Raw genomic sequence first — 72,089 nt, 5'->3', positions numbered from 1 at the left:
ATCAGCCAACAAATGTTTGTTCTTATGAGTGTCATTAGTGTGTTCCTTGTATTATGGCGCCTTTTGCCTCTGTTCACTCAATTACATTATGTGGCACAATAAAACAAAATGATCTGTGAGCAGAAAAAAATTTGTAAATTCTAATAGGTGCTATGAGACTTTGGCAGTTGTCAAGTGGGGTTTAAACTGCCAATTCAAGGACTGACTTTTGTAAAACCCTAGAGATCGGTCCACAGGTTGATTCCACTGAACATGATTAAATTAACTCATTTTAGTACGTTTCTCTATTGAGCATTTACTCTGTTGCTAAAAACACATCCAAACCTTTCCTGAAAGTATCTAATAAATCTCCACCATTAGACAACAGTGGTCAAAACACCACTCACTATATTTTACCACTTCCAATTGTAATCTATGGTGGTAATCAGTGGTTGAGACACATGTAGCAGTGACATGACTGGCAGGAATTCCAGATAGGTCAGATATTTCTTTTACCTCTTTTTTTACACTTCTCCCTTTCAGTCATAGTTTTGACCTTTACCTGCTAATTCTCTCAATAAACAGACAACACTAGTGATGGGCGAATTTATTCGCCAGGTGCGAATTCGCTGAGAATTTGTGCGATTCACCGCCAGCGAATAAATTCGCGAAACGCCCGCGAAAATTCGCGTCAAAAACGGGCGCCGGCGTCAAAAACGGGCGCCGGCGTCAAAAACGGGCGCAAATTCGCCCATCACTAGACAACACCAATTTTTGTTGAATAATTCTGGCCGCAGCAGAATTTACTAACAAATACGGCACTCAAACATTACACCAATTAATCTGCTTAATATTGACATTTTTTTAATCTTTCAATATTTTAACCAGTATGCTACTTATATTACCCCAACCAGTTTTTAACCCTGGCCTAATGCCACCAGACAAGTGGTCCTGTGCACTGTCCATCCTTCAATACCTCATGTCTTTGATTAACCATTAGCCACAATACACTGACTAGATGGTACTCCATGCCCGTGCTGGCCCACTACACACACCAGAGCCCTTAATACTTACATTCTGCATTCCAAAGCCTCCCTGGACCACAGTTGTATGCTGAGACAAAATAACAGCATTTAGAAATAATAAACAGCAAAGCCAAAAACACCCAACCAGGATAACTCCCCTTCGTACGCCCAACACCCTCCTGTTCCCCAACCACAATCTTGCTGTGTACCCATCAGATAAGGAAGGTTGGGTGGGGCAACAACTTTCCTTGCTGCTCCTGTGAAGTCCTGTGCAGAAAGAAGTAGTGCCCGCCCCCTGGCTCTTTATACTAACTCTCCTGGCCTGTGATGTCACTCCCTCCACAATGTATGCCAGCTGCCCTTCCTCACCAGATGCTGCCCTCCTGAACCTTCCCAGTCATGCTCCCTACCACCCAGGTAAGCTACTGTGGCTGCTGGAAAACCACCGCTCAGAAATGTGCAGGTGACAAATATTTTACTGTATATTGTAGATAGGGGGGCCATATAAGTGTTTTGTACCCTCTCCTTACATGAATCTATGCCCTTTAAATACAGGCATGGTTTGCTGCAGAATAGTTTATTGAAAGCAAATTGTGGTTGTAATAACATTGTAGAAAATATGAAGAAAGTGCTTTCCTGTGTGCTCCTTAAATTTTTTTGTAAACAATTTTTGAGAAAAAGGGACTTTTAATGATTTAATGTCTTTCTCTGTCTCCCCCTGCAACAATTAAATATCACTGAAGAAGGGAGGTTCAGGGAGGCCCAATCCATATTTTGACAGCATCTCAAATCAGAAGCCTCACTTACAGAAAATTCTCCCAGCTGACAATTGCTGTGTACCCCTTTTACCAGTACAACATACCCTTGCAATGAGCTACCTTTCAAAACAAGGAGGATACTTTTTTGGAACTCTTTTTCTAAAAAACATCTCACTTAAAGGGCACCAATCATAACTAAAATCATTTACTAAGTAAATACACTATGTGAAAGTTCAAGAAATCGGATTTTTAAAAGTTAGAATTGTTTGTAAAATGTAAATCATCAGCTCACTTTACCTCCTGCAAGATCTCCCCTATCTCCACTGCAGTTCTATCTGAGGCAGGCATCTTGGATTTCACTGGCAGCAGGGGACAAGATAGAGTAATCTCTTCTAGTGGAGGAGTTTACTAAAGCTAGGCATTCTGGGTAGAATACTCAAGGCAGTGCTACAATCTAAGCATGCTCCGGAAATTTGCATGTTACAGTCTCTGTTATAGTCTCATTATGGCCTCCCTCGGTGAAAGAACCCATTTGACAAAGTAAGGGATTTTTTAAAACCTGACGTTTTTTTCAAAAAACTATATATGTAGTTTGATTAAACATGTTTAGGTTGTACTGGTCAGATTGTTAATATGTGTTTGATTTTGTCTGTGATAGGTGCCCTTTAAAAACACTTTCTGCATATTTTCTTCATTTTACTCAAGGCTTTATATCCCTTTTAAATTTCAAGTTCATAACCTTACATACTGTATATCGGCAGTGAATCTCATCTTCCAGATAACCAGTTTATTAAGAATGCCCTGCATGCCTTACACATACTGTACTGAATGGAATGCAATATTGTATGTCATTAGCAAACACAGATACACTACATTCAATGGCCTCCACCAGTTCATAAATGAACAATTGAAATAAGCGTGGACCAACAAAAAAACTAGTAGCACATCATTTAGAACCCTAGTGCAGTTAGAGCAACTACTCTCTTTACACAATCTCTAAGCCACTTCCGTTTGAAACTCAAAAAATACAGCTACTTTGAATATTCCCGTAAAGGTGAAAACTCTGAGGAGTGAGAATTCAGAGAGACTGGATTTCAATGTATTTTTTAAGCTGTGCCTGCACGCGACCTACTGACATATACCACTGTTATTTTTATCTATTTTTGAGAGTTACTTTTTATATGCAAGCAAACTGTATTTCGCTTTCAGTGTGTCTTTAAGGATAGGAATAATATTTCTAAAAAAAAAAAAAAATTCAAAGTAGTAAGTTCATTCACATGTGGTTAAGGGTTGGGATTCAGTCCCTGAAAGCATAGAAGGCTGCATGTAATGAATATTCAAGAGCTCTATGCCTTCTTCAACTTTTCTTACTTAAAATTTTACTGACTAAACGGCAGTCCTTGGGGGAAGCTCATTTGTAATCATGACCTGTGTATGTGTTTGTGTGTGCGCATTTACATTAACTCTTCTGCATGGGAATCACTGAAATTTGCTAATACTGTCGAGTTATCTGCATTATTCAGGAAATCTATCTGCAGCCCGCTGTAATTGCTGGAAGTAAAATTAACCACATTTAAACCTCCGGGGACTTCTGTGCTTGTATATAACAGGACAGACCCATAAGTGTGCAGTCTTTTCCCATTAACTATAAATACATGGTTCGCTTTACTTCATAGGTGATGTGAAGGCATCAGAAAGAAATTATTTATGATGAGAGTAAAAGTGTTAATTCCAGGGACATTATTCTGAAAATAGACTTCTCTTGGTTTCGAAAGCTGCATAAATAGTCAATGTCTGTGACAGGAGACATTCCTATATCTATTAGGAGGTGGGTACTGGTCGTTAGAAGGAATTAGGAGAGATCTTATAATTAGCTGGTATATGCACTACCAGCTGGAATTACTTACATTCCGCATTTTAGATTTGCAATACAATTTCTTATAGCATAAGTGATACAGAGATTATTTTAGGCTCTAGGCTGCACATCAGTTAATTTAGAATACAGACTTGTATACGTATACTAGTCTGAATTCAAAATGAATTGGTATACTGTTCATATGTTACCTGGTAGGGAACTGGAGTGCTGGGATGGATGTACTGTATCCTGGGCAGAAAGCCCTATGGCTTTACCTCTTTACCTGCCCACAACCCTGCAGGGTGAGGGACAACTCCCAGCTACTCCTTGCAAAGCAGGAAAAGATGCAACTCTCAAGCTCAGGTTGGGCTCAGGTTTAGAGGAGGATGGGTATCATTATCCTACAACTCTCAAAGGGAATAAATCAATTTGGTTATGTTCAAACCATTAACAGGAATTGTATTTAATACAGTATAAGGATTGTGAAAATGTTAACTATTCTAAGTCAGCAGTGGTGTAACTATTGCGGAATGAGACCCCATGGTCATGGGGGGGCCTGGAACACAGAGATAGCTTCCTCTATAGCCACTCTCATTACAGAAAATGTGCACACCTGCTGCCTGCTCGGGCAGGCACGGGTACACACACTCGAGTGATGGGAGGGCAGGGGAGACGGTGAGGCAGGGGGCCAGGTAAGTGTTATATTAAAATTAGGATGCCATAGAATAAAGTTTGTAGTTCCCTTGGACAAATTGGAGGCCTTAATATCCCTTTGAAAGTCACATCTTTTCAATAGTCCTCTATTTGGACTGTGGTGGCCTGGATACATAGATACATGGATACAAAGTGATATACTGGTACAGTTTGCTGATCTATAAATGTTCCCTACATGGCTAACACTGAATTTCATTGTCAATCCTAAAGTGTCTTAGCAAAGACTGTTGTCAAACTGGATCTAGAAGTATTTGCAAATTGAAAAAGATTTACAATATGCAAAAGATGAGCAATCTTGTAGGTAAGAGTAAGTGTAGGATCCTAAAACTTTTTTTTCAGAGGGGGCTCAGGGCCCGGAGCGGGTGTGTGTGGACCCGATCGGCCCGTACCCCCCCCCCAGTCCGATACTGGTTGCAAAATGTTGGCAGGTTCTACCCCATCCATTACTCCCCTGCCCGCAATTCAGAATTCATAAGTGGCTCTTTTTCAGATTTATGTTATTTTATTTAGCTAGAAATGACTGCTACAAATTAATTAAAAAAAATGGATTTAATATTAAAGAAAAATAACCTTTTTCCTTTGTATGCATTTTAATAAAATATCAATTTTGCTTAAAATAATCATTTTTCATATTCCATAGCTTTACCTCAGTGACATTTTCCAAGTTGATTCAATGTCAGACACCACAACAAGGTTTACAGAGTGCTTCCATTATGTATATTCCCCCTAGTAATGCATGCTATGTATTAATGACAAGGCCCAATAATGAATGCTGGAATGTACCAAACTTTCATTTAAAATGTTTTCCAGTGATTGACTTCTCTCCATTCATTTCTGCAGCTCCACTGATACGCTTTATTACTTTCTGCAGATATCACATATAATTGACATAGTTTCCCTGCTAAGCTTCTTGCTTTACCTGCTGTTATTGAATGATGAGTAATATCATTTACCTCGAGTGTTGAAGAGGCCCAGGTGACCACACAAAGAAATTGAGTGATATGAGAGTAACTTTCAATGAGATGCAAAAATATATTAAATCCCTGTAGCAATAAATTTGATGTGATGGGGTTTATTCTTTAGAGGGAAAACTGTATGGAGATTAAAGAGCACAATTCTACATAGAAACTCTGATTTGTTCTATTTTATTATTGACCAGTCTCATCTCTCTTTAATTGGCTATTTGTTTTATGGAATATAACATTCAGATTAAAACACATGCTTAATACATTACCTTCTCTTTATAGTTTATCTGTATATAATTTTTTTTTAAATTTACTGAATACTTTGAAATCTGTCATTTTTTGTTTTACTGGCCAAGATAGGGCTTATCCAACTTGCTAATGCATGTAATTTGTCCCCCTGCCTGTGGTGCCTCCTCCCTGCAGTGCCATAATGCTCAGCCAGAGGGGCAGTATCAGCCAAACTGGGCATTTATTTTCAGATTTCGTTTAAAGGAAAACTAGGTAAGTTTCTATACATTGCATAAAAAAGCTCATATGTAAAATCCTGCTTTGTGTAAATAAACTACTTTCATAATAATATACTTTTTAGTAGTATGTGCCATTGGGTAATCCTAAATAGAAAATTGCTGTTTCAAAAAAATAAGGGCCGCCCCCTGGGATCCTAGGATTCACAGTGCACACAAACAAACCATACTGTACATGTTAGGTCACAGGAGCCAATTAGGGCAGAAATGTTGTACGTTGTGTTTTGGGTTTCTATATCAGCCCAAATGAACCACAGCCCTTTAGCAGTATAGATCTGTGCCTCAAGAGTCAAGAGTGAGTTTATTGTCATTTCATCCATATATGTTTGTACAGTACACAGTGAAACGAAACAACGTTCCTCTAGGACCATGGTGCTACACACAACATAGATGTACCGGACAACAGACAACAAGTGCAAAAATATGCAACTCCTGCAAGACAGGACAGCACAGTGCAGGGACAGGACAAGACAGTCTCAGCAGATGTAATATATTAAGTGAATAATGTTAAACATCAGACATGATGGGTGTATCATTGTGATATTATAATAGTAAGAACATGATAAAGAACATGATAAAGTGCAGATGTGCTCATAAAGAACAATTGTATCCAATGGCTATTGATTTATACAATAAGGTCAGATGGAGTGTGAGAGAGAGATCTGTCCGGTCCCTGAGTATTCAGGAGCCTTATGGCTTGGGGGAAGAAACTGTTACACAGTCTGGCAGTGAGGGCCCTAATGCTTCGGTACCTTTTTCCAGATGGCAGGAGTGTGAACCGTGAGTGTGTGTTGGATCAGCCACAATGCTGGTGGCTTTACGGATGCAGCGAGTGGTGTAAATGTCCGTGATGGAATGTAGAGAGATACTTGTGATCTTCTCTGCTGTCTTCGCTATCCTATGTAGGGTCTTGCGCTCCATGACAGTGCAGTTCCCAGCCCAGACAGTGATACAGCTGCTCAGGTTGCTCTCGAGTAAGGATGGTGGGAGATGGGATACCTCAGCTTGTGCAGGAAGTAGAGGCGCTGTTGGGCTTTCTTGGCTAAGCAGCTGGTGTTGTGGAACCAGGTGAGATTCTCCGCCAGGTGGACACCAAGGAATTTGGTGCTTTTGACGATCTCCACATTAGAGCCGTCAATGTACAGTGACAGGTGGTCACTCCTAGTCTTCCTAAAGCCAACAACCATCTCCTTTGTTTTGTCTACATTAAGAGACAGTTTGTTGGCTCTGCACCAGTCTGTTAACCGCTGTACCTTGTCTCTGTATGGTGACTCGTCATTATTGCTGATGAGACCCACCACGGTTGTGTCATCAGTGAACTTTATGATGTGATTTGTGTGGTGCGTGGCTGCACAGTCATGCGTCAGCAGAGTGAACAGTAGAGGACTAAGCACACAGCCTTGAGGGGCTCCGGTGCTCAGTGTGGTGGTTCTGGAGATGATGTTTCCAATCCTGACTGACTGGGGTTTGTCGGTAAGGAAGTCCAGAACCCAACTGCAGAGGGAGGTGTTCAGTCCAAGCAGGCTCAGCTTTTCTATCAGATGCTGAGGAATGATAGTGTTGAATGCTGAACTGAAGTCTATGAACAGCATTCGAACGTAGGTGTCTTTTTTGTCCAGATGAGAGAGGGCCAGAAGGAGGGTGGTGACTATTGCATCGTCTGTTTAGCGATTTTGATGGTATGCGAACTGTAGGGGGTCCAGTGCCTCCAAAGATGCCCCAGTAGCTCCCCATCGTCTTTTCTGCTGATTCAATGCACATGCTCTGTGCTGCTGTCACTTACTCAGCTTAGGGTCAGATGCACAATATACTGAATATATATATGATATCAATGTCAAGATATTAGGCTGTTTAGTAAAATATTCTGATTATTGGCACACAGCATCTTAGAAACCTGTACAATTAGCACCAGACTGTAATCAACAGCCTTGTAACATCGGCTTATATGACAGGTGAACCTCATTTTCTGCTTGATTATTTGCCATGACTCCTAAGCTTAGCTTCTCAACAGCTGCTTAGAGCACATAGCACACTGAGCATGTGTGTGTCACAGACACTACTAACAAAATTCAAGATGGGAAACTCCGGTGACAACTTTGCAAGCCTCGATCGTTACTACTATAGAGTTGCCTTTAAGATGGTTCAGTAAGGTCAGTTTATAAAAATTTACATTTCTTGCCATATTAATTTTTAGGGTTTAGTTCTTCTTTAAAAGAAAGCAATGGATTAAATAAGTTATATGCAGTTGCATATCTAGAAGCTACATGGTCCCACAGAAAATTTTAGGGCACCCCTAACCTTTGGTAATGAGATATTTCTTACAAAATCACACTGAAAATGTGTAGTAGTCAGTAGACCACTGTGCCCTCTATAATTCTGGGCCACCCAGCAGGGTCTGCTTCCTCTGTAGTTATGTTCTGATTATGAGCATATAGTTATATCTCTATTTTATGCATCAACATTTCATATGCTAGACTTGATTAATAGAGAACCAGATGGAATTCAAATAAATCATTGAATCAGGTAAAACTTGGACAACCTGAAAAGATAATTTGGTGAATGTAATAAAAATTATATGGGAATAATTGTGTAAATAAGAAAAATTGCATTTCACAATGCAATATTCTTATTAAGACATGTATTCACTTAAGTATGCTTTTTTAATGATCTTATTGAAAGTGGTGCAAATAATGAATTTTTCCAGTAAGAAGTTTTATTACATAAACTGTGCACTAGTGCAAACTATAAAATGCACATCGGCACGTGGGTTTCTAGCTTTGCCATATTTTTTCTATATTCTCTCAAAAAAATTAAAGTAGTGTATTCACAAAACACATAGTAGAAATAAAGTATAAAGATCCAAACTGAACTGTGAACTTCAGAGAGCTGCCAGGAACAACAAGGAGCAGTATTAAGACAACATCTGTAAAAACAACAAAGATAGAAAAACAAGGACTGTTTTCAAGAAGATCATTGAGAGAAGAAAAAGTTCCAGCCTTGGCTGGGCATGCTGAAGGATGTCAATGGACAAATCAAACTAATGAAACAAGATCAAGCAAGGATGGAAGAAGTACACAAAAGACCTTTACAGGAAAGACAGAAAAAGCCAACATACTTTTGATTATGTCACTTACACACAAGAACCTTCAGTGTGTAAGATGAAGCCTCATTCGCCCTGAGATCATTGTGAAAATGAAGACCATGAGAATTGATCATAATGCAACAGAAATACAGTATTACAGGCAACTGCAGAAGAATCAAAGTGCTATCCAAATTATACCAACAATTCTTGAAAACCATGTAATGGTCAACAAGCTGGAAGAGTTTATATTCGAATGCCAAACAAAGGAGACTTAAAAGAATGTGCAAACTGTAGTACAATTTCCCTTATATCACACCAGTAAGATTATACTAAAAATGATTCACTGCTAATTACAGTCCTCTATTGAATGCGATTTGGTAGAAGATAGGAAAGACAGGGGTACTAGACATTGTTGCTCATGCATACTGTATAATCAATAAAGCCAAGGAATACAGTAAAGAAGCCAGCATGTGCTTCATTGATTACAGAGAAGCCTTTGATTGTATTGGTCATACACATATGGAATGTCCTCAGGAAAACTTGTGAATGAAAATTTTCATAGTCATATTGTGAACCTAACCATCTCATTGTTGTCATTAAGAGCTTCTACAGTAGAAAATAAGGCACTGCTTACCAAAACTTGATTTTAGTCAATAACCTTCCTGCCTAGCTAATCTTATTGTTGTTATTCGGTATTAAATCTAATGAAATTTTCAGTGAGATTCAAATCACAATAAATCAGAGACAGCTATTTTACCCACTTTATGTTTGGGATCCGTTTCAGTCAAGTTCACAAAATTAAAACACTCTGACTGAGCTCTTCTTTTAAATGTCATCACTATTAATATTCATATGTATCTTTCCCTGTGTATTACAGTTTAGTCAAATACAACTTTAAATTGAATATCTTCTTTGAAAGGACATAATGTTATTCAAAAGGTCAACTTCTCTCCCTAAATGATGTCCTAACATTTGAACATTTAGGAAGATATTGCAACCACATTCTTATTTGTAAGATTGGTTGTAATTGATGAACAGCTGTGGTTTAATAAGTTTTCTTGTTTATTTTTCACTTCAGAAACTTTGTATTTAAAATATGTATTTAAGAAATAATGGGTATTTTAAATGTAATGTAAGGTTAGGAATTCAAGATTTTACCAAATATCCTGGTAGACACTTGGATGTCATGGTTTTGGACTTCTACATGAACTCAACAGGTTTTCGGTGGTGTACTATCGAATTTGAGTTGTTCCCAGGGTCGAGGTATGATAAATCTTGATCAGAGTTCGGATTTTTCCCAACTCGAATTTGTGAGTTTTGACCAAAAATCCAATTGAAAACTCAAATTTGAATTTACCAATCAAACCTTAATAAATCTGCCTCAAAATAACTAATTTACAAGCAGTGTGCAAAGTACTATTATGGATGCAATTCACCATGTTTTTTATCTACAGTGCAGCCCATCATTATTGTGTCCAAGCAGGACGTTGCATCTGCCACAATTGCACCCGGTACATCAAAAACAACTCCACTGTTCATGTGCATTTTGATTCATCTGATTTTGTTTTGTAAAGCACTAAATGGGCAGTTAATATTGAGCGTTATACATTGTTTCTGACAGATAGGGTACATAGAAAGGAGGAGGGGTATGTCTGTTGAGGAATTAAACTTTCACAGAGTGTAGTATGACAGGCAAATTAATTGTAGGAGTATGTTACAGACCTCCTCAGATAAAAAGGGCTGCAAAGTTGTAGCAAGTCGTATTAAAGGGGGATTTTAATTGCCCAGATATTGATTGTAGAAATAACACTGCCAGCTCAGTTAATGGAAACAATTTTAGAAATGTTCTGCTTGACAATTTCACGTTGCAGATTGTTGACGACCCAACTAGATAGGATGTTATATTGATCTAGCAATCTCTAACAACCCAGAAAAAAATACAAAAAACCAACATGCATTTATGGATCAACAGAATCTTTAAGTTTAAGGAAACTTCAGCACCCAAAAACCCATTACATCAGCAGGAAAATGATGGCCGATGGGTCAGAGAAGGTCATCAGCTAAAAACATAGAACTGGTTGCTAAATGGTGTGGAATCATTACTGTTCTCCATGTATTCTCCTAAAGAAGAAATATAAACATTTAAAAAAACAGTGGCTTAAGGAGGTCAATAGGAATGCAAAAAAAAAGCATTTAATGGAATTGTTCAGTATAAAAATAAAAACTGGGTAAATGGATAGGCTGTGCTATCTGTATGCTAATGATCAATTGCAAACTCACTGAACAGTTATGTCCCATGTGGCCCCCCTTAAAATATCTGGCTAATTTAGAGTTAGAGAGTGGCAAAGCAGGAAGTCTTCTGGCTATTATGTTAGACATCCAGTCAATCCAGCCTTTATAGATTACATTTAATCTATAAACTAACTAACTATATTAGAAACATTTTTTATTGTGCACAGCCTATCTATTTACCCAGTGTTTATTTTTACACTGAACTGTTCCTTGAAGAAATACATGTCACAGAGGATAGAGAATTATTTTATGAGATGTAACGCTAATCTGGGCTATCCAGACCACAAGTAGTTAATCTCCAGCTAGTGATAGGAGCATGGGTTACATTGCGACTCACACTTAAGGATCTGGGCCGTGGAAGATTCCCATAACGGTGTAGTGGAACTACAACTCCCAGGCTATGCACATAAAAATAGGAATGATTGGACGCCAGGAGGTTCTTGTTAGTGGCTGACACAGGGCACAGGTTATGCTACTTAAATGTTTAGCCAAAAATAATTTGAACAAGGGCCCAGAGCCTGATGGAATACACCTCTGGTACTTAGAGAACTTAGTTTAGTTTTAGTCAAGCCACATTTTTTTTTCTCAGACTCGATTTCATCTGGAATGGACTGGAGGAAAGCTAAGTCTGTTAAGGGATCCCATTCAAGATTATTTTCTGGAGAATTACATTATAAATAGTAATCAACTTGGCTTTATGAATTTAATAACTTGCAAAAGATATATTATGGATTTTGCCAAAGCTTTTGATACGGTGTCACAAAAATGTTTGCTTTTAAAGCTAAGGTACATGGAAATAATGCTGTTTGTTCTAAGATAGAAAACTGGAAAAGGGTCACTTGCAAAGGGTGTTTGTCAATAAAACATTCTCTTCTCTAGTGTTTTAGTGGGGTGTCGCAGGGGTCCATATAGAGTCCAATGACCCAAACCTCTGCAGGATAATTAATTCAATCCACAAATATACAGCTGCATGATGGTTAATTTCCCAACAAGTCCTTTCAGCAGATGCAAGGATATCCATTCAAATAAGGAGAAAGGGGGTTTCATATTAAGAAATTGAAAGATTTCTATGAAGTTGTGGAACTCTCTCCCAAAAGCTATTGTACTTGTAGATATGTTAGACATTTCCAAGCTTCTGTGCTAGACCAATTGGCTACAGAAAGCACAACTGAGTTCCTCAACTTATTTGCATTCTATAATAGACTCCAAAGATTTATGTAATTTCATCCTTTTCACTGACAATGGGAGGGGTGAATGGGGTACTAAAGAGTTTTACTTCTCTACAGCAGACCGGGCTATGTTTAAGTCAGAAAAAATATTCTGAATATATTCTGAATACAGAATCATCAACCAAAGATTTGAGAAAACTCAATCCAAACCCTAATTTACAAATTAACATATGAGAACAATCAATCATTAGCATACTTGCTCCGTTAACAAACAATCACTGATTCAGCTGTCAGAGCTTTAAAGTCGTTTGATTCAGTATATACCTAGCAATTTTACCTATACCTAGCAATGTAACTGTGATTTTCATTTTGACTTTTAATTTAATTTTAACCACACTCACCCAATCTCAGTGGTTGATGAACACCAGAGCCCTACACTATAATCCCTGCTGATAATAATGTGAACTGGGTGTAAGCAAATTTTTATCAGCAATTGGCGTTAATTATTATGTCCTTAGGAGGCAGTTACTTAAACAGCAATTTTAAATTGAGCATATTTGGAAGAATGAAAAAATCTAGATGTACAATAATCCCTTTTCAATAAATATATAATAAAACCTTGTGACATATTGTCTTGTTTTGAAAATGTTGGGAAATAAGGAAATAAATAATAATAAGATTTTCGAGGAGACAGACTGCATCAACTTGTAATGTAAAGATAAAGTAATAAATGTTATATGGTGTGTATGAGCAAACGCCACCATCATCATCGCCCTTTGAATAAGATCAGATGTTAAATCAAAACAACAGGAAAATGGCTTTATCTAATCTTATTAGAAACTATTAAAATGCCATGAACATAAGGTCATATAACATGGGTCAGTGACATTTGGATCATCAGAAGCAAAGCCTTTTAACATTGGTGCTTAGCTCTGCTTTTAAGGCTCATTAAGTTTTCCATTTTCATCAATAGCCTTGGTAAGCCATACTGTATGCCCACCAGAGCTTCCTGACAAGACTCATGCTCTGAGAAATCTAGTCTCTTCATTGCTTTAAAACTTTTACAATAATATCACCACTGTGGAAATAATCACCAAATCATGGGCTGCAATGCAATATGATGTACAGTATTCCAAAAGGAGCGTATTGGACTCTCTGGCTGCTGGGTTAATATGGTGGAGGATGTGAATAAACACTTAGGGGCCGATTCACTAACTTCGAGTGAAGGATTCGAAGTAAAAAAACTTCGAATTTCGAAGTGTTTTTTGGCCTACTTCGACCATCGAATGGGCTACTTCGACCATCGAATGGGCTACTTCGACCTTCGACTACGACTTTGAATCGAAGGATTCTAACTAAACATCGTTCGACTATTTGACCAGTCGATAGTCAAAGTACTGTCTCTTTAAGAAAAAACTCCGACCCCCTAGTTCACCACCTAAAACCTACCGAACTCAATGTTAGCCTATGGGGAAGGTCCCCATAGGCTTGCCTACGTTTTTTTGGTCAAAGGATAATCCTTCGATCGTTGGATTAAAATCCTTCGAATCGTTCGATCGAAGGATTATTCCTTCGATCGAACGATCAAACTATTTGCTCTAAAATCCTTCGACTTCGATATTTGAAGTCGAAGGATTTTAATTCCCAGTCGAATATCGAGGGTTAATCAACCCTCGATATTCGACCCTTGGTGAATCGGCCCCTTAAATTTAGTTTTCCTTAAAGTAATAAAGCAGAACATTTAATTTTATGCACAGCAATTCTAATGTAAAGGTATATATATATATATATACATATACAAAGAAGATCAGCACTTCACAGGTCTTAAAAAGGCTGAGGAGTCAGCCGAAACGTCAGTCTGTTGCTAAATAAATGAAGTTTATTTTTTAATACATGTGAAGTGCTGATCTTCTTTGGAAATGTTTTGAGAGGTTTTTGATTGTGCCCCCAGGCACATTTATACGCTTTATCGTGAGTGCCGGATCCCCGTGGATTTGGTGTATATATATAGGTTAGCTGATTACCAATAAAGTTAGTAAAGAATTAAGAAAAAAAAACAAAACAGGCATCATCATCATCTGCAGCAAGCAACTGGGATATTTGGTTTCAGTCAGCAGAGTAGCCCCAAACAGTGCACAAGGGCCCTGGGTAGCACGCACGTTTGCTCCACATTTTTACATGCTCTAATAAACAATTAGCTCATATCCTTATTAAACCACTTGCTCAACAACAGATCTTGCTTCCAATGTGCTCATCAGGAACTGGCCAGGTTTCCAACAAGCACACCCGAAGCAGAGCTCTTATCTTTTTGGTTGAGTACACATTCTGCCCCCGGCTATAATAAAGGAAGCTTCTATGAGATCTTCCAGAAGTCATATACATATTGCGAACCAGAAGAAGATCGGGAAAAACCTGACTCGCACATCACTGCTAAGTATCTAACTTTCTCCAGGTGCTTTCTACTGAGAGTATTTACATATGCATATATAGATGTAGATATAGATATTTACAGAAAGGAAGCTGGCTTATATGACTTTATTATACTTCCTGAAGACAATGTACAAATGCCTAAGTGTAATAAAATGCATGTACAAAAAAAGACGATGCAAAACTTACTTATTAGTCCAATACGAGTGACACAAAACTGGCAATTACATGATCACATGGGCTCTATGATTTAACCAATATAAAAAGTGCAAATACAATATACCAGTACTGTATATGATATAAACAATCTGCAGATAAAAAGGGCCCCAATGCAGAATAAATTGCACAAGGATGAGTTGCATAAACAGCTGTGATAGAAGTTGCACAGTTAAGTTGGGTTGAAAAAACCAGGTGAATTTACGCTCAGGTGAATGATCGTTACTCCCTGAATTTATCAAAGTGCGAACTTTCCAATACGTTACCCTTTTTGCTAGTCTGTTTCGCCAAGTTCTACCTGGTGAATTGATAAGATGAAGCTACATCCACAGCATTATGTCAGTGACATCATATCCTGTATGCCAAAAAAAGTCATAAAAAAAAGACAAAACGCTGGCGTTTTTTCGTATTGTAATGTGGGATTATGTTTACAAGTTGTAACTGTTAAATATATTTTATTTACAAATTAAAACATTTGAAGCTCATGCAACATTTGTTTTAGGGTGGGCTCATGTCTAAGAAATTAAAGGATCTCTTTTGTCTTTATTTTGCTCCCTTGGACATTTTTAATAAGTGGCCAATTTCAGCAATTTCGCCAACAATCGCTGATAAAGACATATATATGATCTGTATGTACCAACCATATTTAAATTTGCATAAGTGTTAATGAAGTTTTGCTAGAAAAAAAGTAATGCCCGAGAAAATTTTCTTAAAAACGTTAACGTTAGACACATTGACTTTCACTGGTAAACATGAAATAAACCCAATAGGCTGGTTTTCTTTCAATATGGATTAATTATATCTTAGTTCGGATCAAGTACACAGTACTGTTTTAGTATTACAGAAAAAAAGGAAATCATTTTAAAAAGAATTTATATTATTTGATTATAATTGAGTCTATGGAAAGTCTTTCCATAATTTGGAGCTTTCTGGATAACGAGTTTGCAGATATGGATCCCATACCTGTACACAATGTGGGGGTGCTCTTTTTTATTTCTTTTTATGTGTGTGGAAATTCATCTAAGTTTCTGGGATATTGATACTTCATAATTTGAATGAGAGCTAAAAGCATATTGTTCCTTTGTTTCCAAAGAATATTAAGTACTGAAAAATAAACAAAGATTCATCAGAATTTTCCAAATATGAATTTTCTGCAGTTTAAACAGTTGCAGTTATTACAGATTGTATATTACAGGTTTGGAACCTGTATCCAGAATGCTCAGTCCTTGGGTTTTCCAGATAAGGAATCTTTCAGTAATATGGATCTTTATGCCTTTAGTCTACAAAACAATAATTTTAACACTAAATAACCCCAATTAATTATATCTTAGCTGGAATAAAGTACAAAGAACTGTTTTATTATTTACAGAGAATTGTTTGATTAAAATGGGGCCTTTGGGATGCAGCCATGCTGTAATTTGGAGCTTTCTGGATACCAGTTTTCCAGATAACAGATCCTATACCTGTATATGCATTTTTAACAACTAATGCTACCAACCGTCTCTCTTTCCTTCCCACACTTAATTTGCCCTATAAAGGGAACTGAGATCCATATTAAAACAAATGCAGCAGAGCTGTATATTGAGGGCGCTTATTGCAACATCACATGATTCGGTAAGCCTATGGCTTCTCTGCAGCAGCTGCGCTGAAACGACATTATCCAGCGTGTCTTCAGTAAGTAATGGAAGAGTAAATTGGAAAATGTCAGCTCCCACTGAGAATTTATAGAAATTAGTACAAACATGTTGCATTGTTAATTGGAACAAGCCTTGCAGCACTGTATGTTTGTAGTGCACATGTTATACCCTCCCTTGTAAAATCAGAACATTGGTTTACAAGTGTCAGAGTCACTTTAAGAATATTTTCTTTATACCAGCAAATAACACTATACAGTAGATCTGCCATTAGTTTTAGCATCCGTTGTTTTGATATTTGATTGGCATGAGCTGTTTTTATCAGTTTGTGGGAAGAATATAGCCTGCCATTCCTCACTACCTTTAATGTCTTTTCATCCTACTGAAAACAGAACATACTGACTATATGTATTTGTAGTATTCATCTGTCATTGACACAGTTTGTTCTGTAATATAAAGGAAGGAGGCTAAAGCTGCTGTCCTCTAGCTACTGAAGAACTACAATCCCTAGAATTTCTCAGCAGCCATAAAATGTCAGGTTGGACATCAACAGCGTAATGTATTTTCTGCCTTTAAGCTTGGATGCAAATGTAATTTATGTTTTACGTTATTACTGTTCCCAGTAAAATAAGCTGACCTTCAAGACAAAGTAAAGGATCATACATTTCAGGCCTTTGCTTCCAAGGATTTTCTCCTTAGACATAGGAGAGGTCCCTTTGGAAAACAGGGCCCTTAATCTTATTAGACTGATGCACCTCTGAGATTTGAAGTCCTATTAGTATCACTGCATGTTTTTATAGCTCACTTATGGGAAAATAACTGGAAACTATTCTGCAAAAGAGATTTAATGAGACTGCTGGCGTCCTGCAATTTTACACATTAAACGCATTTAGAAAATACCAGCGTTTCTATAGCATATGACTAAGCTTTCCACTTTTTAAACTATTAATAAGAGCTCTCCACAGAGAAGGCAAATACATGGTTGATGCATTTTTAATCCTCAGCCAATACATTTGGCTAAAGCTGTTTGCTGTCTCAATGGCAGGATTTAACTTGCCCTTCTGTATTCAACATTTTTCACAGATAATGACATTTCAAGAACACAGGGAGAGACCATTTTATTGTGGCAAAATCAGGTTTTCAAAGGATTTTTTTTTAAATAAAATTGTATGGAAAGGGATAGATGCTAAAGGTCTATATATGCTTTTGTTTGAAAATAATTATTTTTCTCTCTGTGATCACTTCAGTGTAAGCTGCACAGCATAGGCCACTTTGATTAAAATCTATGTATTCAAGAAAGAAACCTTTAACCTGCTTTATGTAATAAAAATAATTCTGCCATTATAACACACATTGTCAGTGCTCCCAGAGACCTTTCATTTTATACAAATCAATAAACATGGGTTTAATGGGTTAATTATATCAGCAGAAGCCGCCTGTGGAGACCTTACTGACCAAAAAGCTTTTACACAAGTGAGAGTACTGCAGTTTAAGCAGTAGTTCTGATGGGAACTGTTGCATCTTGTTCAACCTCATAGCTCTCATAGAGCTACAAGTAATTATTGTAAATATCACCAACATGTGTGAATATATCACTATGTGAAATGTATTTTTATAAAACTATTTCAGTATATTGGGCCCAGATCACAGAGTTCTTCAGTTGTTGTGTATTGAGTAATGGTCACAGCTCAATACACAATAACTGGAGTAAGCTAAACTTAGATTGACATAAGATAAGGTCTATTAAAGTCAAATGGCACTGTTTGGAGTCTGCTTTGGCCATGGACCCTCACTCTCTCTCTAAATAGCCATGTTTAAAATTAAACCAAATTTGTAAGACACAGAAGTGTTTAGACAAAGGGCCAGAGGCAACAGAACATAAATTAGTAGACAAAATAGCAGCCAAAAAGGGACAAAGGAGAGATGGGGGAAAGAGGTGAGAAAAAAGGAAAGAAAGACCTTAAAAAATGAATAGCTGATAATTGGGCAAATCTTAAAATAACTGAGAAATTAGAGAATATGGTTATGGGGTAGAAGACAGATTGTATGGCAATAAAAAAAACACAACAGAAATCTTGAAAAAACAAGAGAGACTTGTTTTGTGAGCATGATACATTGAAATTGTGGGTAGGGTAGATCATTATAATTGTTAAATAATGCTCAGATTTAGACTCTATGAGGCCGTTTTCTTTAGATTAAATGAAAGTAGAGCAAAAAGAGTACTATTAAACATTTTGACACAAGCTTTAACCCAACTACCTTCATTTGTTAGATTACAATGCAAGCAGCACAAAAGGGGAGAAGTATTTACTAGAATTTCTGTTTTGAGGGTGGTTTTTCCACTCATTTGTCCGCAAATTGCTTTATTGACAATAAAATAGTGAAATTTGTTTCATTTTCACTCTTAATGAGTAATTTTTCTCACCCCTAGAAGAACACTATGACTGTATACAGTATATTGTGGAGAAATGTAGAAAAGGATATGGATAAGTAGGGTTTACTTTCCCTATACGTAGTCAGCACCTTATTATACAAACCTCAATGTATAATTCCTGTTTTTATATATCATTATAAAAAGCACAGAGGTAGAACCGTAGTAATGTTAAATGAGGGACTTTTAGTTTGGAAATCCCAGCTTTCATTTCAAGAAGCTTTGGGAATTTTAATAGGTAATAATAAGGGGGAAATAATAATAACCTCAAATCCAATTTAAGTGAAAGAGATCCTATGTTATTCTTATTTGTCAGGTCTGTATATAGACCAACTTCCGTGCTTTGGCAGCAAAGACATAAAATCCTGATTTAATTCTGATATAGAGAAATACAATTTGAAAAACGGACGTCTTATCATAGGTTTGTCCCATTGGAGAACTCATTTCCCTAGCAAAAAGCTGTCACAGCGGTTATGTGGTACAAGGAACCAATTTACTACTACAGCTAAACAGGGTTACTCTGGCTGTTGGAACTTAAGCATTTGAAGATATCGCTATAAAAAAATTGCATTTCAAATGTCAGGGAAATGGGAAGGTATAATTGAAAAGTATCAATCAGAGAAGCAAAGGGTTTTGGAAGACATGTCTGCTTTTTTTTTTTTTTAGAAACTACCTTCTCCCCATGTGTCTATGTGTATTTTCTTATAAGCTCGGATCTAGCTCAGTAAAATAAAATATTTCTTACAGATGCTTGTTTTGTGTCAGACCTGAAATATATTTTGATAGTTTTCTTTTATGCTCCAGTAAACATAATTTCATTAAAGGAAGTTGTTCAGTCCAGTTCCACAGTTGTCAATCTGAGCAAAATAAAGCAGGATCAGAGTGGGTCTTACAAGCTCTATTAATGTATCCTGTTATTGAATCTGAAATTGTGTGAACCACTGAAAAGTAAATCCAGAGGGTAGTTATAATGTGCTTCCTCTCACAGGTTTCAGCCTGGGGAAAAGAACAGGGGAAATACTATCTGTTTATTTTTTTGTATGATAGAAGCCTTTGAAAACCATCATCATTGTTATGTAAACATCAAGAAAAATACTAAAAGCTCTATATTTCCATACATATGGGTAAAAGGGCTATTTACTAAAAAAAAAAAAAAAAAAGTAAAGATTTCATTGAATGACCGATTCCACGGACTAAAATAAAGATATAGGAAACAATAGTTCAATATAAAGGAGAAATAAAGCTTATAAGATAATTAAGCTACAACTTATTTCTTCAGCAGTGAAGATCTTGGTCTCCATGGATGCCCCCCAATTTCATCACATCCACTTTTCTGTTGATCCACTGCACATGCTCTGTGCTACTGTCACTTGAGATTAAATACGGACTGATAATATATTATATATATATACACAATATAAAATACTAGATACTAAGCTGAGGAATAGACACACGTTTATTCATACATAATAATTCCCTTAGCATGAGCTCTTTTTGGTCTCAAATTAAGACAAATGTAGATACCTATGCCCCTAGTGTGTTTTATGTGCTTGATATCCAGTAGTCATTGCTTTACTTGGACCACATTGTACCTAATGATGACCTATAGTACATACTACATATGAATAAATGAGGCCATCATTTACAAAAAGTACATGATTTGAGGAAGCTGTAATTGAATAATTACAATACAATAATATACAGAGTAAGCTCTGTCTTTCAGATTTCTTCTCCAAGTCACAACCAACACATAACTCTTGACTAGAGGCTCCACATGAGCCACGGTTCTCACTTTTCATGGCAGCATATTTATGGTTACTTCCATTTAGTAGGGAAATGCATCAATAAATAAAAAAATAAAGAGTAAAAGCGGTTTTGTTGGCAATATGCCTTCATTATAGTGTTTCAGATAAAAATTTCCAAACCCCATGGATGACTCATGCATATAAAAAATAAAGATGTCTGTTTGCTATGCTGCATTTCAATACCTTTGAATTTAATAACCCCTATTCATTTCTACTACAAACATGGAATATTTCTGAAATCACACAATTCTCTCCTTAATGCTATGTCTCATCTCAGACTTTCTGTCTGTCTGTCTATCTAGCATTTGCCATTATAGCATGTTTATTTTTGCATTGTGATCAGAGTTTTTAAGACACAGTGATTTCCTGTTCCAAATGTCTTATAGTCATTATTTTATCGCAGGAGGTCACAAAAGAATAGTATGGGAATATATCACAGTATACTTCTCCTTTATCTATAATAAGAACAAACTGTCTGTGGGCAATCTGCCCAACCATTCCTGCCTTGACTAGTGTAACCTACTAGTCAGTAAGCCTCCAATATTTTCATCTCTTCCCTTTCCACTCTGTCTTAAACTCTGCAATTAGAACACTTCTGCTCTTAATTAATGAAGCATAAGCTCCCCTACTGTTATAATCTTTATCACGGCTCCCCATTAAGCAAATAACTTCACTTCTCTGCACCTCATTACATTTGTACTGACTTCTACCACCATCTAGCCTCCTATTTGTGTCTGCAAGTTGCCAGCACACTAAGATTTTAATGTCTATGTGGCAGGGGTGCTCTTTCCTTTGTCTCTAGATCAGGGGTCTTCAACCTTTCTTTACTCGTGAGCTGCATGCAAATGTAAAAAGGAGAGCAACACTAGCATGAAAAAAAGTTCCTGGGGTGCAAAATAAAGGCTCGGATTGGCTATTTGATAGCCCTATGCCAGCCTACAGGGGGGCTCTCTTTGGCACTATACCTGGTTTTTATGCAACAAAAACTTGCTCCAATACCACTGGGAGCAACATGTTGCTCATGAGCCACTGGTTGGGCAGCACTGCTCTAGATATTTGTAGCTGTAAATATTAAGTGCAGTATTTTCACCCTGCCTGTACTATTAAAGCATTAAGAGTAGTTGGTCTGAATTAAACAAATTTGGCCTGATCTAACTTGGTGCAAATACATGAATGATAATTTCCTTAAAATTACAAAAATGCTCAGGAATTTCTCTACAGGAATGATTCCATCCTTACAGAAATCCTACCGATATGCATTCAATAAATATATAGGGCATGTCAATAACATAATTCAGATGATATATAGTTTGAATAAGACTGGCATATACATAATATATTTTAATTATACCAACACTCTTGCTTTGTACATAGATTATGCAGCTCAAGCACCGACAGTTGAAGCTCAGATGACAGTGAGCACTGGAAAGTCAAATCCTATTTATTAAAATTCCCTCTGCTTAATCTGAAATTTTCATGTTACTTATAACATTTGAAAAACACTTTACAACACGCTTCCAATATACAGTATATCTTCATTAAGAGCTTAAAATAAATACAAAGTAAAAATACTTTGTTTCAAGAATTTAAAGAAAGTAGAGTATACAATCTACAACAAAAAAAAACATTACTTTTAACAATAATATAACTCATGCATATTTCATCATAATAACCTTGTAAATTTTACATTAAAAAGATTTTACATTTTTTAATTCTTAATAATTTATATTGTCCCAAGAGTGTTCAATGTTTTACATTGCCAGTAATTGAACTTTAAATTGTCCCAATTGTGTTTCCAATTTTGTCATTTTCTATCTTGAAATGTGATATTACAAGTTTGCAAATGGCTGGACAGAAAGCTGGAATGATATCTGCTTTAAGGACATACCGGTACTGCTCATTTAGTTTACTTTTTTATGACTTTTCTGGATATGATGTCACTGACATAATAATGTTGAGGATAAAGCTTCATCTTATCAATTTACCAGGTAGAACCTGGAGAAATAGACTTTGGTGAAAAAGGGTAACATATTGCAAAGTTCACAGTTTGATAAATTTGAGATTAACGATTGTTCGCCTGAGCAAAAATTTGTCCGGCGAAACGGCAGAAAAAAAATTCTCTAGTGCTGAGTGTTTTCAGTAGCAAACTGTCTTATTCGCTTTTAAGGAAATTGCCAATGTCCCTGGCAATTGTCAATTTGGCTAATTTTTTGCTTAACAAACACGCTTCACTCTTTAGTAAATATGCCCCATAGACTCCACTTTAATCAAATAATTCAATTTGGTTTAAAAAAAAAAAGCAAAGCTGAGGGGGACGGGTGGTATTTATGGGTCCTGCAATCAATGCATGTGCATGACAGACGAGCCATCTGCACATGTGGCAATTACTAGGAAAAGGGGGCAAGCTGTTCCCACAAAAGGGCTTCAACCCCTCCCTCACTTTGCTCCCTTACTTCTAGGCCTTCGTCCCCATAAGCTTTCTATAGTGTGGTGTGCACAGATTCTATGGAAAGCAGAGAGACTTTGAGTGGAGTTGGACACTGTTCCTGTATAAAATATAGCAAGGGAAAGTTGTGCAAGGGAAAGTCTAAGTAACTGTCCATATACATATTAATGCATGCAATTACAAACTGTAAGCAGTTTGTGTCTCTTAAAGGTCCCTCCTCTCCTTTCTCTCATACCGTTGCAACCTTCTATCAGTAGTCAGCTCTCAAGGACCAGCGAAGAAAAAAAGAAGAGAGGACGCGCTACAACATCTGCTGCGGTGTACCAAAGTACCTCCAAAAAGCTTTAATGTACGGAGTACAAAAAAAATCTAACGTTTCAGGAGCTGTCTGCCCCCTTCTTCAGTGATAGTGTCCACAGGGACTTTTACTTGCAACTTGTTTGCTTTCAAGGTTAAAAGTCATAAATGGTTGCCCTTTTTATTGGCCACCAGGAATACCTGACTATAGCTGAAAATGATGGGAGCTGCAACATGGAGCGGGCCACTGCTCCTATATAAACTGTAAAAAAGAAGGGAAAGTTGTGCTCACCACTAAATTTTAAACCATTTCGCAAGGGTGCTATGAGGAGGTGACCACAAAATGCACAGAAAGACAAGAGGGCCTCTGCTCTCAACCCATTATCAATATATGAAGGTCACTAAAACATTTTGTGCATTAATCTACTAAAAATGCTCTCCCCTTTAAACAAAACAGGTATTGTTTTTATATATTGCAATATATTTAAGCTGGCCAACATCCCTGGTCTGGCCAGTCAAGGCAAGTTGCAGGTGAAACTTAGTCCCTGTGTAAAATGTATAATGAAGCAGTAGAATTCTTAATGAATCAGATGAAAGTAAGTGAAGCACAACTTTCTCTTTTCTTGTTATCCTTTCTCAGTATGCCAGACTACATATATATATAATAGTGAAAAAATACCGCACTAACTAGATTTTTTCCCTGAGGAAGATCACTATGATGTTGGACTTTCTTTTCTTCTTCCATTAAAATCAGTTACTCGAACCGAGCCTGTTGAGTGTAGTATTTTTTCGCTATTTTGTACACATTTTACCTGTTCCCAGGCATGCTGTGTTTTTGTTTGGTGAGTGCTCCTCCATGTTCCATATATATGAAAAATATATGAAAATACACCATCTAAAACCTGTCAAGGTCATTTAGGAGAGGTCCCTTGAACCATTTGAAGATGTTAATAGCCTTCATGATGTTTGAGGGTTTTTTTGGAGGGATTTGCCTGAAAACTCAATCAATTCAAGTGATTACAGTTTTTTCATCTAAAACTCGATTAATTCAAGTTTTTGTGGTTGTTAATCGCAAACTCACTGAATTGGGTTTTTTCCATTCGAGCTGTGAGTTCATTGAGGTACAAGAAAACTCGACCTTTGATAAATAACCCCCCTTTGTGAATGAAATATCAGTTTAAGAAAAGAAAAGAAAACAAACCATTATATGCATTTGATGCTGAATAAAGGCCAGTTATTTTATAGGTAAACAATGAGTCTATTGCTGTAACATCATACAGTTGTTCTCCTCATTTTACACACAATTAACTTATATACTGTGCTGCAGCATTCCAAATCTCTTGGGAAATAATTCTAGCCTAGCAAATAAGTGGCAAAAGTTAGGATTTACATAATGCTTACTCGCATATCATTACCTAGTATTCCTGTCATTTCTCTTAAAGCACAAAGCCTTATTTACCTTTTCTCCTGTGAAAGAGCAGTATCAGTGATATACATGTTATGAGTGTATTCGTGTCGGTAATTCATTTGTTTTATTTTTTAAAGAACATAGAAAATACAGTAACATTTAACATCATTTTTTTTCCTGTATCTTTTTATTTGACCTCTTAGCTTCTATATGTTCTATAACAGATGTGTAGAATAATCTGAAATCCAATGTATTTGTTGTATTCTTAATGTATTTTAGGCACCTTTCTCAAGGATCCTTGAGAAAGGTCCCCATGTGGGACCGAAACGTCGGATAAGATGTGTGAATAAATCAACACTTGTTTTCACCTAACAGAGTGTGCTGATCTTCTATTCATTATTACTACAAACTTGATCGTGCACCTCTGACTTCGTCATTGAATGAGTGCGGGCACTGTCTGATACTATATATATATATATATATATATATATATATATATATATATATATATATATATATATATATATATATATATATATATATATATATATTTACATTTGTCACGTGGGTTTTGACTTTTACACATGATGGTTAAGATAAACCATGTTGGAATAATGCATTCAACTGACTTCTTTTCTATCAAGAGATAAAGTTCTGGGACTCATTGCTTGCTGATAGGCCTGATATATTTTAAAGGCCTGTTTTAGCTTGTGCTCAGATAACTTTCCCTGGCACTGAAAACCTACAACAGACTTTAGGGAATCTGCCAGACTGAAGAGCTTTCTACAAGCCAACCTCAAACCAATAATTTTATAGCTCAATATACGTTAAGTGCATAAAAATAGACAGTTTTAGCGGTATGGTAAGCTCCATCATGAGGAGGATAAATAACACAAAGATGTTCATATGGCACTAGAATTGTACGCCGCATCTAACTATAGCTGTGTCCATATGTCTATTTGTCTAATATGATAGAAGAACTTATTGTAAGACAATTTATTATATTTTTCTAAAAAGTTTTGTAAGGAAAAAGAACATGCACAGAACCCCCAAAACTGTACATTGGTGCAGATTTCTAATCGATAAAGTGCTTTGTTTGTTTGTGTTTGTTCTTTTGAAAGCATGAAAAAGCATATATAATGTGATGTTTCTAAAGAGAATCTATTATTTAAAATGTATGCTTATTCTCCTACAAGCAAGCCATTTAGCAAAGTTCATTCATCATTTTTCCACATCACACAGTATGAGAAAATAGCGTGTTCTTTTTCCCCAGGTTAAACAAGAAAGCACACCAATGCTCTTGATATTAAGGGCTGACGGCATGCTGACCTTAAAGCGTTCTCCAGTGAGAGAATTGCCTACCTGGTGTCTTATTGGCTGTTGCTCTGCTAAGTAGGCAGGAGTGCCGCCAGCCATCATTAACAAGAAGAATTTTGTTTAGCCTGGGGGAGAAAAGGAAATGAATGGCAAAATCATCTCCCATAATTCATAATCACAAACCTCTAATTTAATCAATTAAGTTGGCATTCTTCCCATTTGTTTCTAAAGAGACAGATAGATAGACAGGCGCAGAGAGAGAGAGAGAGAGAGAGAGATAGACAGGCGCAGAGAGAGAGAGAGAGAGAGAGACAGATAGATAGACAGGCGCAGAGAGAGAGAGAGACAGATAGATAGACAGGCGCAGAGAGAGAGAGAGAGAGAGAGAGACAGATAGACAGGCGCAGAGAGAGAGAGACAGATAGATAGATAGACAGGCGCAGAGAGAGAGAGAGAGACAGATAGATAGACAGGCGCAGAGAGAGAGAGAGAGAGACAGATAGATAGACAGGCGCAGAGAGAGAGAGAGAGACAGATAGATAGACAGGAGCAGAGAGAGAGAGACAGATAGATAGATAGACAGGCGCAGAGAGAGAGAGAGAGAGAGAGAGAGAGAGAAATTCCAATATAAAAAAAAAATAACAGTTGTCCTGGGGCAAGAAAAACAAAAATAAGCAAAAAAATGCACTCATGGGTCTTTGGAAAATAAATAAAAAGTCCAAGGTTTTGGTCACGGCTCAAGGACCTGTGTATCCACAAGTATATAGACACACACAGTATAAAGCATCAACCTTTTCTGCAGCACTATATAAGAAAAACAACCAGAGTAAAAACAAAACACTATGCAGCAAATCGAAACAAGATCTAGACATGGGGTCAGAGGTCCCTACTTGTAAGTAACTGTGTTTAACTTTATGTCAGATTTAATTATTTAAACATGTGAATATTAGATCTGACTTGCACCAAATGACTTTTCAATTCCTTATTAATGGAATATGTTGCAGTGCAGAGAACATTAACCGAACAAAAACTTGCCATAGTTAGTTGGCAAGTATAATGACTTCCTATTCATGTTGTGATGTGTGTTTCAGAATGTCCAATGAGCCAAAGGAGGTGTGAAATATAGCAGAAGTTTACCCTAGGGGAACAGAGAGGGTTGGGGAAAAAACAGCATGGTTCTCTTCAACCAGCTCAATGAAGTGCAAAAAGAATCAATGGCCTCGTTAGGCTTTGCTTTAGGGTGAAATGGTGTCTGGGGTGAAAGGTGTTCCTATTCAGATAGCTAAAACACATACAAGGGAGAATGCAATAAGGAGAAGCACAAATGCTGAATAGAAGATGGATATGTGTGAATTTTATATGTGTGAATAATTTGATCTATAAGTAAAACAGAGTCATTTCTTATTAAGCAAATATTTTTGATGTAAACGTAATCGGCAGTCGATGCTTTCAGATAAAAAAATGACCAGCACTGTGTTTCTAATCAATGGCATTGTCATCATTTATTTATCTAGCACCAGAAAGTTAGGCAGCGCTCAGGATTGATAATAGTTTTCCCTTCAAAGTACAATAGGAGAGCACATTGAGCACAGCTACATTTATACATGCTGTAGAAGTATGGGGGCTGTACTGACATTCTGCAAAGGTGCAATTCTTTAGAAATGAAATGAAAATGTAGAAATTAAAATGAAATTATAAAGTTATGAGCTGAATATTCAATCAAATTTAGAAGAAAATTTTAGTTTACATGTGATTGTGATTACTGGAAATGCTGTGCCTTGTCATATTAATGTTGGTTTTATTTCATTGTGTATGTTGTGGTTAGTATATGCAACTGCATCTCATAGCAGTGCTGGTATGTTTGATTGATAAGAGAAGTGTTGTGTGTCATGGGCACAAGTAGAGGCACAAGCTATGGCACAAATTTGCATACAATGCATGTAGAATGGTTCAAAATAGATTGTGTGACTGTGTAACACTCTTCATACACAAATAGTGGTCAGGCAATGACGGCTCTCCCAGTCTTCTATAACTGTTACTAAACTAAAATTCCCAGTAGCTTCTAAAAACCACTAATGCAGCAACAGTTTGTGAGTCAATGGGTAAAGCTTCCTGATTTTATTTATTCCACAGTTATCAGTGTTGAGCAAAATTCATTAGAAGTTTTTTTTGTCATAAGAAATATATTTTGTTTACCTTATGAGGCTGCTATAACCAACCAACTAAGGTATAACCCTTTTTCTGCTAACAACTATTTACTATGCTGTGAGCAGGCAAACTGACAACCTGCCAGCGACAGCCCTGGTTCTGGGTCATACTACAGGAAAACTGCATCGCCTAGCAACATACTATTCCTGAAGCACCCTTAAACCCCTGAAATCATCAGTAGGGAAAAAGTTTAAGGGGAGGTTTTAATACACATTCACAAATATTGTGCTACAATGTAATTACCCGTAGCAACCAATCAGATGCTTCATTTTCCTACTTGTAGTAGACTAATCTAAACTAAAACTGCACTGCTTTGTAAATTAGCCATAATGACTATTTGTATGTTAGACTGGATTTTCAGATATATATGCAGATCCTTCTTAATAACTGACATTCGATCCAGAAAATAATAACATTCCTGTGAGTTCTTATATTAACTTTACTGTCCCTTTAAAGGAGAAGGAAAGGTTAAAACTAAGTAAGCGATATCAGAAAGGTCCACCTAAATATACCAGTAAACCCTCAAAGTAATGCTGCTCTGAGTCCTCTGTCAAATAAACACTGCATTTCTTTCCTACTATTGTGTACACATGGGCTTCTGTATCAGACTTCCTGCCTTCAGCTTAAACCTCCTTGCCCTGGGCGTGAGCATGCTCAGTTTGCTCCTCCCTCCCCTCTCTGCTGTAATCTGAGCCCAGAGCTATAAGTGAGCAGGGAGACACTCAGGCAGGAAGTGATGTTACACCAAGCTAATACTGCAGCTGCTATCCTAAACAAACAAATAGCTTATAGAGCTTTTTACTTAGGTATGGTAAAACATTCTACAGAATAAATATAGCATTCTAGCTTACACTATTGCAGCTAATCTATTGGCAATAAAATGCCTCTGTAGCTTTCCTTCTCTTTTAAGTAAACAAAAAAGGTATAGAAATTCAACTGATCAGCTATATTTTCTATTTAGGCAGACATTATTTTCATTTAGATTATTTTCTGTTTATTTATTTGTTTGTAACAGTTTATTAAAAACAATAAATATTGCAAGCTAGTTGTTTATTTCTGTCCAGTGATAGGTTTGTGAATAATGGTTTGGTCTGTGAGCTTCAGCTTTGCAAACATACATTGTTGAACATATCTCTTTGGACAAACGGTTTCATATTCCTTTTCAAAAGCCCTCTATCAGCTCCTGGTTATATATAAAAAGAAATGTCTGCCAGTCACCAGTTTTGCATTATAACCACACTGTTATTTAAAGGGAGAGATAGAAAGGTTTAATCTGGGAAGTCTTCCAGCTATCATGTTGAGCAAAATGATTCACGTTGCTTCTCCTGCTTTGAGTTGGGTTTTTTAGCCACTAACAATACCACCTGCAGAACAGAAGATGTGCTGAGAATAGTGAGCAAATCAGTACAATATGGCATTGTTTATCAGAACATTTTCTCTTTCACCAATAAACGGCCTTCATTTTTGATAACTGCATGCATCCGATTTGTTTATTTTTGCTGAACAATGCAGGCTTACTGACCTAAAAACCTAATCCAGCTCTGGACTAATAACGCACACTAAGCACATTTAGTTCTGAAAATGTCACCAATTAGCCACTGCCTTCAACTAAAAATAGCCATGCTCTGGTACAAGAGCAAACAAGATTGCACACGATAGCCTTTTTAGCACCGTCACAATAAATACCTTGCCACGTTATTATTTCACAGCCTTACCAAGCTGGTGAGTTTATTACAAGTAAAGTATGGCACAGCTATATACATCCACATTATGCCGGTCCATTATTCAGAATAAATGTGAGTGGTGTACAATCTCAGCAATAACATTTCCTTGATATAGTGAACAATCTTTTTGCCAGTGTAGGTCATTTTAATGGACACGGGAGCGTAAACAAATCACCATCTGTTCTGTCCTCTAATTAGAAATTCAAAAAATAATAATAGCATTCAGATTGAAACATGAAAGTAGAAGATGAAAGGCTCAAAGAAGGGGACTCTTCAAGGGAGAGTAATAACAGTATTTTAAGCCCTAGTTTCAAGGCTCACTGTAGATGCAACTACCGCATGCCTGTATTCTTCATATTGTTAAACAAAAGTAACCAGAATTATGTGGGTATATTTAAAAAAAAAAGATATCTTCCCTAAACCATTTCTATGCTCTGTTGAAGGGTAATGTCACATGTCTTAACAGGTCCATAAAATGTAAAGATGAAAGAGCCTAATATAATGGTATGGGTTCAATTATCTAGAATGCATGAGACCTGGGTGGACAGTGGAGTGCAGTTGCTGTCAGGTGCATGCTGGAGTTCAAAGAGTTGTATGCGATAGTGGAAGGTGCTGCAAAGGGAGAAGATGCACTGTAGGCAAAAACCTGATCCTTATTATCTGCACTAGATATGCAGATATGCAGATATATATATATATATATATATATAAATATATTATATCTTGTTATCTCTCTTATTACTTAAGCATTGTGAGCCTGGATAGGCCCTTAGAACTACTTCTTATAAGAAATAGATGAAGCTTCTTCTAAGCATAAACACAAGCAATATCATCAGGGGAGGGGTGAAAAGTCCTAAATATTATGCATGTATGTTCTGGTGATGACATGCTCTTGCATTACTGCTTTCACGAAAAAGCTGCCTGAAGAAGATGTATGACGTAATTCTGAGGCTGAAGAGTGTTTCAACTCTCTCTACAATATTGGTTGTGACCAAGAAAAAGAACAGACTCGGCAGGAATACCCAGTTTCCTGCTCACTTTTGATTTTCAAAATAACAGCTCCCTTTTTGGGTGTATTGCAAATGTAATTGCCTGCAATTTGCTAACGTTTTGTTCTAGTGTGTTGAAATAAAACACAAAGCTAAAATTATGAAAGTAATAGAGTTCTTGCAATATTGTGTTTATTTTGTTTTTTTTGGTTTTGCCTTGTTGAACGTAAAAAAGACAAATTCACTCTGGCAACCAGCACATCAAGTCATACTACTAAATAAGCCCATGGTTTCACAAGGTAAGGACAGCATGGCAGTCCTGGAAAATTAACAGATATTTTATATAAGTATGGTGACATTTGTCAACCAATAGCAGTACCGACCTCCTGACTTCATGTATAAGTACTGTATCAGTATATAATACACAAAAGCCATGAATATCTTGTAAATTATATCCTTATAAACGGTGAGTTCTGATGTCATCAGTTATAAACGGTGAGTTCTGATGTCATTTCTGTCACATAACTCACTGAAACTTGTGTATTATAATAAATAAAGTACCCACGGTTGCAAAATATGAGGATATTAGAAGTTACCTCTGAGTTCCATGACCTGTATAAAAACACTCGGCCTTCGGCCTTGTGCTTTTATATGGTCATGAAACTCCTCGGTAACTTATAATATCCTTATATTTTACAAGAGGGGGTACTTTATTCACTATATAATACACAAAAGTCATTAATATCCTGTAAATTATATCCTTATAAACGGTGCTCAGTGATGTAATCTGTTATAATCGGCACTTAGTGATGTCATTTCTGCCACAACTCACTGAAACTTGTGAATTACAATAAATAAAGTACCCCCTGTTGCAAAATATGAGGATATTAAAAGTCACCTCTGAGTTCCATGACCTGTGTATATATGGTCATGGAACTCCTCTGTAACTTATAATAACTTATAATATGCTTATATTTTACAAGAGGGGCTACTTTATTCACTATATTACGTAGTTATGAATTTGAATACTAATACTACAAAGCAACAATTTTCCACCATTACAGTAACATATAGCAACCACTCATATATTTATATTCACTATTCTTTAATTGTTCCAGGCCCAGCAAAAGCTGTTCTGGGACATTTGCTATTGTTTATTGGGAAAAAAAGGAAATATTGGGCTCATTTGAGAGCAAAAATGCATGCAGTGTGCAAAGTATAATTTTGCCATGTCTTTTACCCACAATGCATTTTCTCAAGGGGGCAAAGAGCCTGATGGAACTGAGCTTGCACTTTGAACCAAATTAGACACAACTGTACTGCAAATCTTTGTCAAAAGTCACAATAAGATCTGTACCGAATTTGTTAGGTGTAAGTGCACTGCATCTACTGACACAGGGCGCTGTGGGAACCCTCAAACAACCACCACCTTCGAGGTGGTTTTAACTCCCTGGTTAATATATGCACTGGCATGCAATTCACAAGACGGGTAGTACAGACAGATTGACGTCAAGAGCAAATATACAGAATTGCAAGGAGCATCTTTTGGCACAAGTACCTATAGTGAATGCAACTGACTGCGGCAACGTCTTGCAGTCTAAATGACCCCCTATGCATGTATGTTCCTATATAACCTCCGATGTCTTTTTTTTTAATCAAATGTTATTTTTTCTTTTTTCATCAGCTCATGATTCTAACACTTTCCACAGACTCGAAAGGCAGTGCTTCCTATTGTACAGTGCATAAGAAGGTAAAGGGCCTGCTACCAACCTATTGAAAGTACAGGAGTTCCCTAATGAAGGGAATGCCCTGTAACGTCAGTCAGTTCCATGGTACATGGTACTAAGGCAAGAAACTAAAGGAAATGATGAATGAACCAACAAACTGATAAAAGTCACATTATATATCTAGGAGGAGGTAGAAGAAGTATCAGACAGACTTCTCACTATCTGGGACCATTTACATTTGGCTGTTTTAAAAAATAGCAGATGCAAGAGATTTGAAAAACCAGATTAGAAATGGGAGATAACAGGAGGAACAGTAGTTAACAAGAGTTAGGACTACAATGCAGCAATTTTATGGACAAACTCAAGTTGCCTTATTATACTACAGGTATGGGATCCGTTATCTGGAAAAATCTCAGAAAGCTCTAAATTACAGAAAGGCCATCTCCCATAGAACCTATATTTATCAAATAATCCTAATTTTTAGAAATTAGTTTATCTGTAATAACAAAACAGTACCTGTATTTGATCCTAACTAAGATATAATAAATATTTATTGGAGGCAAAATAACCCTATTGGGTGTAACCAATATTTAAATGTTTTTTTAGGAGACTTTTAGTTATGGAGATCCAAATTAAGGGAAGACCTATTATCTGGAAAACCCCAGGTCCCAAGCATTCCGGATAAAAGCTCCCATACTGTACAATAAATCAAGCCCACACAAATTTGCCCTCCATTTTTCTCCTTGATGGCTGTTTGTTTTTAAAATGATTACGGGTTAATTGTGATTTCTATTCAGCTTCATTTACCGGTTTGACTATTAATAGTTTTTTTTATTCCAATGCAAACATGATGTCCATTCTTCATAAGCAGTAAAAAGGATAAAGATGGAACGTTTTAAATGTTCTCTCTACAAATTCCTTTTAAGTATAATGTTGCTAATGAACATAAAGAAATCTGTACAGCCCACAGTTCCCTTGAAGAAAAGAATATTTTCTCAGGCTAATCTCCAATCACCATTTTACATGCAAGCATATTATTAACACGCAGCCTTACATATGTTTGAAAGAAACACACAGAGTGCCTTAGCATAGGACCATCAGAATTGGAATCCATCCAGGAATGTGTAATACAAATATTCTGGACTTTTCTTTGATCTGTACTGTAAAGAAGGATTTTAAAATGTGCTTGTACCTGTAATTACATAGAAAATCACCCACTTAAATACAGATTTGTCTACTGCTACTGCATTAGTAATAATGTGGTGTGGATGTAAGACTGACAGTTTTCATTAGACAAGCCGTGATGATTACTGCGGTGAGCACAGGACAGAAAATCTATCTGTGACTTTCAGTAAAAGAGATTTCTGCACAAGCATTAAATAATTTTTACAACTCGATGACATGTATGGATTTTAATGATAGCGGAAACACTAGAAAAAATGGTGAAGGGAACTAAGATTGATGAGAAGAGTATAATATCTTTTTTTTTTTTTAATGCAGTTTGAGTTCAACCAGTCACAGGTGCAACCTTTATACCAGCATCTTATTGAAAATATACTGCTATAAGGACACTTCAGAAAACAGTGTTTTTGCATGTGCCTAAAACCCTCCATCAGATACGGTTAGCTGGCAAAATGTTGCTAAAAAGCATTTCACTTTTAAAAATAAGCAGTTACTTTTTATGCTTGGACCTAGAAGCCTTTTTTTGGTCCATTCTTCATAAAACTAGCAGCACAGCACAATATAGCCACCACACAATCAAATCATATGTTTCTTCTCTGTAAACCATAGGAACTTTACTGAATATACCACTATAGCAAGAATTAAGGTGGTCAAAAACTCTTTAACCAAGACAAACCAGCTGTCTTCCTGGGCCATCTTAATCCTGTGCCTTAGTTCATTGACTAGTTACATCATCTGTCTTTGCCAGGAGGGTGGAGCCAGTGCCCAAAGCATGCTAAGAGGACCTAAAAGGAGCCTGTCCTTGTCACAAAATTCTGTTTATTAACTAAAAACGAAATGCAATGCAATTAAACTAACCCACAATACACATAAAACATAGCCTACTGCTACATCCTGAAACACATAATTGATATATAGGCCTGACATATCAGAAGTGTGGCCTTTTGATATTGATGAAGTACAAATGCCATGACCTGTAAGGTCCACACTGATGTTCTGGAAAGGAATCTAGAACCTCTACTGATGCAAATCCATACCTTCAAAATTACCTCCAATGTCTCAATCTGATTCTGTCTAACCACCCAGAGCCACCATCACTGGCATGTTTTATGAGCACTGGGTCCCTTCAAGCTTTATTTTTTTTCTTGCTAAGATGAAAAATTGCATATATTCATTCCCCACAAAATCCATGGGTAACCAGGTCGCATTTACTATTGCTAGATCTCTTATATTAAAACTGAGCATCGCCAACTTGGTGTTGTGATTTCTAAAACAGATGTTCATAAAATGTTCAAATATCAGGTTTTATTTCTGCACATGCACCTGTTTTGCAACTACAGCATAACCATGTTGGGAATATATTTCACATTTTCCTTGGTGCAAATTATTTGTGAATGTGATCTAGCCCTCAAGCATTCCTTCCACGGGAATGTGTATTTTCAGTTTGCAGTTCCTATAGCCAGCCAAATGCAAGTAGTGTTCCATTTAGTGGTACTGTAGAAACAATATGTGAAACACAGCAAAGCTTCAAAAAAATAGGCCTGGTAGGTTTTATGTTTTACTGGCAAATAATGTGCTTGGTTGATCAACGATAAGGTTCTGAAATGATTGAACTCCAAAATAAAATATCTAGTTTATCAGTGTGAATGGAAGATAAAGTACAAAAACATAAAATACATTTGGCATGCTGATTATTATAGCTGGTATTCTGAAAATTCTATCTCCCCAGGTCATCCCAAAATGTTAGTGTTGAAAATCCGTATACAAATGATGTCTTTTTTAGATCATCCTTTGTAGTGACATCACTTATGCTTTTATGTTGTATTGGGTTGTGTAGAATGTTTGAAACTGACCACACATACATTTAGATAAAACAGATAAGTAATTTATTGATTCTTAGCACAAAAGCCGAGGAACTCCCCATGGTGGCTCAGCTGCGATTCCAACGTAACCAGGCCAGGAGTCACTTGGCCAACCATCAGGAATATGATTATCAAAACATGTGATATTTATATCTGATTATCACTACATATGTTACACATGGGAAAGAAAAAGGTATGTTACCATTAAATCATAGGTGTCCAGCCTTCTAGCATTATGAGAGCATTGACATCATTGATCTCAGTGGTGTAATAATGAACTTATCACATGATGTATTTGAGACCTGACATGTAAGGATCAAATACTGTATGTAGTGTGTACAGTTTAAAACATGGTTCCAAAACCTGTACTCAGGCTTCATCAACACTTCATTGACTGGTTCTGAAGTGCAGGTTGATTTGTCAGTAACACAGGAAAACCCTTTTAATGCAAATTCCCACCAGCCCCCAACAGCTATCAAACACTAAAGGGATTCTGACACCCCTGAAATCTACATCCGGTGACATATAAATTGTATCTTTAAAATATGATCAGGGATATTTATCTGAGGCTGGCTCGAAGGGCAAATGCCTTTTCTAGCTGGTACTAACACATTCCTAGAATATATGCATATAGCTTTATCCCAGAAGAGCTATCAAATATACAAATGCTAAATTAAAAATAAAAGCAATTTGTAAAAGCAAATATTTCCTGGGTGTGCCAAAGGGAACATCACCTTTTAAAATCCTAAAGAACAGTACTAAACTTGCTTTTTATTGTTTGGCTTTCAGGCGGCTTTAGATCTGCCTCTGATATTTTGAGGGAGGTTTTCTGCATAACCTGAGAAGCACAACGTGCATATTTCACCCTTGCAGACTTGTGCTACCATTTTTTTTTGTCATTCCAATTTCATTTCCAGCGCTGTGCGGACTGCGGGCTCAGCAGTCACTGGAGTCTGAAGAGACTCTTGGGATCTCCTCGCTGTTCTATATGCAAATGTCCCTGCACCTGGCCGGTAGAGCAAGCTTGCCGACAGTTTAGTTATGCAAATCTGATTGATCGAGAGCATATTGCAGAAGAACACACGCAGGCCTGAGACACTGGCAGCTATATTTCACTGGCTAAATTCCCGAAGAAAAAAAAATTAAATGCCAAACATTTTGATGCATATTCACTTCAACCCCTGGAGTGCAATGGTGTTTATTTCAAAACGTGTTTAACACTTTACTTAGATATTGCTAATGCAGCTCCTTGTGCTGCTGAATTAACAGAAGGCTTATTTTCTTTGTGGGAAATGGAGTTGCTGTGATGTCACTTGCTCAACAGATCTGTCAGTTTATTTGATAGAATTCCCCAGGCAAATGGGTAAATGCAGTGTTAAAATATAATTAGGTCCTTCTGTACTGTAAAGGGCACCCATTGTGAACTAATGCAGAGAAGTAGATTTGTATAACTTCTGTGCACTTTCATCCTGTGAAACGAAATATTAAAAACATGGATATATATGTGATCTCTGCCCTGAATAAAAAGGCCTTTAGAATTCACATGAATAATATGAGAGATCTTATCATGTAACAGTAATGAAAGAACAAATGGTAGAGGTTTACGCTAGCCACTCTATTAATATTTATATGTTCTATTTTTCTACAGCAATGCAATTTGTAAAATGTATACCATTAATCCTGTTTGCAGCAATGTGAGCCCAGTATGTTGCTTAAAGGAAAGTCTTTAAAAAGGACCTTTGGTAATGTATTGCAGAGGTCTAGAATGAACAGGGTCATCTACTTGGGCACAGTGTTGCTTTTCTGTCTCATATTCCATTTCTCTAAATAAGCCTGTGAAGGATTTATCATGTCTGTAATCACAGCACAATACCCAGATTTCTCAAAAGCAGAAAGATGTTGGCACCGAGGAACAGTGGGTCTCTGAGGAGAAAGCCCTGTCATAAAACATATTTATACATCTGTTTTCTAGTCAGAAATCACAGGGTAGATGATGCTTCAAGAGATGAGGAAAAATGGGTTGCACTCATACTGTACAATACAAGATACTACATTCCTGTGGTATTAAGAAAAATAGACCCATGTTTTACTGGATAACTTTTACCAGTTAGAAAAACCTTTTTAACCTTACTTGTATTGTATGCACTCAGAGTATATAAACGTTTACTAAAAAACAAGTGGACTCAATCTTAAAGGAATTGTTCAGTATAAAAATAAAAACTGGGTAAACAGATAGAATGTGCAAAATAAAAAATGTTTCTAATATAGTTAGCCAAAAATGTGATGTATAAAGGCTGGAGTGACTGGATGTCTAACATAATAGCCAGAACACTACTTTGCAGCTCTATTGGTTTCCACTGATTGGTTACCAGGCAGGGTCACATGGGTCATAACAATTTGCTTTTGAATGTGACCTGAAAGCTAAGCATCAATTGCAAACTCACTGAACAGTAACGTCCCATGTGGGCAATGGTGCTAACTAACTCAGAGTTAAGGTGGCCGTACACAGAGAGATACGCTCCTTTGGCAAAAACTTGTGTATCTCTCCCCAATATGCCCATGACGGGATTTTTACCCCTGCCCGATCGACATCTGGCCAACTCACGGACTGTCGGAGGCCCCATACATGGGCCAATAAGCTGCTGACTCGGTCTGTTGGCAGCTTTTATCAGCCTGTGTATGGCCACCTTTAGAAAGCTGAAAAGCAGGAAGAAGTGTTCTAGTTATTATGTTAGACATCTGCTCCCTCCAGCCTTTATAGATTACATGTTTGGCTAACTATATTAGAGATATTTTTTATTTTGAACAGCCCATTTACACAGTTTTTATTTTTACTCTGAACTGTTCCTTTACGTTTCCTTGTCCCATGTGGAGGAGTTTATATAATAAACAATGATGAGTGCCTGAAACATGAATTAATGCATAATGAATTAATAAGCAATATGAGTGCCTGAAAATGTTAAATAGAAAACTACCATCAACCCTTCAGTGTTACCTAGGTAGGAAGTTAGCGGGAAGTACCTGTTACCTTGTACTACTGGGGTCTTAGGTTCATATCCAGCCAGGGTACTATCTGAAAGAGGATTGCATGTGGTTTTTCGTTGGGTGCTCTGGTTTCCTCCCACATTTCAAAATCAAATAGGCAGGTTAATTGATTCATGATAAAACTGATCATAGTGTGTGTAAATACGATAGGGACCTTAGATTGCAAGCTCTGTTGAGCCAGGGACTGATGAGAATGATGTATCATTTCTGTAAAGTGCTGCAGAATATGTATAATATTAATAGTTTAAAGAAAGTAAAAAATCTCTTTTGTTTCAGCACAAGAAGAATAATGATCCACATGTGACTTAACTGTAAAGCCCATTCCCTTAAAATGTAAGCTTATACCTGGTACACACAAAAATATAACACAATTTCTACAATGACATCTCATATAAAGTAGGGACACACTCCCTACCGCTTTTAACCCCCTTATATTGTACTACGGCTTTTTAATCTTATGGATATGATCAATATGGATAAAATATGAAATTATCCACAATAACAGTTTGTTGTAGTTATTGTAAGCTGATGTTCCCTTAGGGATACCTTTGTGTTTTTGTGCTTCATACTTTCCAAAGGCAACCAGCTTCTGAAATGCCAAATTCACTTGGAATAAAAGACGTTAAAGGTTCACTGGACTGCATGCATAACAATGGAGGTAAAGCTAATTTAGTCCAAAGTAATTGTTTCAACTATATAACAATAACAAATTACATGTATGTTTTTCTTTTGCACAACTGCTGCAAACACTTGCCCAAATGTCTCCACCATATCTCTGGAATACAAGAATGAACCTCCAGAATGCATATCACTGGCCATTTCTCATGTTTGTGCATGTGTAGGATAATGTGAGCAGTAAACTTCCCTACTTTGAGGAAATGTATATTTACCCTGGTTTGAGGGGTGTGTTCCTATTGGCCGAGGGGTATTGGTTGTAATTCCTGTTCCCTGGGCTATGTATGATCTATATAAAAGAAGGGATCATATGGCTCTGTCTGTTTGGACTCTACTAGTCGATTCAGGGATGAGGGACTCCATGAATGAAGTAAAGCCAGTGGCAGGATAGGACATGCTATTTATGTAGTGTAGGCACATACATCATTCGCATCAGTCCCTGCCCCAGTGAAGCTTAAAATCTTAGGTCCCTATCACACACAGAGAACAGGGAGACTGGGATGAACTGGGGTGTCTGGGGCCCACTGGAACTGCCTTCCAGAGGCCCACCACTCCAGTCATGAGCTCCACACCTACAAATGTCACCCTGCATCCCCTCGTTGTGTACTGCTTCCTTTTCTTGCCTCTTGCTGCCATGACCAGGGGCAGAAGCACCAACGCCAACAGTTCCCGGTGGGGAGCGCTAGCCTAGGTTGGTGGGGGCCATGGTTATGCCAACCAAATTTTTTCCAGGTGTCTTGCTAGCCCAGTCCTTTGTTATGTGTTGTGAATGTGTTGTTCATCTTGGAGACCCAATACTTCGCAAAATACTGTGTAAGAAGCAGCTGAGGTGAGAAGTTTCAATGTAATAGTTTACTTGTGAAAGCAGCTGAAGTTTGATAAAATGGGCAGACATTTACATCTAACATATTATCACCAATGAACAAATTTTAACTCTTGATAAAATATCATCGGTCTAGCTTAAAACATGCTTTGCAGCATTTGCTTAAGCAACAAAAAATGGGTACAAGAGAAGAACTTCTGGCCCAATCCCACTTACCTATATATGCTTGTAAATTACTTTTCATCTGCCATCTGTTACATGGCAGCAATGTATAACAGTGTTCCATGTGTTGCATTTCAGGCATTTTCAGAGAAAATACACAGACTTAATTTCTCTGGCTGGATGTTGAAGAAATGCTGGGGCTGATATTCATTGAAAGTTCCCAAAGTGGACCAAAGCATTGGTTTGTACATACATACATACTAATAAGTCACCAAATTGCTGGTGTTTTGTTACATGTATTTTATCTCACCATGCACTGGGGAATTCACATGTTTGTTAGTGAGCTGTTTATCTATATGCTTGTGTTCATAAAGGGCTATATAGCATTAAAACATTTTCATAAAGAATATATTTTAAAAATAGAAAAATAATAGATACAACTTTAAGCAGAAATTCACTATTATTAACAAAATGTATATTTAAGAATAATTGGTGGGAGGCAAAAACAAAAAAAAAGTTAAAAATTAAATTATGTGATATGAAAATGTGAACTAATAATACTACATATCACATAAAAGGATTAGACATTAGATTTGCAGATGATCATTTGATGCATGCCTTGTGTACTGGGGAAATAAAGCTTTTGTTTGTCATGTTCCCAAACTATAGCCATCTGACAAGCAGAGCATCGCCAGAGGGTCAAAAAATGAAGATCCTGGGAAAGGTCAAGGTTAATCTTACCCACGATGCCCCACTGCATCCTTCACAACATCTGACTCACAAAAGGGTCTCTGCACTGTGACTGACAGAATTCTTAATTGTATCCACTCATTCATGACAATTTGATTAAAATATTACGCCAAAGTCTCGCCCCTGTTTGCTTCGATCCTCCAAATCTAATTTTGAATTTTCAGAAAGGAGATTACCTCAACAAGCTTGACTGGGATGCCATTAACTTCTACTTAATCTTTATTACTGATGTGAGTTTAACATATGTATGGCTTCGTTTCACTCCAATGTAACATCTCTGCAGTATGCAGGTCCCAACTTTAATTTACAATTTGATATTCACAAAAGAAAGTCTTATATGTGCCTGTGTGTACATATTCACACAATAATACTGAAAATATGTCATTACAAAAAACACATTTATAATCCTATGATAGGTTTATACCCATATAAACAACTACTGCGGATGTCACAGGTGGATGTTTCTAAGGTTATAAATATATATATATATATATATATATATGGGATCCCTTATCTCTTCTGAATAACAGCTCCCATACCTGTACACATATATATATCTATACGTCTGTCTCTATCAGCTTGCTGGTTATATATCCAAATTACGATAAAATCCCTTGTTCAGAACACCCCAGGTCCCGAGCATTCTGGATTATGGGCCCCATCTTCTGTATCTTCGGATACTCTTCTTTTCCTTCTGCAATCTTCTGAGCTTTGCTCTCAAGCGCAGTAGACACGAATACCAGAATGGTCCCAACTGTGAATGCGCAAAAAAGTTCCATGCTGGCGCTCACTTCCGCAAGGAACCAGAAGATACAGAAGATAGTGTCAAAGAGCTCCGCTGCGCTACTCTGCATGAATATGCCAAGGTACATGACAGGGACACTTTTTCCTCTGAGTTACTAAGGAGGGAGAAAGCAGTGAGGGGGGCCAATGGACGGAAGGGGCTGGGGACTTTTGATTAATGGGGGGTTTAGTTCTCCTTTAAGGCCTTGATGAGGAGCTGGAGCCTTACCAAGAGCCATTAACGCACAGAAGCCATGCTGTCCCTGGCATGGTGAAACTTGTGTGCTCCCTTCATTTTTTCGCAAATGGTAGTCTCCAGAAAGTTGGAGGGATATATGGTGGAGTATCGCAGCCAACATTTTCACGGTCCCTTGGGCAGGCCCTGAATGCACTATATTCTGTGTCTGGGAATTATATCAAGTTTCCTAAGAATAGGAATACTGTAAAAAGAGAATTAAGGGCATCCCGAGTGTCTTAATTGCTATAGATTGCCCTAAAAATGCGTGACAATATTGCATGGTTTAAAATAACGCACAAAATATTGCATGCTATAAAATTCACACAATTCACTGAAAACTAATGGGGAAAAAACTAGTAAACTTTTAGTGAAAAACATGAAAAATTTCTTTATATTTATATTAAACTGCTATTCATCATTAGTTTACTGAAAGAAGGAACCAAAGTTAGAAAGCCTGCTGAAAATGACCCACATCTGTCACCCAGAAACAGCTTGTTTTTATGTTATGTTTTATGTTTTTGGATCTACAACTCTTCTTTTCAGTAAAACATTTATATAATATTTTGCCAGAGAGGTAATTCTTAAAGGGATACCCCCTCCCTTTTCCCCCCAAGCAGCCAAACAAAAGAACAATGGGAAGGTAACCAGATAACAGCTCCCTAACACAAGATAACAGCTGCCTGGTAGATCTAAGAACAGCACTTAATAGTAAAAACCCATGTCTCACTGAGACTCCTTCAGTTACATTGAGAAGGAAAAAGAGCAGCCTGCCAGAAAGCATTTCTCTCCTAAAGTGCAGGCACAAGTCACATGACCAGGGGCAGCTGGGAAATTGACAATATGTCTAGCCCCATGTCAGATTTCAAAATTGAATATAAAAAAATCGGTTTGCTCTTTTGAGAAATGGATTTCAGTGCAGAAGTCTGCTGGAGTAGCACTATTAACTGATTCATACATGTTTTCCGGTGACAGGATCCCTTTAAGGATATTTACCAGTGGCAAAACTATTACCCCCACAGAAAAATAGCAATGCAATGGCTACTACTTGCCCTCAGGCTGAAATTCCCTACGTGCAATGTCCGCTAGCTTTCATGTAAGAAAGCAGGTGGGGATTTCAATACAACTATAGGGGAAGCAGATCCCATGGTCCGGGTCCCCTAGCAGTGGTATTTACTATGTAAAATTGTGCATAGAAATATGATAGTATATGTATACAAGACATAATCCCTTTATTATTAAACTTGTGGTGAACATATCCTTTTCAGTTCAGTGTTTTGTAGCTTGGAAAACAGCATTTTAAAAAACTTGAGAACATTACTTTCCCAAATGCAGTAGCAAAATTCTCACCCTATGTACCAGTCAGCAGAGAAAGAATTGGCCTGAGTGACCCAGCTGTTATGACTGACAGTCATGTTATTCAATATGTTATACAAAAGCTAAGGTTTTACAGTTCTATCAAGTCATTCTTTGTGAGTGGACGTCTGCACTTTTCTCAACTTTCATTTATGGAGGAAAAGACTGAAGGCTACTTATATCTAGGCCAGTAGGATTAATTTGCCCTCCAGTCACAAAGCTGCCAGCCTGTCTTTCCTCACAGTAGAGATGGTGAAGGCAGAGGCTGGATATGAACTTAACAACTATCTTTAGATAGACACATGAAGTATGAATAGGGAAAAGCTGGAGATCAAAGGGAATCTTCTAATGAGAGAATATAGGCAGACTCTGAGCCAAAAATCCCACTTTAGGGGCTGAATGGATGAACAGGCCATGTGAAGATTTTATGGTATTATAATAATCCAAGTACCACAGTATTAGGCAGATTTCATACTGGGAATTAAGCATAAAAATGTACAACAATGTCACTGAGCTCATTGAAATATATTTCCAAATTGTATAATATGTAAATGAAATGTAAAATAGGTACTGAAATTCAGCCAAAGATATCTGTGTCCAACTTAAGGAAATGGTCTCTACTATTTTTCATCGGTTTGCTTTATTTAATATTTGTGGCTGTATGAGTAATTCTCGAAGTCTCATTATGTGTTATGCTTTCAAATGTATTTTATTTTATTCCTTCCCAGATATAACAGGAAATATATGACCAGTTATTAAATTACAAGAAAGTGATATCTCTGTAAATAAGCTGTAGGATTCAAAGGGAGAAAGGGATCACCTTTTGAAGTAGATGAAATCTAAAAGCCATAACAATGTGTTATTATTATTTTGAACTGTACAGGGTAACTTATGTATCATTTGTGCTTTTGCTGTATCAGCCTATGGTGGGGGGGGGGGGGCTGCTGGAACAGGCAAAAGGTTTCTATGTGGAGTTACAATCCCTGTAGCTCAGCAGTAGCTGGTTGGCACAGACTTGAGTTATTTGTAGCTGATTGTGCATTTACTGTGTGCACTTGAGAAAGGGCTTGTGGCCCAAAACATGTAGTGCAACAAAACAGTACATTTAATTGCAGTAAAGTTCTGCTTTAAGGATTCCTTCAACTTTTTTGTTTTACTGTTTGGCACAGGTTGCCTGTCTCCAAGCTATGGCAAAACACAAAACTAAAAATTATTTGATGAGGCACGTATTAAGGATATGTCCTCATTTGTGTACAGGTCCTCGCAGAGAATGTTACTGAATTTGGTTTTGTACAGAGGAATTAGCAGCAATTTAATTACCTATATTTGTTTGTTTACAGTATTGTTTTTTTGCTCAAGGCCCATAACTTTGACATGCATATGACTGAATCCACAGTTAATAAGTATATTAAGTTTGGTTTACCCCTTTTGGTAGGCAGGCACATCTGACTATCATACAGGAAGCCAATGACTGGAACAATTCTATTGCTATGCCCATTCACTTCCCAGTAAGTAAGTAAACTATGGTTTTTGATACTGTTTTTAAATGAATTAAATGGATTAAATGAATACATACGTTTGTGCAGAGGAAAAAACAAAAACGCCGGGACTGCTAAGGTCTCTATGGTCACACACTGATTAGCTGATTAAGTGCATCCCACTTTCAAGATCACTTTTATTTGGTTTGTAGGTAGACTGGTTAAAATACAGGTATGGAATCCATTGTCCGGAATCATTGGGACCCAAAGCTTTCCAGATAAGATTTGTTACTATAGTTTGGCTCTCCATGCTAAAAATCATTTCAGAATTGTAAAAACCCAAGATGATAGTTTTGCTACCAATATGGATTCATGCAGCTTAGTTAGGATCAAGTAAAATATACTGCTTTATTATTATTATTAATATTATTATTATTATTATTATCATTAAAAACTAGAATTTTTAGCTTAAAATACTCTATGGGAGATGGTCTTCCCATACTTTGCAGCTTTCTGGATTTGCAGTTTTTTTGGATAAGGGATCCCTCACCTGTACCTGACACTACTGTATACCATTGATTCCAGTATGAGTGGCATTTCTGCTCACCACATCCTGGAGGAACCTATTTAAAGCTTCTGACTAAAGCAACAATTGTAGGGCAAATGTGTTTACATATCAGGATGAAAAAGAAAAAGCAAATTGCATGTCCATGCGAGGTCACTGTTAATAACTGGGGCCAGAATTAGAGCTACGAAATATGGTGGCTCTATATAAATACATGTCAATAATAATACTTATTCTCTTGCACTAATAAAGCCCAGGTTGGTGCCTCAGTAACAGTAAAATGCCCTAACTATAGGGTAACATTATCTGCACCTTTTCATGGAATGTCAGTGCTCCTACATCTTCAGAGGTTCAGCTTTTGTTGCAGTTACTGTAGAAACAATTTGTTCTAATGCACCAAGTTATATTAACTAATGATTATTTTAATCCAATTAACATAACCATATGAACTATGTTGTAAAAAAATAATATCTCAAAAGCAACACACAAACAGACCCCGATTACTCCTTGTATCCTGCAAAAGTTATCATCATTTCTGTATTGTTCTGGTTATTAAGGCCAACGCCGGAAGAAAGGTTAATATGGTTCCAATTGAAAGAAAGCTAAAATGATACAATTTATTCACCTTCCCTCATGTTCAAGAAAGCAATCCAATTTAATACAGTTAATGATAGATTGCACCCATTATCTGACATGCATGAATTAATTCTGAACAATTTTCTCATCGTTCCTAAGAAGGGGGTATTTGTGTAAACTGATGACTGTTTCTGGGGAAAAGAATGTTAATATGATATTCATGTGAATTCATTTTTACTTAACAAAGCCTCAGAAGGGGCAATGGAAAACCTCTTGATAAAAGTATGACATTTTTACACTTATGTAGAATATTAATTTGGTGTTTACCCTAGAGAACGGCATAATATTAAATAGGTCATCTTTTCATGTCAGCCATCACATCTGGGGATAAAATTAGCATCAGTTCATAACGTACTATGAAATCAGGATACTACTGTTGCAATGTGATGGTCCAAGCTGTACGTACACCAAGAGGTATTATACTTCAATACAGGTAAATATTTGCTGTTTCTGGCCAAATCCTGCCATATGTGCTTGGTGTATAGTCTAAAAATTATAACAGGAATGTGTTGATGTACTTTTTACAATGACAGTTTTTGTTTTAAAAAAGTAATTGAATCAAACATGCTCCAACAATAGACCACGTTCTATGATAATGACCTACGTCAGGTGCAATTGTAGAACTAGTCCCTTAGACTCCTGCATACTTAATGGCCAATATGATAACCACACACAGCATAAAATAAGGTTAAAATTAAAGCTCATTTGGGCTTTAAAGTGGCCACACACAGGTCAATTTGACCACACATACAAAAGATCAAATTGCAATTAGTTGCTCATTTACTGAACAAGAGAGACTATGGAGGAATATCAGTTCCTGCCATACCTGGTTAGGTTGGGGACCTACCACAAGCAAAAACAGGTGAAATATACATAGTAGGACCTATATCTAGATAGACCATCTTGGAACACATGTATAAACTGTTTCCTGAGGGAATCCCATACTAAGCAATGAGGGGTACAATTCAGTATGAAATTGCTTGACCACATTACAAAATTACCCAAGGAGTTAACATGATCTTATTCATTTCAGGCACTTTTATAAAATTCATCAAGGCCATCTGCGTATTGTGACAAAAGTCTGGCACTGCTTTTCAGGACCTGTTTTTTGTGCGTATTTCAAGCTGGTTAAAGTTCACTCTTGAAAATATGAAACATAGTCATTATATTCAGTATCAGATTTCCAAGTCTTCCAAGAGTGTTTATTAGCAACTGTTAAAAAAAAAAGTGCGTTTTTTTTTTTTTAAAAGTAATTTATAGGCATTTAAAACACTGCAATAAGGAATATAAAACCATCAGGTAGAAGCACTTTTAAATGATAACAGCATGATATCCAAGTGCTATTATTTTATTGTAATATATGGCTATATTGAAATTATAAACCACTAACACGTGGAAAAAATTTCAAGGGACGCTTTTGTGTAGGTGATAATGCTATTGATTCTAAATTGTAATAGTATAAATTCTGAGCGCTAATAATAAGGTTTCTGGAACAATAGCGTAATCAAACACACCCTAGTGCCTCAATCTCAGTGGGATACCGATTTCATTGTAAGTGTCTTTAACTGCTCAAAGAAGCTTAACTCCTTTGGTGCTGAAGAAATGGTAGTGTATAGAAATCTGAAAGAAAATCCCAAATTCTGTTTTTGGAGGATGTGATTACTTAATAAAAATAGTACAGGTATGCGATCCATTATCCAGAAACCCATTATTCCAAATTACGGAAGTCTCTCCACAGACTACATTTTAGCCAAAATTTTCTCTGTAATGATAAAACAGAAAAGCAAATATAATTAATCCTTATTGGAAGCAGACCCAGCCTATTGGATTTATTTAATGTTTACATGATTTTCTAGTAGACTTATGGTATGAAGATCCAAATTACAGAAAGATCTGTTATCTGGAAAATCCCTGGTCCCGAGCATCTGAAGGCATCCTATGTAGGTGGCAGTCATTTGTGAGGAATATTTAATGACATGATAAATATATAACATAACTTAATTTCTGCCTATAGTACAGAAAGGGTATGACCTATATGCCTACCAGCTGTTCACTTACTCTCATTAACCACTTTTCTGCCCATGAAATAGAACAACAAAATGTACGCTTTTGATAAATCTGTAGATGAGTTATGGTTTACTCTTTTGTTATTAGATATGGTATTGTATGAGTTAAACGCTTCTATGCTGCCCACCTAGCTGTCACGCTGTACAAAGCAGCCACAATGTAACTATTAGTCAGTGCACCAAACCCACCCAATTATATTCATAAAGAAGGATTTACGGACAATTACAGTCAAATGCATGTGAAATTTATCAGCATGCAAACTTTATCAAATATATCTATATATATATATATATCTATATATATATATATATATATATCTATATATATATATATATATATATATATATATATATATATATATATATATATATATATATATATATATATATATATATATATTTATGCTGGGGTTGAGCTCACTTCAGAACAGGGAGTTAGTGTTCCTCTTTAAATAGTTTATCTTAACACTAACTCCTGCCCAGCTAGAACAAGCATAGTGCAACATGGAGGTGCTAAGCTCCAAATTCTAAACAAAGTGAAGAAAGGTGAAAAGCAGCTATATAAACAGTCTTGGACACAGGCTGATTATAATCACTTACTAAAAACAAAAAAGAATGCAATGCATTGGACAAATGTGTAATGAAATAACAGCATCTATAGTATATGAGAATATATGAGAATATGTTACAAACACATTGCGTTACTATACAAGCCTGTGTTCAGGAAATGGTCTATGAAATTCAAGTTTTAAACACCAAACCAAATGGATCAGCAAAATGAATTACTAGGAATTCACTGACCTTTTGCAGTGGTTGGGTTTGTGGTATAGATAATTTTTGTACCAGGATAATATAATTAAAATATCTTAGTTATTTAAAATATCTTGGACGATTGCTCCTCAATTAAGCCACTGGCACCACGGATTATAATGAGGCTTCACAAATAGCACTTAAGGTTATGTTTTGTTATCCCTGATAATGCAAAGATAACACTTGTGGTAACGTGTTTATCCCTGACAATTCATAATTAACACTGAAGGTAATACAGTTGTCTCCAGAGACTTATCTTTTTATAGAGAATTTCTCACTTTGACTTGTTACAATATGGGACAACTGTAAACCCATCTGTATGGCCCAGATTCATCTGGGAGAAAGCCATGGTAAATGTTTATAGAATTTGTTGAAGTCCAGTACAATATAAATAACTAAACAAGACTAGTAAGTTTCTACCAGGTTTTATGCTTCATGTTTTTGTCATTCATAGCTTTGCTTCTTCTCTTGGTATAATAGTCAGCTGTATTGGTGCATTAGCAGTTTTCAGCATACAGGCAAAGCAAAACCACTTTCCATGTCCAATTTACTTGACCTTTCAATCACAAGGCTTTAGAAGTGTCAGTTATATATAAGAAGTACTATGCATTTTAAATCTGCATATGACAGTTTATCTTCTTATAATATATATATATATATATATATATATATATATATATATATATATATATATATATATATATATATATATACACAAGAGCCAGGAGTTTTCTGTAAATGATATCCTTATAAATGGCTATAAATGTTGCGTAGTGATGTCGTCTGTTATAATCAGCGATATATTATAACAAATTAACACCCCATGTTCTTAAATATGACGATATTAGAAGTCCCCTTGGAGTTTCATGACCTGCATTAAAGCACTTGGCCTGCTGCCTCATGCTTTTATACAGTAGTGGAACTCCTTGGTGACTTATAATACCCTTCGATTTTACAACAGGAGGTACAATATTCCCTATATGATTGTTGATGTTGACTTCTAATATCCTTCGAATTTACAACAGGAGCTAAAATATTACCTATATATTGCACTTAATTGTATGTGTAATTAACATACATCAACAGTAATATGTTAACAGCATTAAAAAAAACGTAATACCAACCAGCTAGCTCAACAATTGAGCCAACCCCTTTTGATTAACCACACCTGCATTTTTTACTGGCTTATGACTATGATCCCTAGCCTTAGGCCTAACCTTCCATTTTGCTTCTCTCCTTGCACCCCTTCCTAACGAGGCACCCATGGCTGCAATAATTCCTGTTATCCTCACCAAGCCTACCACCTCACTCAACCAGAATAATCTCATGAAATGGGAGGAAAGTTGTTAGTTTTTTTTTCAGTAAAATGGCACCCTTCCTCTGAATGATATTTCATTTGAACACTACTTTTAAAATAATATTCTGAAAAAACTGTAAATAAGTATAGTAAATACTATGCCAATATTTCAAGCAAACGGTAAACTCCACTACAAGTCTATAATATTTCATTTGACAGGGGCTGCTCTGTGATGCTTCAGTTTCTAACATGGCAGTACAAGATTACCTCCAAGGCTGTAAGCACATATCTATGCTGCCCAGAGGCTTTGAATTAAGGCATGTTGCCCACATGTTGTGGGATGTCAGAGGATGCAATGGGAAGTTAGCTAAATAAATGAAACTTCATTGCCCCTACAGTATTTGACGCAATAAAAATAAATTCCTTCCCCTGAAAATTTGTATATTTAGCATTGGTGATGTCTCTCTCTTGTTCTGACAGGCACTGGGGTCAGTTGTAAACACCTGAGTTTTTCAGGGTAATAATAAACTGCAAATGCAATAAGCAAAGTGCAATTTTTTTTCCATAATGCATATTTACCATAATGATTTTTTTCTACCAGAGTTTCAGCAGGCTGTGCTTGCTGGGGAGGAGTTGCATCTGACAGTTGTGGACCATGTGTCTGTTAACGCAATTTGCGCTCACACTTCACCATTAACTGGATACATTTTAGTTTAAGAGTGATGTGCGCGCTTAATTCTTTAGGCACTAAAGCTCGATTTAAAACAGGAGGTACTGTACTTGGAAGACAGCAGCTGAGAGTTCAACTATTGGAGGTGCAATAAGTGAATTTTGGCGCAAGCACCTTTAACAAATTGGGCATGACTTGCAACTGACCGAGGAGAAATTTGCAGAACTGCAACTGCAATGTCCCCTGATGTTAATTTGCAATTTCTGTGTAGAATTTACAGTAAATTCTTGGAAACTTTCTTGGAAAACTGTTATATTTTGCAAATGAATAACTTTTACTGTAGAGGCAGTTCACTACAAGTTATTAGCCTACGACCTATCATTTGCTTAGACTGTTAGCTCTATGGGGCAGTGACTTCATCTAACGTAAGCTTAATAAGCACTTAATCTCAATAACTGTATTTTTAATTCATGTACGTATATTTTATTATTGTATTAACCTACGCATCTGACAATTAATACATTGCATATTTGCACAGTTGTGCTTTATATAGATATTGGTCAAGCAGAGCTGTATAGGCTTTACCTTCTTCCCTGCAGTATAATAACCTAATTGTGTCACCTTGCAAATGGTTCATTACTAATGTCATAATTTTATTGCATGTTTTTAAATAATTTCATTAGTTTGCTTAGTGTATGATACTAATAAATTTTGTTCCATTAATTTATCTTAGTGAAAGGCTGTGTTCCGGAAGGTCTCTATTAGCAAGATGCGTTGATTCTGCACTATGTAGGCTAAGTAAATACTACTGATGATTGCATGCCAGTGCAATCCGCAGAGATTTACATTTTTCATTTCTGAAATTGTAATTTTCTACATATCCTTTCAGTTTTTTTCAATATGCTTTAAAGCTATACATATTAACATCAATGTGTTTTGTGCTTTGTAATTTGAGTGACCTCTACATTAAATGTGCCATCAGCACTTGGCATGTTTAATTAGAACAATGAATTAACAATGTAAAAAAAGAAGCAAAGTTTTTCAGCATTCACCAAATAGTATATCAATACCAGGCTACATTCAGATAATGCTGAATGACTAAATAAAATAAAGCAGCAATAATACGAGGGTAGAGAAAACCAATAGTATATTCTTTAAAGGCCACTTAGATTGCAAGACCCCTTTATGGGAAACTGAGAAGCAAATTGGCCAGTGAGGTTCAGTGTTGATAAATTGAAGGTTAAGGGTATGGACACACATACATTTATTCGCAGCGTTTTAGTCATGGTCCGCCCTACGGTTTTTAAAAAAAGCCAATCAAATCGTAAATACGATTAGCAAGTTTAGCCAATGGTACTGACGATAGAGTATTTACATGGTGGTCAGCTTTTTAAAAACCCCGGTGCTAAAAAAACATGTGTATGTCTGGGGCCTAAGCATTTGGGAAATGCTAGTTATGTTGGGGCCTCCTTAACTAAGAAAGCTGTGGGGAATTTGCGAATTCAATGTAATAAAACTTCTCACTGAAAAAGTCACGTTTGCTCCAAAAGATTACAACACCTTCAAGCACTCTTTAAGAGTGCGCAATTAAAATTCGCAATGTTCAATTATAATTCGCAATAACAGTTTAAGGAACAATATTACATTGCGAGATGTGGATTTTTAGTCTTATTGGCGCGAATTGTTTTGCTCTTTGCGACCTTAATTACATTCCCCCGTATGTGTGTAAATAGTCCTTAAACCTCCATGAATGTAATATTCATGAAATTATAGTATAGGTTCTATGGGTGACTGCCCATTCTATAGTACTAATCAACTATTTGGCATTAAAGAAGTAAATATTTACTTTGGGGTTTTCATAGGTGGAGCTTCAATCTATTTACCCCAAAATTACAGGCTTGCCATTCCACTCTCAGAAGTACATTGTAGCAAAGTAGAAAACATATACCTAGACGTTTTTAAAGGGTGCTGAGATTGGTTATGTGGTCCATTTGCTGAGTTGTTGGGTCTAAAGGCACCTACCTATCACGTGGCATTTTACAATATCTGAGAACTACTCAGTAGCGCATTTAGAGCAAACATAATATATGTACCAAAGCTTTAGTGGGTATAAAATAACAGAGTACAGCTTGAGTATAAATAAAATGATATAACATGCAATAGTACAACCAACCTTCATGTTATTAAAGCATCCATCTTGACAGATTGGAGAGAAGAAGAATCTATACTTATTTATACTTATATTACGAATACCCAAGATATCTTCGGATGCCTTTTCAGTTCTAATGTTTACAATATCCAATGCCTTTGTAATTTCCATCTACAATGCTCAAGGCTAGTCTCTTAAGGTTGCCAGCATCAACTGCAAAACTCCTTTCTTTTCTCAAGGTCAGCTTTACATGGCATGGTCAAGAGTTGGATCTTGATATTGTTTGGTTATTATAAGTACTGCATATTTAAGGAAAATAATCATATTTTTCAATAAATCCCATACCACAAAAACAAAGTGCTCTAAGTTGTTTTTCCATAGTTATTATTCTTGAACTCTTCTGATTTAAATTCTTTTTTTTGGTTTCTTAAATAGTAATAATTATTTTGTGTGTCAGGCCATTCAGGCATTGTATAGGCTAAGTCTGCTCTGAGGTGTTGTCAGCCAGGTGACATGCACATGAAAATAGTTTTTCGGCAAATGCAGCTGGATTTTTGGTCCTCTACACGGGCCCATTGATCTGAACATTTTTCTATTTTTTCTTTTTCATGATTTTTACAAAAAAGACATGCAAATTAGTCTGAATAAAATTTCTCCAAGGAATTTATTCATGCCAATTCCCACTTGCTGTTTGTATCAAACCGAAGGTGCAAAGCCAAGAAACATTCTGACACACAGTATGCATGTTGTGACTCTTTATTCATTGCAAAGAGAATTCTGTCACTTTGATAGAAAAAAAAATCTTAATAAAACAATATAACAGGTGGAGAAATTTGACTTACTAAAGTAATTTAGTATTAATACTTGCCCTGCTTCCTAGTGGTTTATGTAATTTCATACCCTCATAAAAATCTATGATGTGGCACAATTTACCTCTTTATAAATCTTTGGTAAAACAGCACCTTGAATATAAAGAGTTAAAAGTGCAGTTTTGAGTACTGGATAGAAAATACATTTTATTGAAATAAAAACAATTGAAAGGTTAACAATAAAATGATTTTTTCGAGAAAGGTCTCATAATATGGCCTCTGTAAAGGTGATAAATCAGCATAGGCCTCATATTTCTTACCTTTGTTCTATACCACCGACAAAAAGGATGGGAAGCCCTTGAAACATTTGGTTTTTTGTACTTTGCAAATAGGGTTGCCACCTGGCCGTTATTTTACCAGCCTGGCCGGTAAAAATGATGTTTGATCCCAATGCTATTAATTGGGAAAAAGGTAGAAATATATAGGCAAGTTCTTGTTTAGCTCAAGCACCCCCCCCACATATATTATCACTATTTATCACAACTTGAATACTGAAGCAAAAAAATCTGATATCTGCAATATAAAGTGGTTCTTAAACCCCTACAGAATTCTGCATTATAGCCTCTGCTGTTTTTGTACATGTTGTTAGACCTTCTGTGGCAAACAATTTTTACAGTGCAGGATAACAGTACATTATATTTAAAGTACATGAAGTTCTATAATTTTCAGGTGTTTTTAGAAGCACACATGTCAGGTGTGAATACAGGCTAATTTAAGCCTTTCACCCCAAGGAAAGAAATGATTTCTTCACTGTGATGACAGATTACTTGAATGCCTTCAAAGGTTTTTTTAGAACTTTTAAAATAAGCCGAATACCTTGTCTTGCAGCCATTTTAGGCAGTAAAAAAAGACTGTCAATTTTTTTCAGTACCAGTTCTATACAAGTAACAAATACAAGGGAGTCCAGTTAACACAAGGGCATGTTGGCCTTTATAGTGATCTATAAAGTTGACTGCCTGAACCTGGGTTTGTTTGATTCTAATCCCAAGGCTAATGATTAGTTCCAGATCATTACTAAGTACTTTTGATGTCGTGCTGCTTTATACTGAGCAAAGGATATAATGCCATCAAGAAGAAGTTGAAATCTGTTCTTGCATCCACGTTGTGTGCTGTCAGTCAGTCACTAGAAAATTCTTCTTTATCAGATTTCTGGATGCAGATTAGTCCACTCCCTAACAATACATAGGGTTTTGGCATCCATGTTATCACTAACCTAATTCTTTTTTAAAGGGATACTGTCATGGGAAAAAAAAAAATTTCAAAATTAATCAGTTAATAGTGCTGCTCCAGCAGACTTCTGCACTGAAATCCATTTCTCAAAAGAGCAAACAGATTTTTTTTATATTCAATTTTGAAATCTGACTTGGGGCTGGACATATTGTCAATTTCCCAGCTGCCCCAAGTCATGTGACATCTTCTCTGATAAACTTCAATCACTCTTTACTGCTGTACTGCAAGTTAGAGCGATATCACCCCCTCCCGTTTTCTCCCCAGCAGCCAAACAAAAGAACAATGGGAAGGTAACCAGATAACAGCTCCCTAACACAAGATAACAGCTGCCTGGTAGATCTAAGAACAGCACTCAATAGTAAAAACCCATGTCCCACTGAGACACATTCAATTACATTGAGAAGGAAAAACAGCAGTCTGCCAGAAAGCATTTCTCTCCTAAAGTGCAGGCACAAGTCACATGACCAGGGGCAGCTGGGAAATTGACAAAATGTCTAGCCCCATGTCAGATTTCAAAATTGAATATAAAAAAATCTGTTTGCTCTTTTGAGAAATGGATTTCAGTTCAGAATTCTGCTGGAGTAGCACTTTTAACTGATGCGTTTTGGGAAAAAAAACATGTTTTCCGATGACAGGATCCCTTTAATGTCTCTTTTATGTGACTTTAGACATACATTATGCTGGTCCATTTTTTTAAAAAAAAAATATAAAAGGTGTAAAACCTAACAATACTAACGCAAAGAAGGATTTAATGTTAATTTGCTAAACTCAATTTTCTGCTCTCTCTGAATTTTCTGGTACTCAGGCAACTTCCTTCCAAACTATGATAGATTAGACATCTTGATTAAAATACAATTTAAAACAGACGTACTAAATAACAAGCAAAAGTATTAACCTGTTGCTTTCAGCATAGGTCATTACAAGCAGGACCCATATAAAAAGGACCCAGAAATGACACAGCTATATTGCCCTTTGTCATTCCTAATTTTTACAATCGGAATCTATTACACCACAATAAACTTATTTACAACTACACTGTTATATGTTAAGATATTGAAAGTTACCTTGAAGTACTTTTCATTGCTGTGCTTGTAGGATAAGAGAGAAATAATTGCATTTTTTGCAGGGAGCTGAAAGACAACAAGTACATACTTAATCCTGCACATGGGAACTGGTGCATCAGGTAATAGATCCTAAACAACTACATATATACTGTATACTTAAACAAATAATTCAGTATACAGGAAACATAACATCATTCGGTACTAATAATACTGTTCTGGCAATACATCTTATAAATCAGTAATCATATGAATATCATATTAATCATATGGCTTCTCTAAACCTGTACACATAAGCACTGCATTACTTGTGCTATATGAATAAATGATGATGATCTTTCTGCATAAAGATAACAGGCATTACATTCTGCAGGTGTAACTGCCTGTCTAAATGTCTATCTGCTGTTGCTCAGTGCAGGCTATATGTGCTGGAGACAGTATAGAACTATTGTGCAGTGGCATTGTTAGGATATGCACAGTGATTTATTTTGTCTGCCTGTATGTGTGGTATAAATGTTTTTCCCCTCTCTCTATTGCTGGCCAGCAAACCTCTTTTTTTCCCATTTTTCTTCCTATGCAGACAAAGTAATACACTATGCTCTCCACATTTTATCCAGGATTACAAGAATCAAAAATATTACTTACCAAGTGTATCTATTCCCATTTGGTATAATGTGAGCAAAACCTTAGCAGGATGCATGCACTGAGCTTAATTAGCAATTGGTAAAAGCTGCAGCAGGTCACATGTAAACAAAATGTGTTTTTCTTATATGCTGATAATGTGGTTTTGTCTGTGTTTGTTTTGTGAATAATATGATTGTAAGCTCTTTTTATGGGGAGACATACCCCCCAACATTTTGGAAGTAAAAAGAGGGACAACATTTTTTTTCGCACGTAGCGCAGCAAAAATGTTTTGCCACGCCCTTTTTGTTGCCACACCCCCTAATTACCATGTTCACTTTACAAAAATTGGCAGGTTATGAAAGTTTGAAAATATTTCTCCTTATCTAAACTGTTTTTTTGTGTCTAAAAATTGTTATAAAGTATCTTATTTGCACCTGTTAGGTGTTCTGGGCTCTCTGCTAAAAGCCAATTAAGTGAGAAACTTTGTTTCTTTTTCTGGCTGTTCAGTGCAGAAAACATAGGGACTTTCCAGTACAAATGAGGGACTGCAGGTTGAGCTGTCAAAAGAGGGACTGTCCCTCCGAAAAAGGGACAGTTGGGAGGTATGGGGAGATAGAAAGCAAAATGTATATTTATATAAATGTTTTTTTTTTTGTTAATAGTTTAAACTTTGTTGTAGCTGAATGTGCCTTTTGTGAATAATATGATTGTAAGCTCTTTTTATGAGGAGATAGAAAGCAAAATTTATATTTATATAAATGTTTTTTTTTTGTTAATAGTTTAAACTTTGTTGTAGCTGAATGTGCCTTTAAGAGCATGGGCTGCTGGGAAAGGCAGACTTACATATTTAAGTAACATACAAAATGCTGTTTTAGAAGAACTACTGATGTCAGAGCAAGCAGTCTAAGGGGGTTATTTACTAAACCCTGAATGCAAAACTCACAAAAAATGCGTGATTTTTTTTTATATATAAAATCTGGCTTTTAAAAAATCACAAATTTTTCAAAATGTATTAAACCACGAGGCTGGAAAATGCAGAATCTGAAAACCCGGCATCTCAGACCTGTCGAGGTTGTATATTAGTCAATGGGAGAAGTCCTAATGATTTTTTGATATGCGCTGGGTCTCGTGCCAAATCTGGAAGTTTTCAGAGGTTTCGGGCGAACACTCGAAAAAAAATTGTGAAAATCAGAGTTTTTACCGCAAAGTAAATTTACGGGAAAATGTAATAAATAAGCGTTAAGAACCTGATCAGCTTAGATCGGAGTTTGTAGCAGACAATACAGATAAGTTCGGACCTTGATAAATAACCCCCCTTAGTGTAGCGTGGCTGCCTGAAAAGAGGTAGTTGCAAAGTACCCTGTTTATGTTTGTTATATGGAGTTGGAACAGTGCTTTCTGTGAAAAGTTAGCATAAATACTTTTCTTCTGTTTTTTTTTTTTTGTTTCTTTTTGCTCTGAAAATAAATTAACCTTCCAACAACTGCTGGCTCCTGATCCTTGATGAATGCAGGAAGAACTCACATCCCAACAGGCATATAAACAGTTTTCAATACGTTTATAAAACATTAGGCTAAGGATTATTTCCTGAAAGACAATAGGAACATTCTCTTAATTCTGCACGAGAACTGGTGAAAGTTCCTACCTCAGCTGTGCACATTGGTTCCCTGTGCAGTAGCAGAGCAAGAAGTGTTCCTGAAAAATATAGTCTTACAGGAAACAAAATGTACATAAGTGCTGAACTTGTTTTATTGCACACATATATTTAGGGGGGTGCTTAACTTTGTATACACAGTACACAGAGCTCATATAAGGACACAGAGCTTAAAGGAGAACCAAACCCTTAATTATAAAAACCCTTATTCCCCCCCCCAGCCTATGTATTACCCCTGGTAAATGCCACACTTCTTTACTTACCCCTCGGTGCAGATTCTGTGCAGAGGAGTTCATGGGCGCCATCTTCATCTTTTTGGTAATCTTCTGGAAGAGAGCAGTGTAACGCTGCATGCGCAGTTGGTTTCGACAACTGGCACGGAAATTGCCAAAGCGCCGGAGGAAGACCCGAAGATTACTGAAGAGAAGAAGATGGCACCCGTGAACTCCGCTGCACAGAATCAGCACCAAGTGGTAAGTAAAGAGGTTGGGGCATTTACCGGGGGTAACACCTAGGCTGGGGGGGAGCAGGGAAGGGGTCTATGTAGGGTAGAGGGGTAGGGGTTTTATAATTAAGGGGTTGGTTCTCCTTTAAGTGCTATTTGGTAAGAGACACAGTAGGAAGGAGGTCCCTGCCCCGTAGAACTTACAGTCTAAGTCTAGCTGACTAGTTTTAGTTAGCATTTTTACTTGATCCTGAGGACAAGATACAGAGGCAGTTCACTGTACAGTAAATCCTCTAATGTATCCAGTGAACATAATGTCACGTCCAGTTTTAAACAATGTGCAAAGTCCTCTCCAACCGACAAATGCTACAGGGAGCTTTCTGACAGGGCCAGCACATGAAGATATCTAAAGGCATATTTCTTACCCATTAACAAGCCGTTCCTGATTTATATTTTGTTATGTTAGATGAAGTGGATCTTCTGCCAGTGTCAGAATTAATTTGACAAGCACCCTTCTAAAATGGATTGTAGCCCATCATATAGAGTTTTACAGTGTAGAGAAGTACAAGGACAGTTTCTACGATTGGGAACAGTTCTAGAGAGATTAATATATGACCTTCATACTGCAAGCTTTTGGGTACCAGACCAGCTAAACCCCCTATTGCTTTTCCCTTTGTTTATTTAGTACAATAATTTAATGCAATTCTTCTTTTTGTTATTTTATTGTAAAGTGCAGCATAACCCACTGATGCTATGAAAAAACATTGAGGATTCTCATGATTTTGAATGTGGCATGCAGGAGTGCACTATCAAGAAAAGAGGCCTCCAAATCTCTTATGCATTAGCTATGACATGTGAAAGAAAAGTGTATTTTCCGACTGTTCTTAAAAAATGTCAGCATAGTGTCAGAAGGTTGTAATGTGTTACATCTTTATTATATTGTGCCTGCAGATAATATGTAAATAATCTTGAAAATTGGCACCTTTTTAATCAACTTAACCAATTTAAGGTATCATAACTTCAAATCCATAACCTGAGGAATAAAACCCCTAGTCTGACTCCCCCTTTCCCTTTTATGTGTCACTATTTGGTGCATTAATGGGAAGATTGGTGCTTATTTTAAACATTCTGTAGCCTTTTCAGTTGTCTTTTCTCAAGTCAGCAGCAGATGCAAAACTCTGACAAGCAATGCACAACAATGTCTGCACTTCATCAAACACAATATCAGTGAATCAGCAAATCCTATAGTGACTAAATTATTTGGCAGGGCAGGTGTGAGAAATACCATGCATGGTTTGGAATGCTTGCAAAGTTTTAATTAAGCACCCGGGAAAATTCACAGCCAAAGAGAAATGTTTCATATTAAACATATGACATTAGTTTATAGAGTTTTAGGTCAACTAAAAGTAATTGATTTGCTTTATGTGTTTTTTAACTGGTACAGAAATAGTGAGAGATTGTGGTTGGCATATGGTGAAGCTGTGTCCACAGTTGATTCTACTGTTGTGGCCATACCTCATAGAATAACTACATTTGTAATATTTGCTTTAGTATACACTACCAGGCACATACTGTATATGTATCCTAAATAATCTCTCTTAACTATCCAAACATGAATTTCCAATCTGTGTTTGTAAAATCTGTGACACTAATAGACATGTGTAAGTAAGGAGAGGCCAAGGGAGGTACTTCTGGAACATGAGGATTGTTTGGATAGGATTTTAAAGTCATAGTGATGCATTCCCTTTAAAATATAGTTTATATCCCTTTAAAGACCTTAGTATATAATATCAAGTCCACGACTATCCACCTGAAAATCCATAGTGTCACGATCGGCACCCTAAATCCAGTACCAGTACTAGACTCAGCTCTTGCTTTTGCCTTTAATAACTGCCTTTCACATTGGGAGGAGCCCTCAGCTAATTGGATACTGCCAGGTCTTATTAAGATAGGAGAAAAGCCAAAGATTCTGGATGAGCAAAGGGGCACAATCGTTTACCAAGGATACTGGAATGGAAGACAAGGCCAGATAACACAGCGTGGAACAGGCAGGCCGGGCCAGCATAAGCAAAGTTAAGAATAGTCAGAAAGGCCTGGTCGGTGCAGGCAGAGTTCTAGGTATGGTCAGACAGGCTTGGACCAGGATTGGAGAGCGTAGAATAGTCAGACAGGCAAGGGTCAGATTAGAGAGTTCAGAATAAACAGCCAGGCAAGGGTCAGGATACAGAGTTCAGATAAGTCAGGCAAGGCAAGGGTCAATAACCAGAAGATCAACAGGAATCACGTAGCAATAGCACCCAGGAACTAGCAAATAGAACCTAACAACGGGCAATGTTTTCAAAACTGAGATCCCTTTAAATACTTTTGAACTTCGTGGCAATGCACGGTGATGTCATCACGCCGGCGCGTGAAACCCAGAAGTGCGCGCCGCGTGCGCCATAGGAGAACTGCCACAGGAGGATATAGGATGCACACAGCCGCCATTAGACCACCAGGTAGAGCCAATGGACCACCAGGGTAAGTTAACATCATTACACATAGGATGCACAGGATGGTGGATAACTCACCCAATGCTTGAAAGAAGTTAAATGTTATTGTAATGTAATTATTAGATTAGATTATGTAGGAATAACAAAATATATATAAACATGGTGATCTATAGTACAGTATTGTACTGTATGGCAGTCTAATAAAAATAATTTTCAGGGCAGGCATAATTTTTAAAACTTGGAAACTGAAAGTGGCAGGGCACTGTAAAGTTGCAGCCCACATCAGCTCTAAAACCCTTGGATAATGCTCTTTTCTTTAATTCCCTTATACCGTCTCCCAGCATCAACCAGTCCTCTCCTAGTATTTTTTTCCTAATCTGCATTTCACCATAAAACACTGTCAGCCCCTGAAAAGTTCCGGCAATGAAGCAGTTTCAGGTTCCATTGATTTGAATGGAACAGACATTTGCCCAATAAGAACTTTCCACTTTGACCATGATAGCCAATCACAATAACAGACTGTTTAAAGGTAACGTCACATGGGGCTGATCACAGCCTGTGTAAAAAAGCTGGTACGAAAATCAGCCCCTGCACTAACAGCTTTTTTTTCTTCTCCTGCACCTGGAACAATTGTGTCCACCCAGTGCAGGCACATGCAGTGGATTTCAGCAAAGAAATACAAACTCTAGCATTTCTGTGCTTGAACACATGCAACTTACTTTTTATCTTTCCCCAGTTCTACCACACCTTTTAGGGCTGCAAGTACATACATGTCTATTATTAGATTTGTATCTATAATTCAAAGAAATTTCCTAGCTAGATTAATCCAATAGTAGCTATAAAGCAGTATTATTATTAAGTACATAACACACACATGCTCTTTTCTTAGCAGGGCTAGACATATATCACTTGCTGTCCCTGCTTATTGCTCTAGCACTGTCTTCATTAAATCCTCCCTCAAACAGGGGCACATAGAAACTGCCATCTCTGGTACAGATTTTCATGGAGATAACAGACTCATTTATACATTCATATAGTTAGAACCTTACTGCTCCTTTCTAAATTCCGTTTGAGGAAAATCAAATATGGGCTCAGAGAAACAGCAAAAGATACACGTATCATTCACCTGATTCCGATTGTGCTTCTCTTTGAACGCCGGCCAAATCATTTTGTACATTAAAATTGGTCAGGGATGATAAGATTCCATTTTCATGGTTGATAATGCAGAACTGGTGAAAGAATACAATCACAGACCCCCGAGTAAACTCACAGAATGTCGACTTCATGGAAAAAAAATTTAAATGCTGATATAGCTTGGCTAAAAGGCAGTATTCAGTCTGCATTTACAGCCCTTCCTTATTGCCTTGGAGACGGGGGGCACAAATTAACTTACAAGCCCCTCTTTCGCTAATGAACCACTGAACATATTTGATTAAAAGCATTCATACCAGACAGTGCTGCATAATCCTTTATAACGCTTCCAAAAAATTATAACAAAGTTTACATTGTTAAAGGGGGAGTTGGCCTTTATACAGGATATAGACAATGGGATTCTAAAACAATCAACAATTGGTCTCTATTTTATTATTTTTTTCAAAGATTTAACTGTTTGTTTTTCAGTTCTCCAGTTTGGATTTTCTTAGGCTATCTGGTTGCTGAGGTTTCAAAACAGCAGCAATATTGCAGCATTACGGAGGCAAAGTGTAACGTAAGGTATCTGAAACCGAGAACAAACCTCAAGGTCCTGGCCTTGACTCACACTTTTGCCTATAACTACCTCCTTTTACTTTGGGAGAAGCCGTTCTCTACTTAGATGCCGCCAGGTCTTATAGTGAGAGGACCAAGAAGAGAGTTCTGGGCACACAAGGGGAACCAAACGTGTGCAGGAAGAACAGAGAACAAGGAGCGTGGTTAAGAGACAAGCCTGGTCGATACCAATAAGGCAGAACAGTACAACATCAGGAGTCAGGAATGTAGTTGAGGTCACAGGTCAGGGTCAAAACCAACAGTAGCGCAGTACAGACAAAGGTTACAAGAGTATGGTCAACAAACGCGGCAGCAAAGGCAGCAAACTAGAGATGGTTAGGAAACAGGCTAGGTCAGAAACAGGCAAGGAAGAATTAAGAAATACACCCAGGAACTATTATAAATAGACCTACTTTGGGCAAAAACAATTAGCAGTGGTCCTTAAAGGAGAAGGAAAGCTCCAAGACAGTTTATTGACAACAGATTAGCCACAATAGTGCAAGCTAGAACGCTATACAGTATTTATTCTGCAAAATGCTTTACCATACCTAAGTTAACCACACTAGATACTGTCTCTGTTTGTTTAGGATAGAAGCGGCCATATAAGCTTGGTGTGACTTCACTTCCTTCCTGAGTGTCTCCTTGCTCACTTACAGCTCTGAGCTCAGATTACAGCAGGGATGGGAGGAGGGAGGGGGAGAGTCGCAAACTGAGCATGCTCAAGCCCTGCCCTGGAGATTTATGCTGAAAACAAGAAGTCTAATACAGAAGCCCATGTGTACACAATAAAAGGAGCAGCATTACTTTGAGGGTTTACTTGTATTTATATAGACCTTTCTGATAAAGCTTACTTAATTTTAGCCTTTCCTTCTCCTTTAATATATTCAAATTTCTTGCCAAGTGTGATGACATCAGATGTAGAGCGCACATACAAACCCGGAAACGTTACAAGCATGCATCAAATAAGAATCAGCACGAGACTGGAGAGGAAGCTGCAGGTGTCCCCACAATGAGTGTGCCTGACGTCCACGCTGCATCCACTGGACCACCAGGTATTCGCACACAAAGTTAAAAAAGAGACAGAAAAAGAAGGTCAGAAAAGAAAAAATCATTAAAGGGATTCTGTCATGGGAAACCATGTTTTTTTAAAAACGCATCAGTGCTGCTCCAGCAGAATTCTGCACTGAAATCCATTTTTCAAAAAACAGATTTTTTAATTTCATTTTGAAATGTGACATGGGCTAGACATATTGTCGGTTTTCCAGTTGCCCCAGTCATGTGACTTGTGCTTTGATAAACTTAAATTACTCTTTACTGCTGCACTGCAAGTTGGAGTGATATCACCTCCCCCCCCTTCTCCCCTAACAGCAGATCAGCAGAACAATGGGAAGGTAACCAGATAACAGCTTCCTGACACAAGGTAACAGCTCCCTGGTAGATAAGAACAGCACTCAATAGTAAAAATCCAAGTCCCAATGCGACTCCTTCAGTTACATTGAGCTGGAAAAACAATAGTCTGTCTGAAAGCAGTTCCATTATGAAGTGCTGTTTTTTTCTGAAAGCACAGGACCAGGCAAAATAACTTGAGATGGCTGCCTACACACTAATATTACATCTAAAAAATATATACTGGTTGGTTCAGAAATACAATTTTATATGAAATAGTAAACTATTTGCAGTGTAAACAATGTAATTTAGAAATAAAAACTACACCATAAAAATCCCCAACTGAATACATACTGTATGCTGAAAGTAGGCAAATCTATAACAGCCGAGAATTGAATTTAAAGGTGAAAATTAAATTTAAAGGAGCAGTAAGGCTTAAAAATAGGATGCTAGTACACGTAAGTGCAAATATATATGAGAAAACATATCAAGAAATCAACTTTCACCATATGAAAGTTAAAGGGGCTAACTTGAATATGCATTCTCCACACAGTTCTTTACAATTTACAATAACTTTCTGTTTTAAAGGGGTTGTACAGGGTTTTTTTCTAATATTGAAGTTTAAAGTTTAATTTTTTCACCTTCTTATGGGGGGGTCACCAATTCTGCAAACTGTTCTAAATTGATACTTTCGTTGAAATTTCTTATCTTTGTCCCTGCTGAACAGAATATCTGAGTTTCTTTAAAGGCAGCTGTTAGAATTAATACAATAGTTGCTAGTATTCCACAGATGCTGCTGAAAAATGTGTCAACTAATGTTGAGCAAATTTTAACATTTCAGAATCTGCACCTGTATTACTGCTGCCAAACTCAAACACCAGAGAGAAAGGACATTAAGGGGCAGATTTATCAAGGGTCGAAGTGAATTTGAGGGAATTTTCAAAGTAAAAAAATTCGAAATTCGAAGTAATTTTTGGATACTTCGACCATCGAATAGACTACTACGACTTCGACCTTCGATTCAAAGTAAAATCGTTCGACTATTCGACCATTTGATAATCTAAGTACTGTCTCTTTAAAAAAACTTCGACTTCAATACTTCGCCAACTTAAACCTGCCGAATTGCTGTTTAGCCTATGGGGGACCTCCTGTGTGTTTTGCTAAATCGAAGGATTTTTTGGGAAAGTCGTACAATAAAATAGTTTGAATCATTCGATTTGAAGTAGGATTGGAGTACGGTCTTACTATGATCAGAGTACGATCGTACAATGTATAAAATCTTCTGACTTCGAATACGAATGTCGGAGGATTCTATTCGATGGTCGAATTTCAAAAAATTTTTCTACGCTAAACTTACATTTTGGAAAAATAGTAAAAAAAAGAATGGAAAGCAATTAAAAATGCTCAATTTCTAGTGAAAAATCTGAAAGAAATTAAATTAAAATAAGTGTTTAGAAGGAGAACAACCCCTTTAAGTGGTTTTGAAGATATTCACCATTGTAGACAGTTTTATACTGCTAGGCAGGCTTCAGCTCAACCGCTGTCTCAGCAGGCCCTGAGTGTCAGTGGCCCTAACTGTCTATGTACTTCCCAGAATCAGTTAACCTCTGGGCTGCTGACTTCCAGTTGAGCCAAAAGCTTGATATAAGCAGTCTAATAATGGTAATGTTTCAGAAAACATTGAAAACAGAAAACAAATTTAAATTGAAAAAAAGTCGCTCCTGGTAACTTGAAGAGCCAAAAGTCAGATTTTTGTCGCTACTAGTACAGAGAGAGCCATTACCCTTCTGGACCCGCTCCCTCACAAAAAAATGAAGCCCTAAAAACTATGGAGTAAACTTAAACTAGAGGAAGAACTCAATGTAAGATTCATAAGTTTTGATGCTTTTTTATGAATACAGCCATTGTATTAAACATGTCTTTCCAGAACACCTCTTTAATGAATTTGGAGTACAATGTACACCAAGTAGAAGTTGGTAGTATGTTTTTTGCGTTATTAACAATATAATACAGACACAGAATTTATTATCTGAAAACCCATTATCCAGAGAGCTCAGAATTACGCCATGGCCATCTCCCATTCACTCCATTTAATAAAATAATTTTAAAATGATTTCCTTTTTCTCTGTAATAATAAAAAAGTACATTCTACTTAATCCTAACCAAGATATAATTGATCCTTATTGGAAGCAAAATGATGGGTTTAATTAATGCTTCAATGATTTTTTAGTAGACTTAATGCATGGAGATGCTAATTACAGAAAGATCCTTTTCTAGAAAGCCCCAGGCCCCAAGTATTCTGGATAACAGGTCCCATACCTGTAACATAAAATTCAAAAGATAGAAATTCAGAAAGATAGAGTTAAAGTTTCAAATTTTTGAAGAAAAAGTAGGAAAAAAGAAAAAGGTAGGCATTCAGACTGTGAATTTGTCATTGAATAATTTGCTGGAGTAAACAAACAATTTACAGCAATTTAATGCAAAATTTGCCTTTGTCACTTTTGTAAATTTGCCTATAGGGCAACAAAATGCATCTTTTAAACTACAGTCCAGTCTAAGTCCAGTCTAAGTCCAGTCTAAGTCCAGTCACAATCAGTAGGTGAAACACGTTGCTATTTTACCACTGTGGTGGATACATATTTTTTTTGTCCTAAAACTGCAACAACATATTTGCAGAGTCATATCAGCAGTTTTTCTAAAACGAGTGCTTTATAGTATTAAGAAGAAGTAGTCCCCAGCACTGATAGTCTGTTTTTCCAAGTGAGGTTGCTGATTTGTTGCAGGGTTGATTAAGCCATAAACCATATGTCAACTGATAGATTTACCTATACTGATTAGAAAATCTCAACTCCAAATAAGAATATTGCTATCAAAATGTCATATTTTACTGGATCAGAATGCTAAAAGTTGTGACATTTCACATACAAATTTACATTTGTACAGCAAAAAAAATCAGGAGAGCATACTTTGAAATGGAAGTATTAATTACCCTTGTAGAACCGAGAATTAAATATCTTACAGAGGAGATCACAACATGCTAGGCTAGAAATTGGATCTGGCATTCGGGTGGTGTAAAATGGAAGAAACTGCACAATAAATATGTACACACAGGTGCTTGTAAAATCTGGCAAATCAAATGGGACAATTTTGTAGATGAAGAACTAAGTCAGGCTGTGTATGGGCACAGAAAGAAATTTAATGCACTTGCAAATACCTGCATGGTGTTTTTACATGGCTGGAATGTGTTTGCGTACAGTATGTGCTTAGATGTGCATTTAGCACCTGCATTTTCAAAATGCAGTTCCAAAACCTCTTTGTAAATTAGATGAGCATTGGTTACAAAACAATAGAGGCAACAACTTAATTACCTTTGCAACTACAGCCTGGCATACGATGCATGAGCATACCTTAACTAACGTTTTTAAGGTCTCCAAGTGTTAACTGTTTGCAGCTCCCAACATTCTGCTGTAGTTCAACATCTACTGGAAGAGAACAGTCAATAAATAGGCAACCATCATATTTAAATTGGTTATCTTTTATTGCAAAAGATAGGGAGTTCAGGAAGCTTGCTTGAAGTGAGGCTCTATTTTTTAGCCTGAATGGTGATGGAAGTTTTGTATGCTTTAAATAATTCTCAGAATAGCTACGCATACTTTTTATATGTTTATGGTACACCAGGCTTAGTGACAAGCTCAGAAATATATATATATATATAGAGAGAGAGAGAGAGAGAGAGAGAGAGAGAGAGAGAGAGAGAGAGAGAGAGAGAGAGAGAGAGAGAGAGAGAGAGAGAGAGAGAGAGAGAGAGAGAGAGAGAGAGAGAGAATAGTTAAGAGCACTCACGGGTATTGTGAAAAAAGGCTTTTATTGGAGTATTACAATCTACCCCACATCAACGCGTTTCGGTTCTCTCTGAACCGTCGTCAGGCGGGGGTGCAATGAGGGTGTGACCACAAAATACATATAGTCAACTACAAGAGGTCCTCTGCACTCAACCCATTATCAATATATTTAAGACAGAGACATTTTGTGCATACTGCTACTAAAAAATGCCTTACCCTTTAAACAACACAGGGATTGTTTGTCCATATATTGCAATATATTTAAGCTGGCCAACTACGTCAAAGTCATCCCATATCTGGCCAGTCCTACGCTTAATTTTCATCTGATTCATTTTACAAAGGGACTAAGTTTTACCTGCAACTTACTAGCTGCTTTCAAAGTAAAGCTCCCAAACTTGGCTGCCCTTTTATTAGACACCAGTGGGATCACCTGACTATAGCTGGGAAGGGTGGGAGCTACAACATGGAGCTGGTCACTGCTCCTGTATAAACTATAACAAACAAGGGAAAGTTGTGCTCACCACTATTTTTTAATATATTGATAATGGGTTGAGTGCAGAGGACTCTTGTAGTTGACTATATGTATTTTGTGGTCACACCCTCATTGCACCTAGTGGTTTTAAAAAATAGTGGTGTAAGTTTTTTCTAAGTGTGTGCTCAAGCCTTTATATATATATATATATATATTTTTTTTATTTATTTTAATTTTTTTTTTTTTTTGCATGGTGCGGAGCTGCAATGGGAAATGTCATGCTCATTTTCATTTTATATGAACAGGGCTAACTAGTGCTAAATACTGTACCTTTAGTCCTGTTAGTGTTTTAGAACATCCATGAGAATCTGTGAATGATGTGAAATATTCTCTGTAGGTCCAACCTTTTTCACCCCTAGTTGTTTTATACTACAAACCCCAGCATCCCCATTGCTTTGTAGGTCAGAAACAGCTGAAAGGCTTCAGGCTGTGCATCCTGATAAAGTCGCAATACAAAGTTGGTCTGTGAAATCGAAAGCTTTGTTATCTAATATTGCCTATGGTGCAGCCTGCCAGCAAAGGTAAAAGGAATATCGTCCATGAGAAGGTATCAGACATTGGACAGAACAAATATTTGGAACATACTAAGTAAGACTGTGTTGAACAGATCTGTCTGTGTCTCAATAAAGAAAATAAGTTTCAAAACCAGAAATCTCCACGTGAATGTGGCTTCCCAGACTGATCAGACTATTGTTTCTGAAGGACGGTTTTAGGATCAGACGCTATAGCTAATTTCTATACTGCCGCCGAGACAAAACTCCTTTCTTTCCAGAAATTAAGCAACTCCATATTTACCACTTTTTTTTTTTGTTTTATTTTAAAATGTATAGTCAGCTGTGAACTACCCACTGCTGTGAAAAATACCAAAACACAATTAGGAGGGCAGCTGCTTTGAAGTAAATGGAAAAGAAGAACTGGCATTTGTCCAAGAATGAGAAGTTTGTTCTGTGCCCTTGTATCTTCATCAGAATATCTAATTCCGTGTGTTGAGCGATGTTTACGTCCACTGAGCTCCATTAACATTCGTGCATTGGCACGATTCAGAAAATAATTATTTTTTGTAGATGAAGGAATTGCAATGCATAAAAGAACAAATGATTCAGAATTATAGTAACACAATCATTCTTAGCAAGAAGTGAATGTTACAAATGACAAATGTTTGGAATATTCAGCATATTAAAGCTTGTGTTATTCTTTGAAGGAAAACTATCACGAATAAATGTCTTTTGTGTTCCTTTGTATCGTGCATACTATTGAGAGTCTTAGTGCAGTGTTTAAAAAAATGTCACATTTCTTTACAAATTCAGCTTCTTTGCTAATCTAGGTACCATTCATTTAATAAGATATTGTGATGGCAGCTTCTGGAGGAATATCACATAGACCCATTTTCAGGGGTTAATGTAGCACTGGAGCTGCTGGAAGTCCTTAAAATAACATTGATTGCATTGATGTTCTAAGTGGGAAACCTGAAGAAGTGAAATGTTGAATAGAAACAGCCAACAATGTAAGAATGTAGGACGTTAATGCTGTGTTTAAAGAACTGGTGGAATGTAAGGAGTTCTCCTATATTGTGTCTTTAAAAGAACATATACCATACTTGTTAGTACAGGTATAGGATCTGTTATGCTAAATTTTTGGGTTTTCCAGATAAGGGATCTATCATAATATAATTTGGATCACTATGAGGGACATTCACTAAGATTCGTAGCTGCGGTGGCGTCCGCTTCGCCTGCACTTCGCCAGGCGTATTTTCAACAGTGCTCCGCAAATTCACTAAAATCCGAAGTTGCGCTCAGGGGTAGCGTAAGGTTGCAAAGTTGCGCTATCGTTAATTCACCAAGCAAAGTGAAGTTACGCTAGTGATGGTTAATTTGCATACGGTGCCAAATTGAAGTTACAATGGAGGTATATGTAGCAGAACTACACAAGCCTGGGAAACCTTCAAAACAGCAAATAAAATTTTTATTTTGCCCTACACATGTGCCCACTGTATAGTTAAGTTGCCATGAGTTAGGAAATGTAGGGGGGAAGGAGGGGAGCCCCAAAAAATGTTTTGATCGTTTTCAGCCTATCACCCATAATAAAGAAAAACGCCAGTGTTTTTTGGGACTTAGAAAAAATGTTAACTTTTTTTGAAGCAATCGCTATCTACTCTATTGCGCTTCACCTGGTCTGAGTTGGCGAAGGAAGTCTAGCGTAAAAGGTAGCGTTCAGAACAATGCGCGCGTTAGTGAATTTGCGTAGTTATGTCCGTTGCGCAAATTCGCCAGGTGTAAGGGTGCGAAGTAACACTAGCGAAGTTACGCCAGCGTCCGTGAATCGGCGAAGTATGAAAATGCCCAACGCTGGTGAATTCACGCTAGCGTTAGGCGCTTCGGCGCTTAGTGAATTTGCCCCTATACATTAATTCTGCTAAATATCATTTAAACATTAAATAAACCCCAAATGATTGTTTTGCCACCAATATGGATTCATGCAGCTTAGGTGCTATCAAGTATAAGGTACTCTTTCATTATTTTAGAGCAATGGGAAATTATTTTTAGAATTCAGAATGATTTGCTTAAAATGGACTCCGTGGGAGATGGTCTTGTTAGTACTATCTTTTTCCACATCATTCTTGAGTGCTTCCTTGATCAAGCTTTTAATTTAAGTTGTATTGCTTGAGGGAAAGAAAC

The sequence above is a fragment of the Xenopus laevis genome, chromosome 8L (assembly GCF_017654675.1).
Source record: "Xenopus laevis strain J_2021 chromosome 8L, Xenopus_laevis_v10.1, whole genome shotgun sequence".
NCBI classification, from domain to species: Eukaryota; Metazoa; Chordata; class Amphibia; order Anura; family Pipidae; genus Xenopus; species Xenopus laevis.
The sequence above is the reverse complement of the archived record's forward strand: the minus strand, read 5'-3'. Positions refer to the sequence as shown.